The 60,948-nt window shown below is 32.5% G+C and overlaps 6 protein-coding genes across 10 annotated transcripts in view; 3 read left to right on the top strand and 3 right to left on the bottom strand.

Annotated features, from left to right (window-relative positions):
* The first annotated feature begins 268 nt into the window (after nucleotides 1-268).
* LOC112797381 (uncharacterized) lies at nucleotides 269-6,008 on the top strand. Of its 3 annotated transcripts, none has more exons than XM_072236003.1 (3): nucleotides 269-1,069; nucleotides 2,281-2,478; nucleotides 4,159-6,008. In XM_072236003.1, the coding sequence occupies exons 2-3, from the start codon at nucleotides 2,340-2,342 to the stop codon at nucleotides 5,691-5,693; spliced, it is 1,674 nt and encodes a 557-aa protein (XP_072092104.1). In that variant the 5' UTR covers nucleotides 269-1,069; nucleotides 2,281-2,339; the 3' UTR covers nucleotides 5,694-6,008. The 3 variants fall into 3 exon arrangements, with proteins under 3 accessions (XP_072092104.1, XP_072092106.1, XP_072092105.1); XM_072236005.1 differs by lacking the exon at nucleotides 269-1,069 and adding an exon at nucleotides 1,955-2,024; XM_072236004.1 differs by lacking the exon at nucleotides 269-1,069 and having other exon boundaries at nucleotides 2,098-2,478.
* Nucleotides 6,009-8,552: 2,544 nt separating this feature from the next.
* LOC112797380 (peroxisomal membrane protein 11D) lies at nucleotides 8,553-12,433 on the top strand. Of its 2 annotated transcripts, XM_072236002.1 has the most exons (9): nucleotides 8,556-8,882; nucleotides 8,993-9,022; nucleotides 10,532-10,741; nucleotides 10,998-11,072; nucleotides 11,150-11,224; nucleotides 11,305-11,385; nucleotides 11,468-11,542; nucleotides 11,646-11,819; nucleotides 12,153-12,433. In XM_072236002.1, the coding sequence occupies exons 3-9, from the start codon at nucleotides 10,550-10,552 to the stop codon at nucleotides 12,189-12,191; spliced, it is 711 nt and encodes a 236-aa protein (XP_072092103.1). In that variant the 5' UTR covers nucleotides 8,556-8,882; nucleotides 8,993-9,022; nucleotides 10,532-10,549; the 3' UTR covers nucleotides 12,192-12,433. The 2 variants fall into 2 exon arrangements, with proteins under 2 accessions (XP_025696070.1, XP_072092103.1); XM_025840285.3 differs by lacking the exon at nucleotides 8,993-9,022 and having other exon boundaries at nucleotides 8,553-8,882.
* A 7,139-nt stretch (nucleotides 12,434-19,572) lies between these two features.
* On the bottom strand, nucleotides 19,573-24,272 carry LOC112797379 (F-box protein At4g00755). 2 transcript variants are annotated; one of them, XM_025840282.3, is made up of 6 exons: nucleotides 23,942-24,272; nucleotides 23,143-23,348; nucleotides 21,579-21,998; nucleotides 21,343-21,482; nucleotides 20,609-20,727; nucleotides 19,573-20,250 (listed from the first exon to the last, which is right to left on the bottom strand). In XM_025840282.3, the coding sequence occupies exons 2-6, from the start codon at nucleotides 23,270-23,272 to the stop codon at nucleotides 19,956-19,958; spliced, it is 1,104 nt and encodes a 367-aa protein (XP_025696067.1). In that variant the 5' UTR covers nucleotides 23,273-23,348; nucleotides 23,942-24,272; the 3' UTR covers nucleotides 19,573-19,955. The 2 variants fall into 2 exon arrangements, with proteins under 2 accessions (XP_025696067.1, XP_025696068.1); XM_025840283.3 differs by having other exon boundaries at nucleotides 23,701-24,228.
* A 24,525-nt stretch (nucleotides 24,273-48,797) lies between these two features.
* On the bottom strand, nucleotides 48,798-51,598 carry LOC112797378 (uncharacterized). Its single transcript, XM_025840281.2, has 3 exons — nucleotides 51,233-51,598; nucleotides 50,012-50,251; nucleotides 48,798-49,446 (listed from the first exon to the last, which is right to left on the bottom strand). The coding sequence occupies exons 1-3, from the start codon at nucleotides 51,577-51,579 to the stop codon at nucleotides 48,951-48,953; spliced, it is 1,083 nt and encodes a 360-aa protein (XP_025696066.1). The 5' UTR covers nucleotides 51,580-51,598; the 3' UTR covers nucleotides 48,798-48,950.
* Nucleotides 51,599-55,279: 3,681 nt separating this feature from the next.
* LOC112795231 (uncharacterized) lies at nucleotides 55,280-57,156 on the top strand. Its single transcript, XM_025837171.1, has 2 exons — nucleotides 55,280-57,093; nucleotides 57,147-57,156. Exons 1-2 carry the CDS (start codon nucleotides 55,280-55,282, stop codon nucleotides 57,154-57,156), a joined length of 1,824 nt encoding a protein of 607 aa, XP_025692956.1.
* A 3,334-nt stretch (nucleotides 57,157-60,490) lies between these two features.
* LOC112797376 (uncharacterized) overlaps nucleotides 60,491-60,948 on the bottom strand; it is a 3,276-nt gene continuing 2,818 nt past the window's right edge. The window contains exon 8 of the mRNA XM_025840280.3: nucleotides 60,491-60,939. Within this exon, the coding sequence (XP_025696065.1) occupies nucleotides 60,883-60,939 (57 nt within the window). The 3' untranslated portion in view covers nucleotides 60,491-60,882. The remainder of the gene's footprint in view (nucleotides 60,940-60,948) is intronic.

Below are 60,948 nucleotides of genomic sequence, written 5' to 3'. Positions count from 1 at the left end.
TTTGGTCATATAATATTATTATTTTTCGAATATAATTACACGTATAATTAAATAAATTTAACTAGTATGTATCTTAAAGACCCTAAGAAAATTATCAATTAATTTTTTATAAAAACACAAAACTAAAATTTTTAATATATTTATTATATATGTATTATAATAAAAAAATTTAAGCATTTTTACTAACCATAGCCATGCCGAAATCCTAATTAAATATTTGGAGGCGGGCATAAAAAAGAAAAAAAACAATAATAATAGCATTTACAGAGAGAATCTTTGAGACAGCGAGACTGACACCCATAGATATCTTCCCCACCACCTAGAGAGAGAGAAGAAGGAACCATGGTTAAAACTTCAAAGCTCCGTTTTTGAAATTGAAATTGCATCGTTTTATTCATTTATATAATGCCCTTCTTCATGTGTGTCGTTTTGTATTTGTAGTTTTTTAAAAGAAGAAATTGTTACAACTTCCTTCAGCTGTTTTCTTTTCCTATTTTTGGTTCTGGAGACAAACTTGATCACTTATCAACCTTTGACTTTAGGTGCCACTGTTGAAGAATCTTCTCGTTTTTTAAAATTATTATTGTTATTAAAGGGGTTTTTTAGTAGTCTTTCGTTTCTGCTTCAGAAATTCCAAAGGACCCCAAAACAAAAGAAGGTTTCTTGTGGGGTGGTTTGTGTCTGATTCTGAAGAAACTTCTTCTGGGTTATTGTGCTTGATCCTTTTGAGAGTAAAAAGTCAGCATTTTTGTGATTCAAAAAAAGGGGTGAAGGCAAGTGTGTCTTAGCTTGTTCTTCATTATTGCTGATTCTATAAGCATTACTGAAGAGTGCTTTGTTGATGTTGTTGTTGATGATGATGTATTTGTTTTGAAGAGTTCTCAAAGCAAAGTTTTATTTAGTGGTTGTTGGTGTGGAGCTACCTTCATTTGAGGAATTTCTACTTTACAATAACACAACAAGTGTATGTGTATCTCTTTCACTGACAGAGAGAGAGAGAGAGAGTTACAAGTTTGAAGATTAAGCCACAGTGATCTTAGTTGCTTTCTCAGTTTACTCATTCTTAAAGGTTTGTTACTCCTATTTTTCTCCCTTTTTTTCTTTTTCATTTTAACATTTGATTTGATCTTCTTTTCTGTTTTGTCATGAAAAATAGGGTCTCTATTCTCTAGTTTACTTTTTTATTTTTATTTTATTTATTTTATGCTTAGCAGAAACAGTGTAGAACAAGTGTTTGTTTCTGAACACAATCTGATAGGCCTCAATAGGGTAAAATTCTTTCAACATTTAACAAGTCAAACTCATCTGAATTTATCTTTATTATCAACTATTAATTACAACCATCATTTTTATATTAATTACTACTTTAGAATGCTCTTCTTATTTTACTCTCTATTTTTTTTTTTTTTGGTGATGATTGATTAGAGGTACTTGTGTACACAAACTGTAGATAGAGACTTATGTCTTCCCTTCAAAGGAAAGCCTCTCCCTTTCACATACCAATAACCTCATTTTCATTTATGAGTAAGATTGAAAAAATAAAAAAAAAAACAAAAAAGAAAAAAGGCTAAGAGTTCTACTTTCCTCAAAGACTCTCTTGGAAGAATCCTTGACCGTTAGATATAGTTCCCTAAAGCTCTCTCTCTAGATTTAACTTTTCACAATTTCTGAATCTAATAGCTACCAACCATGAATGAAAAAGTAAAGTTTCGAGATTTTGCTCACTTAATTGACCAATATACCCTTTAGACATGATACCATATTACACTTGCACCAAGTGCTAGATTGGGGTTACTTTTGTAATTTTGTCTAGTATGTCCACCGACGCCTTCTTTCATTAGACGGCTGTATTTTTTCTCATTATTTTATATTTGACATATTAAATTATTAATTAAATAAAAAAAATGGGGGAAGTAATTTATAGTTTATAAGAGTAAATTGAATTTGTGATTATAATGGAGTTTCCATAAAAGAATGTGATATCTTGATAAAGTAAGAGAAAAGACTAGTGGGGCATGGTTTAGGTACACGAATTTTTTTTTTTCTATTGGTTTTGGTTCATGCTTTAAAGTAAACAAGTTTTGTGTGATGATGATCATGCAAGATTCTCGAAGCTTATTGTTTTGTTCTCTTCCGCCTTAGATTTTTCTACTGATTTATATTTCTATCATTGCAACTACTCCACAACCTTATATTATAATGTTTCTATGCCATTCTTTTTCTTTTCCCTCTGTCTTCACACAACTTGGTTTATCTTTCTGTTATTATTCCATTTTGTAGTGGCAGCTTAATCATATTCGTATTGATATTGATCTGAAGAATTCTGCTCCTACCAAATCATGGTGGAAGGTGGTGGAGGTGAGGTTTCGGTTTCGGATTCCGTTGATGAACTTTCAACAGAAGAATGGTTGTTGAATGCAGAGAAGCTTGTTCCTGAGGCAATTGATAAGGCTAAAGAGGTTAAAGTGTTCCTGGGAAGTGTTAGGATTTGGTTGAATTAGTCCTACATTGCTTAGGATAGCAAATGGAGTGGGTGGCCTAGGCTATAAATATGAGGCTAAGTTCTTCATTTGTTTTTGCACCAGTCAGAAACACTTTAAGCTTGTATCTGATTTTTCTTTTCCTCTGTACTCTTTGATTAGAGAGTGTTGTGAGGTGTAGTTAGATATTTGCTTTGAAAGAGTGTGGGTGTACTGGGGTGCCGGTGAGAGAAAGAAGTCTATGTGTTGTAACAATTTTCACATAGTGATATTCTCTGGTTGTCATTTGACAACGGCCGTGGTTTTTTCTCCGGTAATTGGAGTTTCCACGTTAAATTCTTGTGTTGTGATTGTGTCTATTTTATTTCTCTGTCAAAGGTGTTTTCTCAAGGGGGAATTGTGTCTTATTCCCAACAAGTGGTATCAGAGCTTCGGTTCGGTGGGATTTATTCTTAGTATGCTCTGTGGTTGCAGCCTAGTCTGACCTTCCACATCAGAAAAGAATTTTGTCCTGTGGCTTGAGGTTGATCTTTGGTTGCTGTTGTTGTTGCTGGAAGGCAGTGTGACTCTGTGAGAGTGCAGTTTGGAAAAGGTTCTGGCTAAGGAAAGACTTGGTATTTAAGTGTGTCCATTGTGACCCACCTCTCTTTCCTGGGGACCCTTCCTAGTGCACGGTCTACAGTTGAGTTATAATATTCCAGTATACGGTTGCAACAATGTCAGGATATTCAAGTGCTGTGAAGCTTGAAATAGAGAAATTTGATGGAAGAATCAATTTTGGCTTGTGGCAAGTACAAGTCAAGGATGTGTTGATACAATCAGGTTTGCACAAGGCGTTGAAGGAGAAGATCTCTGGTTGCTCTCTCTATGAGAGAAGATGATGTTCTCTAGAAGACAAGAAGTATCCTCATGGTATTACCGCACTGCCATGGATAAGGATGAGTTGTGGCAATCAGGTCCACAATTGCACACGGGCATTGGTTGGCGTTGAGATGCAAGGTGTGTGGCGGAGTTAGGTCGATGGCTGAAGAACTTCCAGGAAAAGCCAATTTGGAAGTTGCACCATGAATTTTCAGCAAGGTTTCGATCTGTACCAAGGCGAAATTCTTGGAGTGGTCTAATTCCAAGTGAGTATACTTTCATGGTGGAGTATGATAGTTCTCTGAACTATGATTGTCGGTATAGACAATGGCAGCAAAGAATTGTCGGTGTTGACAATGGAAGCTGAAGATGTGTGACTATTTCAATCAAGGTGGAGATTGTTAGGATTTGGTTGAATTAGTCCTACATTGCTTAGGATAGCAAATGGAGTGGGTGGCCTAGGCTATAAATATGAGGCTAAGTTCTTCATTTGTTTTTGCACCAGTCAGAAACACTTTAAGCTTGTATCTGATTTTTCTTTTCCTCTGTACTCTTTGATTAGAGAGTGTTGTGAGGTGTAGTTAGATATTTGCTTTGAAAGAGTGTGGGTGTACTGGGGTGCCGGTGAGAGAAAGAAGTCTATGTGTTGTAACAATTTTCACATAGTGATATTCTCTGGTTGTCATTTGACAACGGCCGTGGTTTTTTCTCCGGTAATTGGAGTTTCCACGTTAAATTCTTGTGTTGTGATTGTGTCTATTTTATTTCTCTGTCAAAGGTGTTTTCTCAAGGGGGAATTGTGTCTTATTCCCAACAGGAAGATGGAAGATGATTGTTTCGAAACTCGAACAGATCCCTTCGCGGCTGTCGGATTTGTCGAGCCACCCGTGTTTCGGGAAGAATGCGCTTTGCAAGGAGCAGTTACAGGCAGTTACAAGGACTCTGAAGGAATCAATTGAATTGGCTGAGATTTGTTTGAAGGACAAGTTTGAAGGTAAGTTGAAGATGCAGAGTGACCTTGATTCGTTAGCCGCCAAATTGGATTTGAATTTGAGGGATTGTGGCCTCCTCGTCAAGACTGGTGTCCTTGGCGAGGTGGCCCGGCCAGAGGCGGATGCTGCCACGCATGGCAGCATCAAAGAATTGCTCGCTCGCCTCCAGATCGGGCATCTGGAGGCGAAGCATAGAGCATTGGATAGTCTTGTGGAAGCAATGAGGGAAGATGAGAAGAAAGTTTTGGCGGTTATGGGGAGAAGCAACATTGCTGCTTTGGTTCAGTTACTAACCGCCACTTCTCACAGGATAAGAGAGACGGCGGTTACAGTTATATGCTCGCTCGCGGAATCCGGTAGCTGTGAGAATTGGTTAGTTTCCGAAGGCGTTCTGCCGCCTCTTATAAGGCTGGTTGAGTCTGGTAGTTTTGTGGGAAAAGAGAAAGCTGTAATTTCTCTTCAGAGGCTGTCAATGTCGGCGGAAACAGCCCGCGCAATCGTCGGACACGGCGGCGTTAGGCCGTTGGTTGAGCTTTGTCAGACCGGGGATTCGGTGTCGCAATCCGCGGCTGCTTGTACACTGAAGAATATTTCGGCCGTTCCGGAGGTTAGACAAGCTTTGGCCGAAGAAGGCGTCGTTAGAACAATAATCAATTTGCTTAACTGCGGAATTCTGTTGGGATCCAAAGAGTACGCGGCCGAGTGCCTGCAGAATCTAACTGCAAGCAACGAGAATCTTCGTAGGAATATAATAACAGAAGGTGGCGTTATGAGTCTTCTAGCGTATCTTGATGGTCCTTTGCCTCAAGAATCTGCAGTTGGCGCGTTGAGGAACTTGGTAGGATCTGTCCCGGAGGACACACTCGTTTCGCTCGGCTTCCTTCCAAGATTGTCTCACGTGCTGAAATCCGGTTCCCCGGGAGCTCAGCAGGCGGCCGCAGCCGCAATCTGCCGAGTTTCCAGCACACCGGAGATGAAAAAGCTAGTGGGCGAAGCCGGATGCATACCTCATCTGGTAAAGATGCTGGAGGCGAAATCAAGCAGCGGTAGGGAGGTGGCGGTGCAGGCGATGGCGAGCCTAATTAGCGTGTCGCGGAATCAGAGAGAAGTGAAGAAGGATGATAAGAGTGTTCCAAACTTGGTTCAGTTGCTTGATCCAAGTCCACAGAACAGTGCAAAGAAATATGCAGTTTCATGCTTGGGATCACTTTCTTCATGCAAGAAATGCAGGAAGCTTATGATCTCTTATGGCGCAATTGGGTATCTGAAGAAACTCACTGAGATGGATATTCCAGGTGCTAAGAAACTTCTTGAGAGATTGGAGAAAGGCAATTTTAGAAGCTTGTTTAGCAAGAAATAGTGAAGGAAGAAATTTGTTAATATCATTATGCAGAAATAGCAGAGTGAAAGGAAAAAAAACGTGTGAAAATGCGCAAGCTTGTTAATTTTATATGTATTACTAGTTAGTGTTAGATTATATATATTTAAACTTTGTGTATTCTATGATTTTCTCCCTCATAATATTAAGAATCTACTTGTCTTGCAGTCATTTGAATTCTGAAGATCAGTTTTGTAATCTAATCTAATCTATGCAATTATTGTAATTTGTAATTGAGGCTCTTGAGGACTGCCTTGTAATGAGTAGCATCTAAATTATCATAATCTTTTGAAGTCACTCAGCATGTGCAAAATGTTCCGTACTAGGATGGCCCCATTTTTGTCACTATTGATTGAAATTTAGAACCCATGATAAACAAGAAGAATTACTCTCTCTTTATATTGAGTTTGTTCATACAATAAAAAAAAACTTATTCAACCTCATATATATACTATAATTTTGTAAAAAAATTAAATTTTAATTTCCCAAATCTAAAGAAGAAAGTCAAGCTTGGAAGTTTAAATACTTTATCTCCCAATTAAGTTATTCTACTTTTTCTAGTTCTACTAAGAAAATTAAATTGAAATATTAAAAAGTGAACAAGTTTTTGAATATATTGAAGCAAATTTATCTCAAGCAAACAAGAATTTTAAGGCCAGCATACCATAAATAACATTTTGCATACTTCCGACACTTGGTTAAGCGAATTAATGAGTTAACCACTATATCAACCCAACTTAAATACCCATAGTTATTAGTTTCGTCAATTCTTAATTCTTAATGCTTCTTTTCAATAAACAGTTTAACTAGGTATTCAAAACCTTCTCTAACCCAACAAGTATGCTATAATTCTCATCATGTACTATCAAGCTTGTATCAACTATGAATTTCATTCGTTGCTCATTTTGTGAGTTACAATGTAATTGTCATCTTAAACTAGTACTATTGTAATTGAATCAAAATAAGGTATTATTAACTTTTAAATTTACCAAAGATATTACCACTATTTTATAATTCTATTCCTTTACATTAAAGAGGTTTTCATCTCTTTATGGCCTTTTCATAAGGTCTGTATACTCACTGAAACTTTTTAGTATAATGAGAGCAAGCTTTCACTCTCAGGTACGGGTGTAGATAGCCCGATCCGATTCGAAGATTCGGCCCAGTCCGACCTGAAGATTCGATCTGTTCTCGAACATTTTAGGGGTTAATTTAATATGATTTCATTGGGTTTAGAATCGAGTAAGAGTCTCAAAAATAGACCTTTTTCTGCTATTGGGTTGGGTCCGGGCCATAACTCGGGTCACTCGAACTCGATCCGGTGGTTCGATTATCATACACAATTAATATTTTGTGTTATTAGTGATAGATGATGGTTATTCTTATGTGGAATTTAAATATTGTAAACCTTAATATTTTGTATTATTAGTCATTATAAAATTATAAGTTAATGTTTTATGTTTAAAATGCATAAGACTTTAGACTAATACATAATATTGTGTTATTTGTATTGATTTAAATATTTGGTGTTATTAGACAATATTAGTATTGATTATGGTTATGCTTTAATTTTAGAGAAAGAGTTGGTTTTTATTATATTTTTTTAAGTGAATTATACTATGTGAATTGCGAAATAATGGTTGGAGATTAGGTGATTTTTACATATTAAAAATCCATTTTTCATCCAATTTTTACCTAGTTTTCACCCGACCCAAAGGTACGTAGATTTCTTCGAATCTAGAATTGGATTAGAGTCTAAAAGTTAGGTTCGATCTATATTTCGAGCCGACCCATATACACCCCTACTCTCAGAAATTATTGTTGTGATTCTCAATAGAGGAAATTAAAATTCTTGTGTCATCTTTACAATTTGATATCTATAAATCAGCTAAGTATTTTTCATTGTAAACTATTGTGTCATCTATCTGAACATTACATGTGATAACATCTTCCATATTCAAACATCATATCAAATGAATTATTTTTCTGCGGATGATTGTTATTTAAATATGAATAAAGTATTTGTAATTTTTTTTATTTTATTCCTAATATTTTTTATTTGTATCAAAATTATTCTTAAATGTTAATTCTATAAAAAGTGTTAAGAAAAAAATTAAATAAAATTAAATGTTAAAAATATTTAAAAAGATTACAAATGTTAAAAACAAAATTTTTTTTTTTTCACTAAAATTGGTTTAGTTGGCTATGAATTTGTTTTTCTTTTCTTTTCTTGGGTAAAGTTCTACTAAATGTTACGTTGTCCTTTTGTAAAGCTATTTTTTTTGGATCCACGATTTTTTTTTAATTTGATAAGTCAATAATTAATTATTATCTGATTTAAAAATTAATATTTATTTAAACAAATTAATGAACTAATTATTAAATGAAGTTAGTTTTTGTGTTTTGGTGCTTTATTTAATGTATGGTAGGGTGTTGATATTTTCTTTAGTGCCATATTTATCAAATTCTTTTTATTAAAGTTTTCAGTTACAATAATATTATTATTGTGTTTGATAAAATTATTTTTAATATTTAAAATAATTTTAATAAACATAAGTATAATAAATAAAAAATCATAAATATAAATATTTTCAATATGCATAATTATATTAAATTTTTAATATTAAAAATGTTTTTATAAATATTTTTAAAAACACTTTTAATTTTTCAAAAGTAAAAAACAAACACAATTTTTTTTAAGAAATTTACCAAATACAAAACAAATTATAAGTACAAACACAAGTTTTACTAAATCATCTTTAAAATAATTATAATTATTAAGTAATAATTTTACTACCAACTGATTTTATTACGATAAATGAATATTATCTATTTTATTGGTACAAGTTCAATCACTTTCTTTTATTTAAACGAATATACCACCTTTTTTGGTGGAACATAAAGATTAGATCAAACTCATCATCACCATCTTGGAGAGTCTTGAAGTGCGTGTTACAACTTGCGACCCAAAACGACGCAGTTTCATCCTTATTTCAGAACACACAAATCACAATTTTTGTTTGTTTGTTTTAGAAGAGGGAGAACCAAACACGCCCTTATCGCCAAAACACACCACCCTTTTATCCCCAAAGAGCTAAAAGAGCCTCTTCACACACTTCAACTATTATTCTGATTTCTCATAATTATCCAGCAAGAATTCTCTTTCTTTTGGTACTCTCTCTCTCTCTCTATTGACTATCTTTTTCTTCTTTGTTACTTTTTTTCCCCCCTTAATTTTTGTTTAAGAAAATAGAGTAGGATTCATCCTATGGGTTTTGCAGTTTGAGGTGCAAAAGGTGCAAGCTTTGGAGGTGGGCTTTGCAAAGTTTGATTCTTTTTTGTTAATTTGTGAGCTAGTTTGACTTTGAATTGAGGTTATGAAATTGGGTAGTTGGAATTTTATGGATTGATTTTTGATTAATAATAATTTTGTTGTTATTGTTATCATTATTATTTGCTGGTAAAAGTGTAGAGAGGAGGTGAGAAATGGAAGATGTTGATGTTGCCATCTTGTTTCATCTTTTACCATGTGTTAATCATGGCATACCTGCGTGATTTTGTGATTTGATTAATTTAATTTGGTTGCTAACTAGCTTGTAATCAATTTTTAACTTTTTTTTAAGTAGCCTTTTCTTTAGCATGAAAATGCTTGTTTGGAAAAAATCTAAATCTAATCCTACTTACTAAAATCATAGCTTTTTTCTTATTTGAAATATTACACTGTGGGGAGATAGAATGAAGTGTTCGTTGTGCCCTTTAAGCTGTTTGTGCTTTGGGGAAGATGGCATATGAATATGATTAATCTTTGAGGGAGTTTTAATTGCCATGTTCTATCATCTCATTGACCTGAATATGCGCAACAATGCTGAAGCATGATTTTCTGATTCCCGTCGTCAAAACTTTGTTTTAACTTTTAACCTTTTCCTAACCAAATTATTGTCTCCTATGCTGTTATGTTGAATAAAGTCTTGCAAATTGGAGAGGATGTTAAATGTTTGTGGATCAAGTAGCCAAAAATCGGAACCTACTTCCACAATTTTTGCCCCTTTTTAACACCTTCGACCTGAGTGGTGTTGAGATAATAGTGTATGAAGCATATATTCCTCCCCGGAAACAGGCTAGAATTGGAAGCAAGGATAGAAACTCAATAGTGTTTTGTTTGTGTTTTATCATTCATATTCACACAAATGAAGTTTTACCATTGGAAATGAAGTTGTCCGAAGGATGATTTCTCTTACAAGAGGCAGAAATAAGATATCAATTGGATAGGTAGAAATGAAGTTGTCCGAAGGATGTGGTAGGATGTTATTCCTAAAAAGGTCATCGGCATAGTTGAAAATCCATAATATTTTGCACTTATTAATGATATGCTTAAATCACAGCCCTGCCTAGTTGATTAGTTAAGTGCTTGAAAACTTTATATGTGGCACCTTGTCCTTTAATGAAGGTCCTCATACACATTGCTAGAGTAAGATTTTGTAGATCTAAATCTCTTCTTGCTTCCCCTTTAATATCATAAATGTTGAATTTGTAGGGGAGAAAGAAATAAAAGAGAAGCCGAGTAACAACAATGTGTGGCTGAATAGTATAAGTTCTTAGTTTTAATTAGGTTGATCTTGAATGCTTGAGTACTTAGATATAGATAACAAGAACCATGTAAATACATGCAAAGTTTGAAGGAGAGATAATTAATGTTAGTTTTCCGAAGATTCTATTGGTTCCAATGCTACACACTTGGTGGCAACAATTTCCATGCCACGCATAATTTCTAACAGCATTATTGCTCTTGGCTTACCGTTCTCCTATCGCTGATCATGCAGCGGTCATAAACATAGAAGATGAGTACATTGGATGCAACTAGGGCGGAACTCGCTCTTCTAGTTTTGTACTTGAACAAGGCTGAAGCAAGGGACAAGATATGCAGAGCAATACAATATGGTTCCAAGTTTTTGAGTAATGGGGAACCTGGCACTGCCCAGAATGTAGACAAACAAACCAGCTTGGCTAGGAAGGTTTTCCGTCTCTTCAAGGTTGGGTTACTTTTTCGTTTGCCTTCTAAAACTAATGCTATTTCATGCACTCAATTCTCTCTTTTTTTGTTTTCTCTATTTATCAACTTTGGTTGATTTGTACATTATTTTGTTTGTTTATTTTCTTGGTGAATGCATTTTTGTTGTATAGTATTATCTTGTTATAACAATCGAATGCTCGACATGGGAAAATGTTGTGAATTGATGAATCCATGTAATTAACATCGCTCATATACTTTCATCCTTCCATATGCAGTTTGTCAACGACCTGCACGGTCTGATAAGTCCAACACCTCAGGGTACTCCCTTACCCCTAATTCTGTTGGGAAAGGTATGACATTTCTAAGAAAATTTCCAAAATTTCCAACCTTCATTTACTTTACTAACATAGTTTTATGGTTGTCTCAGTCGAAGAATGCATTACTCTCCACTTTCTTGTTTCTTGATCAATTTGTGTGGCTCGGTAGATCCGGCATCTACCAGGTAAGAAAATATTTTCTTTAGCATCCAGTTGTTTGTTTCTATAATTTTCAGTATATAAGAATATTTTTGTCTATCTACAGAATAAAGAACGAACTGAGCTAATCGGCCGGATATCTCTTTACTGTTGGCTTGGCTCCTCAGCGTGTACCACCCTAGTTGAGGTTTGTGGTTTACCTGCCTTCTTCATGGATTCTTACATGAGTTCATCAATTATGGCCGCATAATATTTACTCATTTAATCAGCTTGGGGAGCTTGGACGACTCTCTGGATCAATGAAGAAGTTGGAGAAACAACTCAAGGGCAGTAATAAATATGAAGTCTGTTCTTCGGCTTGTTTATAAGTTCTTTATTCTTTTCTTTTTTTACTCATTTGCCTTTGTTCTTGCTAACTTGGGACTATGATTGTTACTTTGTGTACAGAATGAGCAATACCGCGCCAAATTAAAGGCCTCGAATGAGAGGACTCTAGCACTCATCAAAGCAGGCATGGATATTGTGGTGGCTGTTGGACTGCTACAATTGGCACCCAAGAAAGTCACTCCTCGCGTTACCGGCGCATTTGGATTTGTTACATCTCTAATCTCTTGCTATCAGGTGCATGCCAGCATAGTTATAACACTTCCTCTTTGATTTCTGTTTTCATAATTTCGTGAAGAAATCAGTGACAATACAACAAATTCCTGGATTCTATTTTTCACTTCTTCCTTCAAAATAGTCTGAAAACATAAACCAGACTGGTTCTGAATTTGTTGGAAACTTTTATTCCTTTCTTCCTTCAAACAGATGTGTTGACAAATTTGGATAGGAAATGAGATCAATTTACAAGAGAAACTCATGTAGAAATTTGTTTGTTTCCACCTAACATCACTGAACAATCATGGTCCTTTTTTCTTTTACTGACAAGGACTTGTGGTTTGTGCAATGCAGCTGCTTCCGGCCGCCGCGGCGAAGTCAAAATCATCATGAATGTGGAAGAACAGACTAGAGGAGGGCTGTCATCACCATGCTTCGTTGTTGTTAAATAATAATAATATGTGAAATTATTAGAAAATGATGGTGGTTGGTGTGAGCATGGACCAACTTGTTGACCTGTTAAGGTCTTTAGATATGTCACCATAATTATAGTGCCTATATTGTTATCAATTGTCACGGTTCTATTTTGCTTAATAAATAGTAGAAAAAAAAATCCCTGTTTGGAATTCTTCCCACAATTGTTTCATTAACCTAGTCTTTCAAAGATATACATTAATGCTAATAAGTTAATTTCTACATTAACTTTTTTTATCATAAGAAATTACGGCTATCACACTGATATATAGTTTCCATGTGAAAAAGATAGATGCTGATTTCTACGTTAAGTTAATAATAAAATCACATAAAAATAAAGGGAGTTTTGTTTGATGGATCCTCTTTATAATGGACAAGTAATATCTTTCAAGTTTTGAAAATAAAGAAGATTTACATTTTTGAATGCTAGAATTCTCTTTTTTTTTTCCCCTTAAAAAGTTGTAAAATAAACGTGTCTAATTAATCAGCTATATTGTTTTTCTACGTCAAAGGATGATAATGGGTAGGGTAAAGTTTGAATTCAATTCTAACTTTATTTACGGATTGAATTTGTTACTAAAATTCCACTATATCCTACTCACAAATTGAGAATAAATCAACCCTAATTTCATTTATGATTAATCTACGAACATGCAATATTATTATATAACCTAATAATTAGAGCATGCAAATTAATAATTTAATACAAACAACACAATCATACTATAAATGACATAACCATCAAATGTTAATTCTACATAAAAGTATTTGTTTAAATTAATAACACAAACACAAATAAAATGTGATATAATATTGTATTTATATATCACAAATAAAATTAGGTTTTATATAAATAAAAGGATTTTTTTTGAAACAACGAAAGCTCAACACAATACAGTGGAGCAAAAAGTCAGGTGTTACATAAAGAAATAAAGAAACCAAGACCATAAAGCCTGTCATCGCCTGCACTGCTATCAACACCCACTAGGATAACTGTCAGTCCATTCTTTGTAACTCAGAAGCGTTCTCTGTTGTATGAGGTCAACACCTGCTACCTTATTGTTGAAAATCCTATCATTACGTGCCAACCAGATGTTCCAAATCACTGCAAAGAACCCAGTCAACCACCGCTTCTGCTCTTGTTTACTCGTGTGCAAGCCAGTCCAACTCTCGAACAACCCTCTTATGGTACCCAGAATAGCCCACTTCCTACCAACTGACTGCAACCACCAGCACCACACTTGCCATGCTATATCACACATAAGAAATAGATGCTGGACAGATTCTATCTCCTTATTACATAGCCTACAAATATTATCACTGTGATGAGCCTACTCAACCTGTCTTTGGTGTTAACTCTACCAACAAGTACAAACCAGCCAAAAAGCTCAATCCTTGGAGGCACCACTCCTTTCCACAATGAACTTGTGAAACTATAGCTTGTGATCGCTGCCGGCAGATTCTCCGATTGAAGTACCCGCATAAAGGAATTAGTAGAAAACACACTCTTACTATCAAACTTCCAGACCACATTATCCTCCATACCTTGTGACAGCTTTACTGGCCGTAACCTCTCATGCAGCTGGTGGACAAGTTCCAGCTCCCATTGGAACAGCTCTCTTCTCCATTGGAAATTCCATATCCACTCCAAGCCATCCCAAAAACCACAATCCCCTACGACAACTCCTTGTTGGTTGGACACAGAGAAGAGTCTTGGAAATGCCACTTTCAGCGGCCCACCTTGCACCCAATTATCTTCCCAAAACAGGGTACTCCTTCCATTCCCTACTTCCATAGCCAGGCCATTAACCAATTTATCCCTTATCCGCTGCTCCTATATGTTTAACTAGCATATGTCCTTCCAAGGCCCGCCTTTCGCTGGTATCTTCTGATTTACCAACATGACATCAGGGCTCAAGTTGTTACAGGAACAGACAATTTTCTTCCATAAGGGGCAATCCTCCTTTGAAAACCGCCACCACCACTTAAACAAAAGTGCTGTGTTCCGAAGCAGTGCATCCCCAACCCCCAAACCCCTAGCCTTCTTCGGAGCCTGAACCAACTCCCACTTAACTAATGGGATACCATCCTTTCCATCCCCCTTACCCCACATAAATCTCCTTTGCAACGCAACCAGCTTGTCCGCAACTGCCTTCGGCATCTTGTACAGACTTAAGTAATATATCGGCAGGCTATTCAGCACCGACTTAATGAGAATAAGCTTGCCTGCTTTATTCAGCACCTTCGCTTTCCACAGGCTGAGCTTTTCTTCCACCTTATCTATTACTGGTTTCCAAGTCTTCACTAGCCTCGGATTTGCACCTAGAGAGATTCCAAGGTATCTAACCGGTAACACAGCTTGCTTGCACCCCAGAAGGCCGCACGCCTGATCAACCCACTCCTGCTCACAGTTTACTGATATCAGATTTGACTTCTCATAATTGATGCTCAACCCCGACATCAACTCAAAACACCGTAACAGTCTCTTATAATTCACCACTGTCTCTGTGTTTGGGGGACAAAATAATATGGTATCATCCGCAAATTGAAGGTGCGATAATTCTACATGCTCACCTCCGACCAGTAGTGGTTCAATGCGTCCGTTCCTGACTGCTTCCCCCACCATCCGATGCAACACATCAACCACAAGCACAAAAAGAAGGGGGGGATAAGGGATCCCCTTGTCTTAGGCCCCTTTCCATGTTAAATGGCTTGGTTGGAGACCCGTTCACTAGTACTGACATAGATGCCGTGCTCACACACTCTTTTACCCACAATCTCCATCGCTGGCCGAACCCCATTTTCTGAAGCACAATATCCACAAAGCTCCATCGGACTCTATCATACGCTTTTTGAAAATCAAGTTTGATAATTGCCGCCTTCTTCTTTCGCGTCTTGAGCCAATGGACCGTCTCGCCTGAGGCGATGAGCGCACCATCATGGATTTTTCTACCCTTTACAAACGCAGTTTGGGTCTCTCCCACGAATCCTGGCATAACTAATCGCATCCTTCTTACCAAAACCTTTGAAATTACCTTGTATACACATCCGACCATACTAATCGGCCTGAAGTCCTTGATTTCCTTAGCCCCCACAAATTTGGGGCCAGTGTCACCCATGTGATGTTCGCATCAGATGGTAACTCTGCCGTTTGGAAGAAGTCCATTACTGCTCCAGTGAACTCCTGTCCAACCTCTTCCCAGCATTTCTTGATTGATAATCTTGCCTTAATCGTAAAAATTCTTTGCACTAAGTGAGAGATTCTTAATTCAACATCCACCTATAATATATTCATAACATCATATATAGGGTACAAATTAATCGAGTAAAGTTAAAACTTAATCCGCATTTAAATCCGTTCTGCACTCAATATACCCGTTGTCACCCCTAGCCACTTCCATTTCTTAAACTTGGAGTTTTTTATTTTTTCCACGAAATATCCATTATTGCAAAGTAGCTATATTTTTTTTCTCAATGGGTCTAAGTCTAGGTACATAGAAAAGAAAGGTTGAAAAGAAGAAGATATTAAAAAAAATATATTATTTAATTTTTATTAATTTTTAAAAATAATACTATCGAATACATTCATGAACATTATTATATGAAACTTAGTGACATGTACGTCAGGGTTACTGATTCCTTCATAAGGTTTCATCATTGTTGGCACAGTAAAATTTTTAGGCATTTAAAAGTTTATAACGTCTTTTGAAAATGGATTGATCCTTTTATGGGTGGCCTTGGGGTGATAATCACCACGGGTTTAGCCTTTGATGTGTGGTCGTCTTCATCATGTTTGTTTTCAGAATTTTTGTGTTCTTCGCCCATATTTTAGCTGTTTTGTCTTTGATTCAATAAGTGGGCCATTCGTTGGTTTTCTGCTCACAGGAACTTGTTGATAGCCAATAACTCAGCCTCACCTCAGTAGGAGGAGGAGGGTGAGGATTGTTCGGTTCTTCCGCCATTGACTTCAACCTGCAAAAGAGGGTAAATATCGAATAGAAAAAAGGTGATAGTGGGATTAAGTAAAATAGGCCCCACAATAAGCGCCAAATGTTCCTGCGTGGTAAACTGGGCTTGAGATATAACTCATTTTGTTCAAAAATTGAGCTTGCTTTCGCTTGAGACAGATGAGGTATATGTTGGCTTTAAGAGAAACGACGGCGGCAGGCACCTACAAAGGCACTCTGACGCCTAAGTCAGTAAGAGTAGAAGATGAGTATAATGTAATTCAGAATGAATAGCGTACCTTCCTTTTGTTTTGTTCCTCTCTTTTACAAAGTGAATGTTGTTTCGTTTCGCTGTATAGTGTGGCTAGCTTACTTGACCGGATAATAATTCAGTGTATTTGAAAGTGGACTATAACCACCTTCTTTCTTTTCTTCACCTGAAAGATAAGGATCCCTTATTTTTCTGTTTTATTTAGCATGATGCCGATTTATAGCGTTAGTTGATACGAAATATAACGGACGGATAAGATTTAAATATTAAAAAAATTGTGTTGCATTTTTTATTTAAAAAAATTCTATAAATTTTTAATTATTATAAATATTCTTAAAACATATTAATTTCTTGGAAATAAATAGTTTATATATTTGGCCATTACATAATTTTTTCATAAGACTTTTGCCTCTCAACTATACATTCTCTTAATATTAACATTAAACAATAGCAATTAATTCAATGTAATATTTAATCCTTAATCATTTAATTTAATAATATTAAGTACGAGCATAATAACATAAATTTAAAGAAAAAGCTCTACAGCAAACTAAAATATTTAATCAAATCAAACTAAGTTATAATATATTTTATCATTTATTATGTAGGTATTTTTCTTTCTTCATACGCACACACTTCTTTTTACTTACACTACTATTTTTTTTTCTTCTTTTCATTTTTTTTATCTTTCTCTTTCGAATCATATCACCACCATCTTCTCTTCCTCCACTTTCTTCTTCTTTTTTTATTTAATTTTTTTCTTTTTTTTCCTCTCTTTCTCATTCATTATCGTCATCATCATAGCTTTTTTATACAAATAAATATATAAAAATAATTATTTTTTTAAATACGTACTAAAAAATGATCAGCAAAATAGACAAAGCCATTTCACTAAATGAAAATATACATCAATTTTTTTATGGCATCAACAAAATATGTAATGGAGAGCTGACGTTGTGACATACGCAAAATAGAGTCGTTAATCATTTTTCATCTACACATGTAAAATGGATAATGATAAATAATAATAATATTTAAATTATAATAAAATAAAATATTATTACAAAATATATTGACCTTTTCAATTAAATGTACAAAAATATGATTACCCATATTATTATTATTATTATTATTATTATTATTATTATTATTATTTACCACTGTTAATATTACTATTCGTCAGGTGAGAAATGACCAACAGCTCCATTTTATGTGCGCAAGAGTGTCAGCAGCAGCATGAGAGAATTGATGTGCATTTCTATTTCGCAAACTATAGTGGTACAATGGCTCTATGCATTTTGGTAACTATTTTTCTTCATAGGTATTTAGAAAAATAATTATTTTTATATATTTATTTGTATAAAAAAGTCTCATCATCTAGCATTTTTTTAATTAAATATCACACGATTAATATAATAATAACAAAAACACATCATTTAATTGTAAATGATACAGAAATTTTTTGTGAATAACATTGAAATTTTTGGTAAATGACATAAAAATATTCAACGGACACAAATTTAAAATTGACTGACTTAACCAACAAAATATATTTAAATATATTTTAGATTCAAAAGACACATCAAATTATTACAAATAGCACAAAAATGACTAAAATTTAATACTACACAATCAATTTAGTGATAACAAAACACATAATTTAGTTAGAAATAATATAGAAAATGACAAAAAAAATCTTTAAAGAATCACAAATCCATAATTTTAACTCACTCAACCAACAAAATACATTCAAATATATTTTAGGACAAAAAAATATATCAATTTGTTATAAATGACACTGAAATAGCTAAACTTCGTATATATCAACTCAATATTACCCAATTAGTTCAATGATAAGAAAAGTACATCATTTAGTTAGAAATAACATGGTTACAAAATTTTTATGTCATGGTTAAAAAATTTCTGTGTCAAAATTAAGAAATTTTCTATATAAGAATTAAAAATTTCAATGCTATTTTATTGATAAATTCGGCACAATTCAAAACTTTCCTCCTCTTCCTCTTCCTCCTCCTCTTCCTTTTTCTTCTTCTTCTTCTTTCGCATTCTTATAATTCATGTTTCACCTTCCTAATAAGAACCTATGTCACAGTTAAAAAAGTTTAATTTTCAGTGTCAAAATTAAAAATCCTCTTGCGTCACAGTTAAAATATTTCAGTAGTATTTTTCTGATAAATTTTACACAATTCAAAACTCTCCTTCCTCCTATCCTCATTTTTCATCATCATCATCATCATCATCATTATCTTCTTCTTCTTCTTGTTTCAAATTCTTATAATTCTTACTTCACTCTCTTAACAAGAATCTGTGTCACAGTTAGAAAATTTCGGTATCAAAATTAAAAAACTTCTTGTGTAACAGTTAAAAAAGTTTCGGTGCTACTTTATGATAAATTCTGCATAACTCCTCTTCTTTTTCATCATCATCATCATCATCATTATCTTCTTCTTCTTCTTGTTTCAAATTCTTATAATTCTTATTTCACTCTCTTAACAAGAATCTGTGTCACGGTTAGAAAATTTCGGTATCAAAATTAAGAAACTTCTTGTGTAACAGTTAAAAAAGTTTCGGTGCTACTTTATGATAAATTCTGCATAACTCAAAACTCCTCCTCCTCTTCTTTTTCATCATCATCATCATCATCATCTTTCCTTGTTTATCTTCTACTTTAAGTTTCATTTTCTCATAATTCTTCTTATTTTATCCTCTGAATAAGAATAAAAATAAGATTAAAAAAAAAGAAAAAAACTAAACAAAGACAAAAAAAATACATAATACAGCAAAACTACTAAAACTAAAAAGAGGAGGAAGAAAAGAAAAGAAAAAAAAAAAAAACAACACCACTACCAGAAATAAAAGAACAACAATAAAAAAAACCAAGCAAAAGTGTGACTCACATACTTGTGTGAGTTGTTTATATTGGATTTGAACCATTGAATGTGTATCGAAGCCGTAAATTTAAAATGGAAGTTGTAAAGTTAATAATGATAAGATCATCACTTTTTTCTTTTTATCAATCTCTTCAGAAGAAGTGTTTTTTCACTTTTAAAAGGTAACACAGATGTTGTTCCATCAAACTCGTCTTTGGATTTGATCAACTAATGTAACATAGACTTTCATAAGATTTGGAAAGATTTTTAAACCAGAGAGAAGGTACTATAAACTTGTACCACTCCCACCACTATATCTACAACGAAAGAAAATTCTGTAATAAAATTAGTTTAAGCAAAAGACATAAACCTGTAGCTTCTCAAGTCAGAGCATACAATATTACACAAAGGGGAAACAGTGGAAAATAAAAAGGGGTTTTCCATGCCACCATAATCATTCTTCAATCTTCACCTATAATATGATTCTTTGCACATCTCCTTATTTGTTATGGCAAGGGATTGTTAGACACAAAAGAAGAAGAAGAAGAAAGCATAGGAGTATTTGTTCCAAGGAGGATCAAAGTGCATATTCTTCTTCAATGTCATCAACTTCATATTCATCTCCATCCCAATCATCTTCCACAACCACCCCTCCCATATGTCCCCGCAGTATAGTCACAATCTGTGGGAAATCTCGCAGTCCCCTCACCATGAAGTTGTCGTACATTCCTGCTGGCTCATTCTCAAACGCCATCAGGGTTTGACCCCTAGCCAGGTGGTCGCTTTTCAACAAGAACCTTCCAGTGGGATCCAGTATTTCAACATTGAATGCTGGAGATAACGAGCACCCCACAACTTGAACATAAGAAACACTGCAATCACATTGTTTACTTCAAGTTAGGAAGTTTACACAACCATAAAAACTATTTAACAGTTATGCTAGTTGCTACTCCCTCGTTTCAAAATAAGTGTCGCTTTCACTTTTAGGTTCATTGAAAAGTTAAAGTATCTAGCTTATCTGATCTGGACTAGTTAACTTTTTAATGAACCCAAAACACGCCACACTTATTTTGAAACAGAGAGTATATAACAAGAATAGCATTAAGTATGCATATGCTATGATTATGACAATTCCAACTTCGGAGTAAAAATGTTCCACTAGGAAATCAAATGTGCAACAGTAGATATCGAAGAGATAAAAGAGAAAATGTAATAGTTTAAGGAACGCACCAAATATATAGTAGACCATCCATTTCTTGCCTCTGTACCCTTCCCAAAAGCTCAATCTGCAAGATACCACCAATACAAAGCACAGGTTCCGGAAGCTTGAACTTCTGTAACCGGTTTTCCTGTTCACAAGAAAGAGAAACTGTTATGAACAAGGGCATGTGCTAGAAACTTCTATTCAAATTCAATTATAGAAAGTTAGTATTAAAATCTTAAAAAAACTGGGAAAGGAATAGTAACTAGGGAAAAAGAGGGGGTGAAAAGCAACTAGGCTAGCTCTTCCTGTGGCTAACCCACTTTTCTCCCACTCAATTCTCTCTAAAGTACACTTCCGTAACTGTGCATCTAACAGTTCATAGAAGATTATTTATATGACGTTACACAAGACTAATATGATTTAGAAGTCCATCAGAACTAAAGTTGAACGCTGACAGCACTTAGCAAGCTCATTTGCAGAAAGATGAATGAGGTGTCACACAAGGTCCACAACCTACAAAAAGGGCTACAAGTACAAAGTTATGATTGTTTTGGTAGGGGGAAATCACATAGCAGCTCCAGCTGGAACTCACTCAGCCTTGAGAAACTTATGCTCATTGCTCAATGACATTAACAGTTATCCTCAGTGCAAATCCCGAATCAAATGATTCTCTTAGTCTTAGAGCCTTACACACATAATCTCATTGTCCAATTTACTTTATATGGAAACTAGCTAAGATTCAAGAACTGAAGTTACATACCTGACTCATTGGAAACACAGGTGATGTGTAGGTCCATACGAAGTTATCATCAGTTGAAGCATCCAACGAAGATTTACAATGACCCATTTTAAATCGAACAGATTTTGCCGAATATATAGGTGAACCTATCTGAAAGTGAGCTGCGCAATCATAAATAATCTTGTGAGTAAAGGGGCACATTGAAATTAAGTAAATGGACCAAACACATAGTTTTGAAAACTTCAAGGAGCATCAACCTTGGAAAGGCTGTATATTAATTTCGGAAATGACACAAATTTGAGAGAGCAACTCATATGTCAGTGTCTCGGGCACCCCAGGATTACTTTGTCCACTACTTGACCAATATGAATATCTCCCAGAGATGTTGTCTCGCGGCTCTAAAGTGTTATCAATGCTCTCTTGAGGGAAATTATCAGTGCTAGATGCACCAATTGTCCTAGCAATGCAGTTCGTGCCAACGTATTCTGTTGAAGCTCTAGCTAAGTAGGCATAGACTCTATGTTCTCTCTCTAGTGCTAGCCATTCCATGGAGCTGCTAGATCCAACCTCTGCATGATCCTTCGCTCCATGTTGATTCAGTTCAACAACACGCTCAAATCTAGATAATTGAGGAAACATTCTCATGCACAGCTGCTTACAGAGACCATTTTCAATAACTGTAAATAATAATATAAGTGGTTAATTAACCAGTGCATTGAATATTTAAATGAATTTTATCCATTGACAATGAGAATCTCAAATGTGACAATAATGCTCTTTAATGATGAATCAGGAAATTCAATTAAATACCTTTCATATAACATTAACATAACAAAGGATTGACAGCTAAAACAATGAATAAATATCCTCCTAAATTAAACAAAGTATGCAGGAAGTGCAAGCAAATTTTAGTCCAAGCAGTTACAGCTGGAGGTGTAAATTTTACTTCAGTCCTTCAATATATTTATAATATCGTTATCGTTATCGTTAACCCAAAAAACTTAAAGGAGCCTAATAGAAAAGTGAGTATATCTCTAAGGGGTTCATAAGAAAGGGGATCCCAGCACTTCACTCTATATTGACAAAGATTTCAGTAAGAACTTGTGCCCAACAAAGAGCATATCACTAGTATATATCTACTTTATTCTTGTCATAATTAATCCTCTAAGTTAACCTCTTTTCAAGTTGAAAGGAAACCATGTTAAGTGCTTACACAAAATTCCTGCACCATTTCAAAAATTAAGCAATACTAGATTAAAGGCAATAATATATAAACAAATAAGTGTTTGTATAGCTGTAGTTTGGCCTCTCTTTCAAAATTACTATCCATGACCTAAAAATGAAGTAATGATGTAAATTATAAACATAATCCAATAATGATGTAATCTTTACAATAAGGGGGAAGAAAATAGATACACAAGGATGAGATTGATTTAGCAGCAGGAAACTAAAATCCATCATTCTCCAAAATACCATTTAGTGCAGTGCTTGCAACAAGGTCTTTCCCAAATGTGGAAAAATAAATTACAAGAAAAGGAAATGGAGAAGATACAAGTTTCCAAAAATATTTCTATCAGAATAGGTCAATGTAACTTCAAAAGTGCAAAGGTTAGGAATCAATATTAGGTTGGACACTTCTAGAACAAATATAACAGAGCAGATATCATAATTTGGGATGACAAACAATCAAATGCCAAAAAAAATAATGTGAATTTCACAAATGTATTATATATATCTCTCAAGCAACTAACTTTCCACTTCTCATGAAATTGAGGCATCAATTGAAGAACAAAAAGCATACTTTGAACATGTATAACTCACCATAGTGTCTCCAAGACCGTGAGACACAGCTCACGCGAACAAGGTCAGTGGGATCATCGAGACACATCAGTATCTTGAGGGAAGTGTCCAAATCAAGGTAACTGAGAAAATCCACAGAGTACTCCATCATGGACAAGATAGGAGGTGCACAAGCGAGTGAACCAACAAGTCAACAAGCTATCCTTTCAATTTTCAAACCTGAAAAACTGAAATGGCACACAAAGGACAATTCTCAACAGTCAGCATTGTTAACTTCAGAATGAATCAGAAAAACACCCAAATAATTATTATTCAAGGGAGAAAAATAACGACAATGACAAAACTTATTTCCCGGACTATTTCTTCTGGGTCTAATTTGTTTCTGCTCATGAAAGCTTGCCACAAAAATTAACATGAAAATTCACAACCTCAACCAAGAAAAAGGGAAACTTTTACTCTCCTTAATCCTGAGACATATAACACAGAAATGGGGAACAACAACTGGCTGAGAAATTCGCACTAATCAGGAGAACCATTTCATACTATCACCAAAAACGAAGAAATGATTGAATAACTTACAAGGAAGCAAAACCTGATAAAATCAAAGAAATTGAGTAATGGGGCGTGTAATTGAAGCAAATGGGTGTCAAAATCCGTCAAAAATAACAGAAAAAAGGTATAATTTGCAAAAATGAATTAAAAGTAAAAGTAAAAGGAAGAGGGAAAAGATAACGAAAGGGAAGGGGAAAAGGAAGAAAATTGAGTAAACGGGGTGTTGGAAAATGAGGAAAGAAAGAGAAAGAAGATCGAAAAATGTCACCTTTGAAGAATATTGAAAGAGGGTGAAGAGAAGGCCAAGGATGAAGAATGAAGAGCGAAACCCTAGAAGTAGAAAGAAGAAGAAGGAAAAAGCAGAGAACGGGAAAAGAGAGAGAATTAAGAAGAAAGGGACAGAGAGAATGGGATTGATTGTTAAGGGTAAGTTTTTTGTTGGTGGTGGCGATGGTACGAAGAAACGAGTTACGACATACAAAACCATTTCATAATTACACACACACCATTTGAGAGGAGAAGAGCCATAATAGCTACTCAATCATTTTCATAAAACAAATAAAAAAATCGTACTAACAATGATAATAAGATTTTTTTTTTTTTCCCTAACTTGTGTCTTCATTGAAAAGCAAAATATTTTAAGTTTTTAATATTTTTGTAATATGTTTATTGATTTTTTTTTTCCCTAACTTGTGTCTTCATTGAAAAGCAAAATATTTTAAGTTTTTAATATTTTTATAATATGTTTATTGAATAAATTTTTTTACTGTAGATAACTTTAACAAGATACAAAATTCCATTAATAATATAATTTGAATTTAATTTAATTAGAGTTATTAAAACAAATTATATGTTGCAAAAGAAAATAGATAAATTTATCTAATAAAAATATGACTAATTTAGGAGTAGATCGTTTTGACTTGACTGGGATAATTTACTAATTAAATAGATTATTTGAGTCGAATGGATAAAAATTAATTCGTTGACTACTTTTTAGTTTATAAACAATTGAAAAAACAATAAACACATAATTTATATTAGCAATAGTAAGCATACTAAATTAGAAAATGATTATACTAGCTACTTTAACAATCCAAATCTCCAATGGAAGTTAATGAGTTATATTTACATTATTCTTGTAATTATTGTAATTTGTTAATTACACTCTTAGATGTTAGTTAGTTTTGTATATGTGAAATGCACAAGTAAATTATGAAACTTGTGTATAAATATCTAGGTGAAATATTCATCTAGTATTTATTCTTAAGTAAAGTTTTTAAACAAATTAAAAGAAGGGGGGGGGGGGAGGACCAATACATTTATTGAACCAGAATAACCTGGTATTATTTGGCTCTTTAAAAACGCATATCAACTTAAATTTTGACAGCTCTATATTTAATTGTTTTGTATATAAATTATTTATTGGATAAAATATATTTTTCTTTTTGAAAATTTTTAAAATTTTAAATTATTTGATTTTATTTTGTCTTCAAGTGTTTAAAATATGTTTCAGTAATTCTATTTACTAATGCTTTGATTTAACATCCTATAAAAAAAAAGGAAGGAAAGAAATTATTTCTCCAATAAACTAACATAGTTATCTCATCATATCATTGCATTGCGAGGATTACAAGTTCTGCTTCTGTCTTTTCCTCTTATATTACCACAGCATGGCTATTGGCTAATTGAAGATAAATGATCTCTTTGTAATCAATATAGAGTTTTTTTTTTTTTTAAATAACAACAAATAAGAGAAAATAAAGAATAAAAAATTACTTAAGAAGCAAGATAATCTTGCTAAATGGTACTTTCAAATTTTTTTTAAGGCAACCAAAACTTTATTCGATAAGTATGAATTTTTATTGTCATTTTTATTATAATATCTGCTATTTTATTAGCATCTTTTAAAATTAATTAAAGGTTAATTCGTCATTTAATTTTTAAAACATAATCTCTCAAATTTTTAGCATAAAAAAATTAATAAAACTAGAATTATTTTGAAAATTATTGACAAGAGTAGAGACATCACATAATCTGTTTCACAAATAACATCTTTTTGTCCCAAGTTTTAATCTAAAAAATATCTTCTCCAAATAGTAAATAACTCTTCTTAAAGAATATTACGACTCTCAATTATTCTCAAATAGCCTCGTTGCTAACTTCTATTTTAATCTATGCTAACACAGGCAAAACCAACACAATCACTAATATCAGGATAACTTGCATCACAATTAATCTTAAAAGTATCCACCAAAAGAAGAATCCATGAGCCACTAATAGTGGAGGGTATAAAAACTCGTTGCAACTCAAACATATTCTGAAGCTCCTTTTCCAAAGATAAAGCCATATTAGTCACCTTATTCAGAGGTCAAGACTCGTGTGGATGAAAGATCTCATTATTCTTGGAACGCTAAATTCACCATAGACTAAAAAAAATATAAAAAGGCGCTTTTTGCTATGAAGTAAGAACCAATTCATTAAATTCAGATGTTGATAAAAAATTTCTAAAACCTGCTAAACTAGTTGAGCTTTTAGACAATCTCGAATACAATGAACAACCGATTTCTAATTAGAAAAATATTGTGGACAGCTGTCTATTGGTGAGATGCCCTCCTGAAATGGAAAGTAGCAGTGGACAGAGCTTCCCTAAGACAAAATAAGGCTAAGAATTTATGTTTTTTTAGAACAAACTAACGCCAAAGCCAAAACCAATTCTCATGGTCCTCCCAATCAAACTTCTTCTTACTAAGCCACAAGTAATCACTACAAGAGTCATAAACCTTTGACGTCGCGCCAGACCAAAATCATCCTATCATTGAATCTGCTTGTACATTCAGATTATAAGAAAGAATGTTACCTTGCAAAAATTGGTTTAGAAAATAATAGATATTCTAAAGGTATCACTATCTAAATAACCAAAGATCCAAGATGTAAAGATCTAAATAAAAATGGTAAACATAGTTTATCTCATGATAAAATTGTCACTTTTTTCTCCAATTAAAAAATCAGAAGTTCTTGTTTAGATCACCAATACACTAAATAAAATTATCCTTCAAGAAATCTCAAATTTTATATATACTCTTTCAAACATAAACATAAGAGCCCAAATCTTACATATATTCTTGTAATCAAGAGTTTAATATCAAGTAATAGAATAGCAAAATATTAATGGACATAAATATTAGATAGATAAATTATTTTTAAATAAAATTTAATTAATTTCTCTTTTTTATTTTTTTAATTGATTTTTATTATACCGATAAACTATTAAACTAACATAATTAAATTTAATTATCAAAAAGTGCACTATGACCTAAATAGACAATGGAAATGATCATGGGACGAGTGAATGTAACAATAAATGTTTTATCTTTTTTATGATTTGTGTCGTCTTTTTCTTTTTTTGTTGGGACTCGTACGATTGGGGTCTTCAATTTGATCCATTGGGGAGTGGGGACAAATATTGACTAGACTTTTCCGAAATTTTGTTGGCTACGGAAAGGTGTTATGTAACATAGCATTAATATGTGGCCATTTTTGCCAATCTATCCTTGAACCTATTTCACAAAAGTCCAAGTGATTGAGTTGGAGAATTAGATAACCATTGACTTCATCATGGGCTTACTGTACTACCCAGTTTAATTTGGGTTGAATAGTTAGGACCAAAAAAATCAAGTTAGATTGGTCTAATAAAAAAAGCAAAGAAAAGAAAACTTAGATATAGTTTTGAATTGATGTAATATCCTCTTTTGATGATGATGCCAACTAGAATAATGCATAGTTGGAATTAAGACATTGCATTGAATATACGAATATAAAATCAGTCTATTTCAAAATACAATTTTTTTATATTTTCTACTTTTCTGAAAAATTAAGATAAAGAGGACATGATTTTTTGTTTATGCAAGTTATCTTTATATTTATGTCACGTCTAGCTATCAAAGTAGTCTTAACATATGTGTTGGATGGTTAAAAAAGAAGTCAACTGGACTAAATTATTTAGATTAATACTTGTTTTGGCAACAAAAATTAGATTATTGGTTCATACAAAGTCTCCAATAGTATGTTATATTGATCAGAAAGAAGTTTGATGATTTGAAAGTTAAAAAGTAGATGATGCTACATTGCTATGATAGTTTGATGAAAGTAATATTGATGAGACATGAGAGAGATGTTAGAAAACGTGATGCATGGTCGAACCAAGTCGACATGACATTATATTTCATAACGATGGATGTTTTGTCGTTAGAATGAGAATAGAAAGAATTGGATTTCAACAATAGTAAATTAGAGTCAAGTAGTCAACCAAACTAGCTAGGTTAAAAATATATGCACAATTCCACAAATAGAAGTGGTTACATTAGGGCATTTTTTAATTTGTATATGTTGTGTTTGAGGTGAATTATGAACAAATGTGTAATTTTTTTTTTAGATATGGTGCACTTGAGAATTTACTCCGAGGAAAAAAAAATTTTCCCAACCCAATATGCCCAGAGTTTTCAAAATTTGTCCCCACTGATTTCTATTTTTAAAAAAATGAATTCATCTCAACAAACTATATTTTTAAAAATATAATATAAATAATAAGGCAATCCGCTTCGATAAATTTGCTTTTAAAATTAAAAAAAAATTGAATTTACCTTTATTAAATTGTTAATTTTAATTTTTTTTCAGTAATTTTTTGGTTGTTTCTCTATATTTTTGAAAATCACCGATGAATCATATTTTTTAAGATTCCACCTTTTAGAAAATCTTATTAAAATTTTTTAATCACTATTAGGATGTATTTGCTTTAACTTTGAGATATATATAGATACTAATTAGTTAATTATTTAATATTTTTTTATAAAATTATTTTTAAATTCTTGTTTATTTAAAATATTTATGACTTAAAATTAAAATTTAAAATTTAAAAGATAATTTTAATAAATTAATTAATATTAACTTGAAAAAATTAAGTTTTTAGTTTTTTACTTGAACTCAAAACCAATATTATTATATAGTGTCATTTTAATCATTGGAAGTTTTCCACATCATACAATTTTCAAGTGGATGAAAGGAAATAGTGACATACAATTGGATTATATTAACGTGTGCATTCCTGTCTTAATAGCATGCATGGTTAGACATTGATATGAGGCTGATTTGTTTAGTTATGTACAAAACTGTATGTTTTGTTATCTTTAATTTGAGAGATAGTGTATTTTAATTTAATATAAAGGTGTATTTTTTTTAATTTAAATTGTCAAATTGGAACTTTAGAATTGTATCAGGCAATGCAATATTTGAATAGTAATTTTAGACTCAAATTTCTAGCGATGTGAGTTCCAAAAAGTAGAAAAAACAAATCAGAGGGTTTAATTTGTATTAAAATATAAAATTTTTTATCGTAAATAATAAATTAAAAGATTCAATTTATATATTTAAAAAAATATTAAAATATAAATTTAAAAGGCAGATTTATATATTTAGAAAAATTTAAAATACAATAAATAAATCTCAGATTTGATTATTTAAAAAAAATTGAAAATTACAAATCTAACTAGATTTAGATTATCCACATAAAAGAGGAGGTGCCATTCGGAAGCAGAATAATATATAATGATGATTTCATGATTCATGATCATATTTAAATCACAAATCGCAATCATTCATATACATATATATATAGAATAAAGCTAGGAAACCAAAAGTATATCAGCCAAAACCCAGTCAAATACTTTTGGATGAATTTAAAATTTTTACGAGTTAATATATATGGATGTTTCTTCTACTAAGTATTAGAATGTTTCTTTTTCATATTAAATAGATGTTCTTTTATATATTTTTCGAATTTGTGATTGTTAGAAGTGGATAGATTAATGTGAGAAAAAAGAGAAAGATTTTTATAGATTTTAATTAGGTTTACTTAATCAATTTAAAAAATTTTAAATTTTAAATTTAAAAAATTTAAAATTAATTAATTATTAATATAAATTAATATAATTTTATTTAGTTTTTAGCTGATAAATTTTTGGTTCCTTATATTTTTTCATATATATATATATATATATATATATATATATATATCAAGTTAATGTATGGCCAGTTCAATTTTGTCCACGTATCACCTTACTCACATGCAAACATCCCTAGCTAGTAATAATTAAGGAAACTAAACACACTTTAATATTGCTCTAGATCAGATTAAGGGTTTGCCTTCTAGATCAAGAATTAATTTTGTCTTTTGAGTAAAAGTGTAATAAATTGATATACTCTCTCTCTCTCGTTGCATGCATGTGCTGCTGTAATACTTGTAAAATATTAGTGAATAGTGACTGTTGTACATCCTAGTATTTTTAAATCATTATAATTTTAATTAATTAATTATTGAATAATAAATATGATTCAAGAAAATTAGAATGTTACAATAATTATTATTCACTAATAATTTTTATTCCTAAAATTTTTTGTTATATTTATCCTGTGTATTTAGGTTAATATTATTAACCAACACTTTATTTTTTTTACTAAAATTATTGACTCTTAACATTCCTTAAATTAAATCTCATTAGGAAGTATGTAGAGATCTCCTAATAAAATTTTTATCTAATAATAACTAAAATTTCTACTCAATCATTCTAATTAAAAGATTATTAGCTTAACCATTTTTACATTGGTCAATTTTTGTATATGCTTTTCTAACTATTAAATAATCAATCACAAAATAATCATATCTGTTATAGTAGAATAGTCATACTTATTGGCTTATTGCAGCAGGCGCATAATCAAATTTATTTATAACAATATTAAAAAAATATAAAATATCAAATACATAATTTTATAAGCAACTAATTGGTGACTTTATTAGATTATAGATTATATATAGGATGAAAAAATTTTCAAGTATTCTAATTGTTTCAATAATTTTAGCCATTAATCTTAATTATGAATAGATTTTAAATTATTAGAATACCAGAAATTAGGTATTTTAAAATACAAGTATTTTAATAATTTTAGTCATTAATTTTAATTATAAAAAATATAAATTATACATTAATTAAAATTAATTATTAAAATTATTGAAAAATTAGTATTTCAACAACATTTGAAAACTTTTCTCTAGCAACTACATGCACTAGCTAGTATAATATATATACTACTGATGCACCATCGTCATATATCATCAATTAAATAATTTTCATATTTTTAGTTTAATTCTCTACACTCATCAAATCCCATTACGAAAACATCAATATAAAGAGTAATTAAAATTGTGTTAGTGAAATTCCTAGATAGTTTCTTTTTTTATTTGTGTATATAATTATATTTATTTATATATATGAGTCTTTTTGTTGTAGCCAACCTAAAGCACATGGAGAAGTCAACTTCACGGAAAAAAGATTAAAGAGCTCGTGTTCACTTCTATCACATGTTGTCATCACTTTTATGAGAAGCTAGCCAATAACCATATGTTCTTTATTATTATTATTATTATTATTTTTAGGGTAGCATTCTTGATAGACACAGAAAATTGATAAATGAAAACGTGTACTTCATTATCCAAATTGAGTTAATTAATAGTAATATCAAGTTCTTCTTCTTCAATTCTTTTACTTTTTGTTTTCAGTACTTTACTTGTATTGCACTGATTCTCACCCCATTAATCAAATATGTTTTCGAAGCTTTCATTTATATTTTTCTTTTTAAATCAATGATAAACAAACTGGTCAAAAATTAAAAAAAAACTTATAAAAAATAATAAATTAATAGAAGTGATTTGATTTTTTAATTATTATCTAATTTAAAACAATAAAATATAAAAAATAAGAGATATTAATAAATAAATATATTATTTTATTATATCAAATTCATCCTAAATTTTCAAACTTTTGAACCAATCTATCCAATTTTCAAAGCCTCCAGTACTAGTGGGTAGTAGTAGCTAGCAGTAGAGTATGGCACTAAACGTGCATGGAGAGTGTGAGGCACGCGCGCACTCGGTTAATTGTAACGAGCGTGGAGTGATGAATGGGAAAGGAATAAGCAGCATTGTTTAAACTTTAAAAGGTAAAAGGAAATCTGCTTAAACTTGTGTGCATGGAAAGGCATGTTCACTTCAAATTCCTCCATCGGGATTTGTTCCATTCAGTGTCAACCTTCAACCAACCCAATTGGAGTTATTGTTCCATTCCTTCCCAATTTTCTATTTCAGTTTTTGCTGTTATATGTAGTTATTATGTTGTACTCTGCTTCCTCTCTCTCTTTCTCTTAGTATTATGTTCATGTATGTACTTATTGAACAAGTTTCATATGTAGTGAGATAAAAAAACATTTATCCTCTACTTCTTAAAAAATATCAGTATAATTGCCTTTTCATAATATTTTATTATACATAAAAAATAACAGGTAGGTTACTAACGATGAGGTATTAATTAAGAAATTAAAAAATAAAATGATAAAATATAATATTTTTAGACAATAATCTAATAATGTTCTAAAAAATTTAACCATGTTAATTTTATAAGTAATTAAGTAGAATGATATTATATTATCAAATATCAAATAATAATATGGAACAAATTTAAGAGAGAAAAAGAAGATAGTGTGCAGGGAAATCTGACCTATAATATCCCACATTATAAGTTTATTTGTTTTCTCCGTAAAATTATATTTTTTGTTGCAGTTTATTATTTTATTCTTTTTATTCATAAATTACTATATTTTGTGATAGTTTATGTTTCGGTTATTTGTATTCATAAATTGCTATAAGGTTTTGAGGGTTACTTAAAATCGGATGATGTTTGAGCTTGGATGCAAGGCCCAAATACTCAATGAAGTGATCTCCGATTTGTCTTGTGTCAGGGAGCCATCGTCTGAGTTGTTTGTGAGAAGATGGGGGGTGGTACCTGCAAGACACTCCGATGCTTAAGTTACCATGGGTTTAAAACAAGTTTATAGTATATTAGAACTTGGGTATACCCCTGCTTAGATCCGATCTTTCTGTTTAGGTTGGATACAAGTATATACGAAATCGGATCCTTTTAGGTTGATTTCCTTGTTGAAGTCAGAAAATCGACGTGATTTACAAACCAAAAAATCGACGTGATTCAAGGATGTGAACCGTTTCGTCTTTTGGCTTCCCTTTTTTGGACACGTGAGTTGCGGTTACATTTATAACCGTGCACGTTTTTAATGAGGGAGATGACTTTTATGTTTCTGCCCCTTGAGTTTTTATAAACGCTTTTTCTCTCTCTCTCTCTCTCTCTCTCTCTCTCTCTCTCTCTCTCTCTCTCTCTCTCTCTCTCTCTCTCTCTCTCTCTTCTTTTTGCTTCTTCTTTTGTGTTTCTGAGTGTACCTCTTCCTTCTCGAGTTTTTCTGCTTACTCCTTTATGCTGAAAACATCTTTCTTCTTCCTTTACGTTCGTTGTTCCTGCCTTTGGTGTTAAGGCCTCATTCTTCCTCTGAAGAACTTTGGAGAGTGCAGAATTTGCTTTCGAGGGAATTCGTTTGCTGCTTTCACGCGCTGTTATCCTCCTTTCCGGAAAAAGAGGTTAATTTTCCCCTTTCTGTCAATGCGTTATTTCTTTGTTGCTTTTGAAGTGTAGTGGGTCTCTGTTTGTTGGTAAAAGCTATTTTTGTTTACTTTTTGCAGGCTGGTTTATTACTTATATTGCTATAACGCTGCCATGGTCTTTTTGGTGCGTGGAAATATTTTTGAACAGTATTTGTGATAATCGTTATAACACGTATGTTCGTTTTTCCAAGAAAATGCTGGTTCCTATTTGTCGAATGTTGTAGCGTGTGAAAAGCTGTTTCTTTCTGCTTTTGATTGGTAGTAACACCTTTTTTTTGTAATGTAGGTATATCTTTTCTAAATATCTCGCCCAATTATTTCAAAAATGTCTTAGAGGGTCCCTGAGAATTTGTTGAGATGGGTAGACTCTTCAGTTCTTTGTGCTGTTCTTAGAGTAGATAGTGTTTTTGTAGATGAGTTTCGCAAATATCTTAGGATTTGTAGCTCTAAAGATGATGAGGTGAAATATGAGTTGGTTGCCTTTGACCCTGAAGACAGGGTTTGTTTTGGTCAAGCTATTGATTCTGAGTCACAGTTTGTTTTTATGTATGATTGCATGTTCACCTGACTTGGGGTCACATTTTCTTTTTCTGATTTTGAAATTGAGATTTTGTCTTACTATAAAGTCGCTCCTTCCCAACTGCACCCGAATTCTTGGGGTTTTATAAAGATCTACCAGCTTGTGAGTCGTGAGCTGGATTTTTTGACTTTTTTAAAGATATTTTTCTTTTTATTCCATATTACTAAACCTTTTAGTGCTACCTCAAATAAAAATAAGTAACAGTGGGTATCCTTCCGAACCATTCAAGGTCGAAAAGTTTTTTCTATTTTCGAGTCATTCCATGATTTCAAAATTTTTTCTTTAAAATCCGTGTGGTTGAGGGTCACCACCCTTTCTTTTTTACTGAGAATAATGAGCCCCGTTTTCCATTATATTGGATGGAGGCTGCCTCTGTCGAGAAATATAATCCGGCAAACTTAAATAAGGTCGAGGAGGCAGTAGTCGAGATTTTCAGAGAGGCTTGGGGACGGGATCCAAACCTAGATACCAAAAAATTCCTTCTCGGGACTGCGAGTTATTTTTTGTACAGAGCTAGGTAGTTTTTACTGCTTTTCAGATACCTTTAACTCTGTTTTCCGACTTGTTTATTGACGCATAGTTTTCTTTTTGTACAAAAAATGAAAAGTGGTTCCAAATCTTATCAAAAGGTTCAAGAAGAAAAAAGGAACGCCCGTGCCCGAGCTGCTCAACTTCAGGAGAGTAGCAAGTCGGACACCTCCTCCTCGACTAAGTCTGATTCGGGGACATCCTCTCAGAGCAAGTCGGTAAACCCTCATCTTCCTCCTCTTTTTCCACCTCCTTCTTTAGTTCTTACTCTTCTAGTTCCTCCCTTTTCGGAGCTGACTTCTAAAAAGATGAAGACTTCAGAATCTAACGTCCTTAGTATTGATGACGCTGGATTTGATGGGATGAAATTTTGCAAGAGGCACATCCTTCCCTATAGCTTTATTGCTATGGATAATGTTTCTATAAAAAATTACCTTAAAGTCTTAATTCGAGGGGGAATCTGGACTGTTGGAGTATGCTCTATCCTCCTTAAAGATTTTGAGAAGGCTCTTCTGAATTCTACTCAGCATTTCTTGGGGGCCCTTCAGGCCAAGGTGGACACTCTTTGGGAGGCTAAGAAGGGGTTGGAAGAGGAGAAAATAAGATTGGAGGCCGAGCTCTTCCAAGCTCGGGATAGGGAGAGGGAGTCTGCGACTTCATGTGCTCTGACGGAGGAGTTATTAAAGAAGGCTGAAGAGAACTATGTCAGGGTCTTCAGGGAGAACTTGGAGCTGAAAAGACAAATGGATCCTCCACGAGAAGTTGCTGCTTCCAAGGACTTGCTTTCGAGTTCTTCCTCTTAACAAGAAGCAGCTCCCACCGAGGAAAATCCACTGACTCCTACTGATGATCCTAGTGCCTCTCCTGTTCCTGACCAGAACCCATTGATTGGCTCTGTTTAATATTTTTGCTAAGGCTCAGTTTGTAAGCCCCTTTTATGAACACTTTTATGCATGTTTGTGAACTTTTTTGTTATTTTTGTTGCTGATTTAGATCCTTTGGGAAGGATTTTAACAACTTTTATCATTTTTCTTTTGCTTTGGATAAGGGTTCCATTTTAGTAGGACCTTAACAAAGTAGTCGTGTTTTGGTTCTTAAGGTTTTTGCTATGTTTTACTTGCATGTTGAATTTCTACGGTTAGGCTCTTCGAGAAGCTTTTGTGAAAGCCTTTATTAGACGGGCCTTACCTTAGGCTTTTTAAGGATGTTCCTTTTCCATTACTTAGTGCGAGCGCTCAGCTTAATTTTGTTATTGAGTTGTTTTCGTAACTTAGGCTATTTTTGGCGATGCATTTTGTTTTGCTCAGGCGTTCACCGACTTAAAAGTCGTTTACTTCTGAGTTTCATATGATCGTCTTTCATACCCTCTTTACATCGACACACCTCATCGCTTTTATCTTGCCGACCACGTAGGTCGTGCAATGGATTTTTGCTCTTTTTCAAGCTTACGTCGATGCGTGTTGTAGGAATAATAACAGAATTTAAGAAAAGAAAATATCGTTATTAGTGAAATGTAACCTTCAAAGACGCTTTGGCCACTAAGGGAATAAAATTCTTGCCCCTAGTCCCTACTTTGATGCCTCGTTAAAACCTCCTTCAGAAAAATCCTTCTTGAAAAAAAAACCATGAAGTCAGGAAAAAGAGTACATCAAGGAACGGAGTACGCTTCTAGCTATAATATCTCTTTAAATTGCAAGCATGTCATGGCCTGGGGAGCTCGGTTCCATTCAAATCGGATACTTTATAATAACCTTTCCCCAAGACTTCAGTTACCTTGAAAGGTCCTTTCCAGTTTGCAGCAAGCTTCCCTTTGCTTGACTTGTTTACTCCAATATCATTTCTTATGAGGACAAGGTCATTTGCGACGAAGTTTCTTCGAATGACTTTTCTATTGTACCTGGCCGACATTCTTTGTTTTAGTGTTGATTCTCTTATCTGAGCTTGCTCTCAAACTTCTGGGAGGAGTTTGAGTTCCTCCTTCTGGGCTTGGATATTTCCGACCTCTTCATAAAATCTCACCCTCGGACTTTACTCATTGACCTCTATTAAGATCATGACTTCTGTGCCATATGCAAGTCGGAAAGGTGTTTCTCTAGTGGTGGAGTGAGGTGTGGTTTGATAAGCCCATAGCACTTGAGGGAGTTCTTCAACCCAAGCTCCCTTCGCATCCTACAACCTCTTTTTTAACCCTGCCAATATAACTTTATTGGCAGCTTCAGCCTGCCCATTGGCTTGAGGATACTCTACTGATGTGACTTGATGCTTGATTTTCATACTAACTACTAGATTTCTGAATGTAGTGTCGGTGAACTGTGTACCATTATCTATGGTAATGGTGTGAGGGACTCCAAATCGGGTAATGATATTCTTGTCCAAGAACTTTTGACATCTTTGAGCTGTGATAGTGGTCAATGGCTCTGCTTCTATCCACTTGGTGAAGTAATCCACCCCCACAATCAGGTACTTGACCTGACCAGGGGCTTGGTGAAAGGGTTCGAGTAAGTCCAACCCCCATTTTGCGAAAGGCCAGGCAGAGGTTACACTAATGAGTTATTCGGGGGGGAGCGACGTGGAAGTTCGCATGCATCTAACATGGTGGGCACTTTTTAACGAATTCGGTGGCGTGCTTTTGCATGGTCGGTCAGAAGAACCCAGCTCGGATCACCTTCTTGGCTAATGACCTTGCTCCGAGGTGATTCCCACAAATGCGATTGTGCACTTCTTCCAAGACTTCCTCCATCTAGAGTCGGAACGTACTTTAACAACGGTGTAGATTTCTCTCTTTTATAAAGGACGTTTTGTACCAAAGTGTAGTTCTGTGCTTTCCTCCGAAGTTTCTTGGCTTCCTTCTGTTCCTCGGGAAGGAAGTCGAATTTCAGATATTCGACTAAAGGGAACATCCAACTGAGGTTTAAGCCCGAAACAGGTAGAACATCTAGTTTGTTATCCGTCTTCGTAACTGAGGGCTCCTGAAGAGTCTCTTGTATCAAACTTCTATGATTTCCTCCAGTCTTGGTACTCGCTAACTTAGAGAGGGCATCGGCGCTGCTGTTGAGTTCTCGAGTTATGTGCCTGACCTCGGTTTCAAGAAATTGCCTAAGATGCTCTAGTTTTTTTCCAAGTGCCTTTTCATATTAGGATTCTTTGCCTGGTACTCGCCACTGATTTGAAAAGTTATTATTTGGGAGTAACTGAAGACTATTATTTTAGTTACACCGACTTCTTTGGCGAGTTTCAAGCCTGTGATTAAGGCTTTATATTCGGCCTAGTTGTTGGAAGTAGGAAATTCGAACTTAAGGGAGACTTCTATTTGAGTCCCTTCTTCACTCACTAAGATGATGCCACTGCCGCTTCCGACTTTATTCGAGGATCCGTATACATAAAGGATCCAGGTCATAGAGGCTTCGTTCTTGTCGCCTGTCTATTCTGCCAACTGGAGGAGAAGTGAGCACCAAAATCAAGGACAAAGGGGTCTCAATTACAACAACCCCAACTTCACAAACTAGCAAAAACATCACCATACCAACAACAATCACTACATACCACCACAACATCCACCCTTTCAACCTCCAACACCCCACAACCCACCAATCACACAAGACTCTCAGAGGATCACCAACTTGGAGATCTTAATAGAAAGAATAATGAAACACCAAGAGGTGACAATGAAAAACCAGGAAGCCTCAATTAAAAGAATTGAGGAGCAAATGCAACAACTGGCTAAACACCTTGCAGAAATGAGTGAGAGGGCTATGGGAAAAGAATCAATCATCCAAAATGAGCATCACAGAGCAAAGCCTTACTTAGGAGGACAACGGGGCAAGGAAAAGGAAGTCCAGAATCTGAACTGAACAAGCAGAGAGGATGTCAAGCTAGTGACAATAAAGAAGCGCTTGTTGGGAGGCAACCCAACTTGAGGTAGTTTTCTGTTCATAGCTATTTTAATAAAAAGGTCAATTAATTTTATCTCTATTGCAAGGAGCTAAGTTTGGTGTTGCACACCAAAACGATTTAAGGGAGAATGAAGAATGCTAAGTTTGGTGTTCCACCAAAAAAATTTATTTAAAAACACATTCTCACCTTCTGTATAAAGAGTTGCTAGCTCCAAGCAATCAGAGAAACTACTTAACCAGTGTCTATTTTCTAGGTGTTAGTTTTATTGCTTTTGAAAAAGAAAAAAAAAGTTTCACACATGGCTAATTTGATGCGTGAGAACCACTGGCAAGGTACTAAGTTGGTGTTCCCACATCAAAGTAAGTTCAAAAGCCCACAAATAATTAATGCATGCTAACCATTTTTTTTAAAAGTGCTTGGGGAACAAGCAACTTCCAATATCACTACAGAGCCTTGTACAAGCTTTTGGAAAAATTAAGCATCATCAATCAAAGAGATGAAAGAGGAATGTGAAGACCAGCAATGATGATGATGAGGACGGGGAAAGCAAGTAAACTCCAAAAGGTTGTATTATTAAGTGATCATTTTACATCAGATATTGCTGTGATTGAAAGTGATCATGCACCCCTGTCTGTCTGCATAGTATAGTTTTTCTGTAATTCAATAATTGAGATGCTTGAATAATCACAACCCTATACTCTCCAAACTTGCTTGCACTCAATGTCTCAAGAAGGCATCACATGACAGTTCTTTGAAAAGAAGGATTGAGGAATTAAACAATTTTGAGGCAAGTAAAAGATTAGGAGAAGTGGTGGTTCTAGTTGTGTGATTATGCATTGAGGTTGCATGCTTATGAAAACTTGCTGGGAGCTCATAGGCAGGGCGTAGAGTTCAAAGAAGTATTGTGGAGATTTTCAAACATTTATTGATCCAAGAAGCAGCAAACAAAAGAAAGAAAACACAAAAATGAAAGAACATGGCCCAAGGCTCTGAGCATCAATTACTAGGCAGAAAAGAAAGAAGAAACAAAAACTCAAAGAGTTGTTATCCTAGTAAATGCTTGTGGTAGAATTGTGTCAAAGAGAGAGGCTTGAGTAAGTAAATCCTTAAGGGTGCTTTAACACCTAATACCTTAAAACCAACTGGTTTAGGAGTATTGATTGAAAGCTTATCTAAAGAGCCGCTTTGAGACATGTCACTTAGAGTCAAGGCCAAAGCACAGAAACTATAAGCTGCTTCAAGGTGATTACCTATAGAGAGATCTCCACGATATCATTTGGATGAAAGTCCTAAGACCTAAGACTTCCAAAATGTGGGGACTAGTAAGCACTGAAACCCTTGCATGAGCATATAATTTAAAGTTCACCCCACTGTCACTTAATCACTTCACTCACATGATAGCACATGTTATTCTTTGAATCTATTCTGATTGAAAGAACCTTTGAGCATAATTCTTTTTCTTGCTTGGGGACAAGCAAGTTTTAAGTTTGGTGTTGTGATGACAAGTCATCTTAGCCTAGTTTCACTAGTCTTTTTCTTTGTTTTCATTAGGTTTTATGCACTTTCTTGCATTCTAAGTAAGTAATTTGGAATGGAAATGCATGACTTCTTTGAATCAAACAACCATCATATAATTGATGCTAAATCATGAGGTTTATGCTAAATTTAATTGATTTTTAATGATTTATAAACCTTTTGAATTTAGTGATACTTTGATTGGTTGTTTTGATTGATTGTAGGTGAAGAAAAGAAGAAAAGAAGAAAGTGTGGCCTAAGAAGCGTGGCCCAAGGAAGAAAGAAGTGTGGCACAACAATGAAGGAAAACCATGAAGCTCTCTCCAAGAGCACCATGCTCACCAAGGGAGCGCTACATTTTCCCTCAAGGGACCAAGGCACAATGCTCTGCTCACTTTGTGAGCTGAGCACAATATGAAGCCAAGAAACAAGGAAAGGAAAAACAATGCTCAGCTCACCAAGTGAGCATTATCGGGCATTCATCAAAAGAAATTCAAGGAAATTATTTGCCAAATGCTTTCTCCAAGAGTTGAACCCATGACCAAGGGGGAGTGGGGAAGCGCTACTCCAAAAGAAAACAAGCCAAAAAAATGGCCAAATGCATCATCCAAGGTTCGAACTCAGCACCTTGAGGAAGCAAGGATCAAGGGCACTACAAGGAACCCAAGGAAATTCCACCAGCGCATGCTTCCCTCAAGTTTCGAACCAAGGACCTCCCTTGGAAGAGCCAATGCTCAGCTCACTTAGTGAGCAGAGCACTACACTTGGTGCATCACTCAACACAAGACACGGTCCAGGAAGTAGGATGCGCGCAAAATGGGCACACAAGGCCTCAATGCTCAGCTCAACTTGTGAGCTGAGCATTCCCCTGGTACCCCCCCTCAACATTGCACGCTACAAGGAACCCACACACAAGGCCTCAATGCTCAGCTCAACTTGTGAGCTGAGCATCCTCCTGGAACCAAATTCTTCATGGGCTGAAAATTGAATTAAAAATCCAACTTAATTCATTTCTTCACCAAATCAAAAGCCCATCCAAATTCCAAATTCCAAGAATAGAAAGTGTATAAATAGAAGTTAGTTTGATGTAATTAGGACCTCTAGAATCACTTTTGAATTTTCCTTTTTACTTTCATTTTCAGCTTTTACTTTTGAATTTAGATCTTAGAGAATTTGGAAGGAGACTTGATCTCTCTTCTTCCTTGTTCTTGCTTGAGCACTCTTTAATTTTCTTGCTTTGGATCTTGGGTGAAGAATTGAAGAACTTCTGTTTCAATCTTACCTTGAGATCTCTTGTTTACTCTTTCTGCATAATTGAATTTCAAATTCCATTTACTGCTTCATCTTCTACTCTTTCTGCCATCTACTTTCATTTATTTCTTCTGCAATTGTTCTTGTTGGATCAAGGAAGGATTTGAGATCTAGAATTGTTATCTAGTCTCTTCCACTCCTGAGATCTTCATCCTCCTTTAAATTGCTGCAAATTAAGCATCGCTCATTTTCTGTTTTTAGATCTTTAAAGCATTTTTACTTCTTCTGTTGAGATCTATTTCCATTTAATCAATCCTCTACTCTTATGTTTGTTGCAATTTACCTTTGCTTGTTTAAATTCTGCAACCCCAACTCCCAATTCCTTTTATGATTCAAGCAATTTACATTTCTTGCACTTTAAGCTTCAGTTATTTATATTTCTTGCAATCTAAGTTTCTATGCTTTACATTACTTGCACTTTAAGATTCAGCCTCTTTACTTTCTTGCTCTTTGATTTACTGCAATATTCCCTTCTCCCTTTACATTCCAAGCAATTTAGCTTCTGTTAATGATAAGCCACTCAACCAATACTTGATTCGCTTGACTAAATCAACCACTAAACTAAAATTGCTCAATCCTTCAATCCCTGTGGGATCGACCTCACTCATGTGAGTTATATTACTTGATGCGACCCGGTGCACTTGCCGGTGAGTTTTGTGTCAGATCGTTTTCCGCACATCAATGTGGCACCTGTATTTTGTAATCCAAATGGCATAACCACGTAACAGTAATTCGCTCTGGGTGTGATAAAAGATGTCTTTTCTTGATTCTTGGTGTGAAGGAAATTTCCTTGTGTGTCTTCTTTTGTGAAAGAAATTGTAGGAAGGTCGGGGCTACCTTTTCTGACTTGGTATACCTCTTTCAAATGCCTCTTCCGAGATGACTTGGTCAGTCCTCCTTCGGCAAATCCTCTTACTATCATGTGGATATGTCATTCCGGAGTCTGTGGGGGCTGACCTCTTCACCCTGTATCTTCATCATCTTTTTTTCTTTTTCCATGATTGTCCGACCTTTCTATGAGATATCTATCCAACCGACCTCCCTGGCCAATTTTTCTATCACATTTTTTAGGTCATAACAATCATTGTTGAGTGTTCATACAACTTGTATTACTCATAATACTCGTTACGGCTTCCACCCTTTTTGTTTTGAATTAGATGTGGGGGAGGGAGCTTCTCGATGTGACAAATTTTCCTGTAAACATTCACGAGAGAAATTCTTAACAGAGTATAATTGTGGTACCTTCTGGGCTTCTCAGATCCAATTTCTTCTTTCTTCTTAGGCTCCTTCTCTTTTTTCTTTAGCTGGTGAGGGTGCCCAAGTTGCTAACTCAGCTCTCGTAGCCTGGCATTTTCTTTCATATTGATGTACTTTCCAGGTTGCTCTTGTATATCATTCAGAAAAGTCGAATGTCTTTTTGATATAGACTGGGAGAAGGGTCCTTCTCGGATCCCATTGACTAGTCCCATTATTACTGTCTCAGTAGGCAGGTCTTGGATTTTCAAGCATGCTATGTTGAATCTCTCCATGTATTCTCTCAAGAGTTCTCCGACCTCTTGTTTTACTCTGAGTAGGCTGGGTGCATGCTTGATCTTATCTTTCTGGATTGAAAATTGTGTAAGGAATTTGTGCGTGAGGTTGTCGAACTGGTAACCGACCTAGGGGGCAGGCTATCAAACCACTTCATGGCCGCTTTTGTCAAGGTTGTCGGAAAGGCCTTGTAGTGAGTAGCATCTGAGGCATCGGCCAAATATATCCGACTTTTGAAATTGCTGATGTGATGCTTCGGTCGGTTGTCCCGTTGTATAGATTCATGTTAGAGCTTTCAAAGTTTGTAGAAACTCTAGCCCACATGATGCCCTCAGTAAAAAGGTCTTCTCCCCCCAGTGAGTTATCTTCCCGAGTTGGCGGGAATCCTTTCTTCGAAGGTTGGATTCTAGCTTTGAGAGCTTCTCCTCCAGCTCTCTTTGCCGTTTGATCTCCTTCTTGAGGCTCCTCTCCGCTACGCGCTGTCTTTCTAATTCCTTCTCCAGTTGCTCAAGTCGACCCTGATGTCCATGCAGCAATCCTAGGAGGTCGGTGCTACGAAGTTGTTCTTTCCCTTCAGAAGGACGAACCTCGGATGGGATTTTCTTTTGGTGTTGGTCGCCAGAAGGACCTGCACCATTTGGTTCTTTTGTTCTTGGAGGAGGTATTACTAGTGCTTGATCATTGTTAACCATGTCTTGATATTCTTGATTTGACTCAGACGCTGTACGTTCGTCTTTATACTGATTGTCCGCCATGTAGTGTTAGATCTGAGGTCCCCGACAACGGCGCCAATGTTCCAACGGTTACCTGAAACCGGATGATGTTTGGGCTTAGATGTGAGGCCCAAACGCTCAATGAAGTGATCTTCGACTTGTTCTGCGTCAGAGAGTTGCCGTCTGAGTTGTTTGTGGAGAGATGGAGGTGGTACCTGTAAGACACTCCGATGCCTAAGTTAGTATGTGTTTAAAGTATGTTTATAGTATATTGGGACTTGAGTATATCTGAGGGGATGACAGTGTATTTATAAGTGATGTGTGTCAATAACCACCGTTAGAGAAGTGAACCACCGTTAGAGTAGTTCTACTTCTGATGGTGAATAACCGTCCCTTTATCTTAGGATTGTTGAGATTTTCCATCTAGAAGCGGGTGAGAAATATTAAGAGTTAGTTATCAAAGGAGGAGTCATCAAGTAGCGTTCTTATACGACCTCTTAAAAAGTCAGTCGTATAGTAAATATCTTTTGGACTTTGTTATATTTTTGAATCTGGTTTATGTTTTTGGATCAAGTATGAATAGTTATAACGTTTTATACGTTGTTTATAATTTTATATCTTCACATAAAGAAAATTCGACTATAACATTTTTTTATTTGTTGTATTTATGTAATATTAAATTATGATTTATTTAATTGTATAAATTGTCCAAATAAACATATATATTGGACAAATTCTACAAAAATTTAAGGGGGCGGGCCACATATATTATCAGGGGCGAAACTCTCAATTTTAATACATGGTTAGATTTAGGTAATTTATGTCTTAAAATACATTTTAAGTTTAAAATAATTTAATTTATCAATTGTACTTTTTTGTTTTGAAAAATAAAACAATAATTATTTGAAATTTATTTAAATTTTTTTAAATAAGTTAATCAATTTTTTATTTTTAAAAAAATAATTACAAATAAAAAAATAAGACAAAAACTAGGACGAAGAGTCTAAGTTTGTATTAGAACTTCTCTAAGGTTTACTAAAGGATTAATCTATTTAGGTGTAATTTCTTTTTAAAAAAAATAGTTTAAATAATAAATAACTATATTAAAAGAAATTTATAAATAAATTATTTTGTATTTGGATTTTTAGTTCTAAAAGTATTTGTTTTATAGAAATGTAATAAAAAAATAGTAATAAACTCCTAAATAAATTTTTAAAAAGCTATAATTTAATTTTAAAAATTATACCAAATATTAATACTATTATTTTTTATAAGTCAAAAATTCAACTTTTAAAATTTTTCAAACATACCCTTAATGTTATTGGCATTTGCTCAAAAGCGCTTGTTTAGCCATGAAGTCTGCATCATGGTTTGCCGTTCCCTAGATAAACACAATATAGATTCTCACATTATCTTCTTATCTAACATATTAAAAATTAATCTATTATAAATTTAAATTTTATTTAAAAATTTGATGCAAAATTAATAGATTATTGTATATATAAAAAATTTTAAATTTTAATATTTATTTAAGTAAATTAATGACCCAATTTATTAAAATTCTAAAACTAATTTATTCTAAATTTTTTAAAAATTCCAACAAGTTTAGACGCCGGGATACAAGAGTCCGGGTGCCAGTTTCAACAATATTTAGTTAATAAAAAAATCAATTTAAAAAAAATTAAAATTTTATAAATTTATATTTTTTATTTTTTATTTTTAAATTTTAAAAAATTAATTTTTTCTTACTAAAATTAGAAAAAAAATTAACATTATTCAATAAACAAAAAAAATTTTAAAATTAATTTATTTAAAAATCTAAAAAAGGTCCTACAATAAAAATGTTAAAGATTTAATCGTCAGAATTCAGGTGAATAAAAAACAAAAATAAAAAATTTAAAAAATACTAAAATTTTAAAAAATTAATTTTTAAAATTTTTGGGTTTTTAATATAAAAAAATTAATTTTTTTTAAAAATAAAAAATAAAATAAAATCCAGTAATATTTAATAAACTAAAACTATTAAATTTTTAAAATTAATTTATTCTAAATCTTTTAAAATTTCAGCAAGTTCAAACACTGGGATACGGGAGTTCGGGTGCTAGCTTCCAGCAATATCTAGTGAATAAAAAAATATTTAAAAAATTAAAATATTATAAAATTATTTTTAAAATTTTTAATTTTAAAACTAATTTTTTACTAAAAATACAAAAATAAAAAATTTTAACAATATCCATAAATAAAAGATTTAAATTTTTATTTTAAAGTTTAAAAAAATCCAACAATAAAAAAATCAACGATCTGACACGGAGTTCGGATAGCCAGCATTATCCTCTCAATAAAAAAAATAAAATTTTACAAATTTTTTAAATTTTTAAATTTTTAAATTAAAAATTATTTTTTTATAAAAATAGAAGAATAAAATAAAATCAAGTAATATCCAATAAACAAAAACAGGAAAATTTTAAAAATAATTTTTTCTAAATATTTAAAAATTTTCAGCAAGTCTAGGTGTCGGGTCTAAGCTGCGTTTGTTTACAGAGACAGGATACTGAGACAGAGATACAAAGACAACAAAAAAATCGTGTTTGACAGAAGAGACATGGACAGAGACAATGTGTCCAGAGACATTGAACTAGTGTATTTTGTTTTGTGTCTAACCTGACAGGAAAAACACGGAGACACTAATAAGGGACATAACTTATTTTTTATTTTTTCTTTTATTATTCTTGTTGATTTTTTATAATTATATTTTCTATTATTATATTTCTCATCTCAAATTTTTTGAATGAAAAAAAATGAGAATAAATTAGATTTTGATAATTTGTTCTAGTTTATCACCAAACACAATACAAGAACATAAAATTTTGTGTCTCTGTCCATCAGTATCTTGTCCTGTCCTGTTTTCAAAAACAAACGCAGTCTAAGTGCCCGTTTCCAACAATATTCATTGAATAAAAAAAATCATTCAAAAATTTGAAATTTTAAAAAATACTTTTTAAATTTTTATTTTAAAATTTAAAAAAATAATTTTTTACTAAAAGAGAAAAAATAAAAAATTTTCAATAATATCTAAAAAATAAAAAATAAAAAAATTTAAATTTTTATTCTAAATTTTAAAAAATATCCGACAATAAAAAAATCAACATCTAAGCTTTGGAATTTAGGTGGCCAACATTATCTTGTGAATAAAAAAACAAAAATAACAAATTGAAAAATATTTAAATTTTTTAAAATTAATAATTTTTAATTTTTGAATTTTAAATTAAGAAATTTATTTTTTTAAAATAAAAAAATAAAATAAGATCCAACAATATTTAATAAACAAAAAGTTTAAATTCTAAAATTAATTTATTCTAAATTTTTTAAAAAGTTTTGCAAGTTTATGTATTGAGAAACAGGGTCCGAGTGCCAGGTTGCAACAATATTCAATGAATAAAAAATAAAAAAATCATTTTAGAAAACAAAAATGTTATAAAATTATTTTTTTAATTTTTTAATTTAAAAAATGTTAAAAATAAAAAATTTTACGCTAAAAAATAAAAAATTAAAATTTTAAAATTAATTTATTCTAATTTTTTAAAAATGTCCCACAATAAGGGTCTGGACGTTGGAATTCAGGTGGTCAGCATTATTCTTTGAATTAAAAAATAAAAAATTTGAGAAAATTAAAATTCTTTTTCTAAAAGCAGAAAAATAAAATAAGATCCAAAATATCCAGAAATGAAAAAGAAGAGATAAATACTAAATCGATACTCAAAAAATTTTGGTGCTGACAAAATAGTACTTGACTTTTTTTATTGATAAAATAATCTTTAAATGATTTTAAAATTTAACAAGCATGTCCCTAAACTCAGTGGATCACATTTTTTATGAGAAGGATGCTGAGGTAGCCACCAAAAAATCTATAATTAAATTTTTAATTAATTAATTATCAAGAATCTAATCCCCTAGCCCCTAATCCCCCTCCCTTCCTCCTTTGAATCCTAATCCCCCTCCCCAATGCACTCTCTCACACTCTCAACGCACTCAACCCACTACCAACTCTTTTCACTCATGATTTACAATACAGGATAACCATAAACACTATCAATACACACACAACTACTACCAACAACTGGTTAACCAATTTTTTATTTCGGACACCTTCCTCCAACCTCCCAAACCTCCAATCAAAGTTCATCTTCACTTCATGATTGTCTCCATAAAATTCTGGTTTCTCAAGTAGTTCATCCTACTCATTATCTATCCACACAAAAAGTCCACAATATCTCTTTCTATTTGTCTGTAATCAAGCAAAGATATAACATGCTCAAACTTCTCTGATATAACATGTTCAAGCTTCAGAGAAGAACAACAAAAGAAGAACAGTGAGGTAAGAACGATCATAACAACACAAGTAATATTGATAACTCACATTATAATTGGGATAACAAAAAAATGGTTTGTTTGGGTTTAAATTTGTCTCAGATCACCTGAGAACCGGCCCACAGCCACAACCGCACCATTCCGACACCCCCGATCTTCTGTTCCTATTTTGCATTCTTGTCCGATGGCCACTAGACGGTGAACAAATAGAGCTTCCAGCTCCAGTGCTCCCACCACCCATCATGGATATTAACTTCCAACTTCGGGAACAAGAAGAAGAATTAGAAGAGAACGATGAAGAAGAAGAAATTAACTTACTGAACATTTAGGAATTTAGAGTTAAATATAAACAGAGAGACTAAATTGAGTATAAACTAAAATTGTGCCAGTTAAACTAGCCGTTGGCACTAGCCGTTGGCACTATTCAGCGTGGCAAACTCGTGACAAGCCAGTACTTCGGTGATGACTCATCACTAAAAAAATAACTAAAGATTACTATAATGTTCGGAGTCGTATTTAGGAGACTATAATAATGCTATTGGTATTTCAAGAACTTTCAAGGACCACATTAAATAACAAGCTGAATCTCAAAGACCATTATAAAAATTTACTCGTCTACTAGTTTGTGATGAATTGAGAGCTTAAGTTTGCGATCGTCTATTCGTCTTAGTGTGCTAGTCTGGCAGTAGTTTATGTGTAAATATATGTACTGATTATGCTTGCATAGTATATTGGTAAATATTCTCTTCTTAGGACCTTTTGTTATGGATGCTATCTCCCGTTTGTGGCTTAACCACATTATGCTTGCAATAGATATTTTGTTAAAACTCACTATTTATGTGTCTTCAGTAGACATCGATGATTGATACTCAATTTTATAATGTTTAATATAGGATCTGAGTAATAGGTTAATAGTTGTTACTTCTGTTAACAATAACCATATTGTTGTTTCACGATGCACACTTCTAAGATCTAATTTTATGTCCATAAAATTGACGATTATTTTATGCGACATTTTAGCTAGTATGGCCAGATAGCTCAAAAGCATTCCCCGCTTAAGGAAAACAGAAAAAAAAATTTAGGCAATACACAACCCAAATGAGCAAAATTGAACAGCAGAGAAACAACATGAAGACAATACCCTTCTTTGTTCATTATTTAGAATGCCGTTTTTGACTGTAAAAACTACACTGAAAATGCAATGTGAGGGAAAAGCTTTAGTACTGAGTGAAACAGCCATGAGCTGATACAGATTACACCACTATTATCAGGTAACACATCGTTAATTAGAAACATAACTCCCAACCTTGAGCTTGTCAGCAGCCAACACATATGAAACTGGGACCAACTGTTTCCGAGCACTATGCAAGATTTCTTCACCGTCCTCGATAGATTGACCATCTTTACTTTCTACCCCAATCAGCTTGTGCTTGCTTATCTGGGCAAACATTTTTCTTCTGGTTTCCTTGCGCGCTTCCTTTTCAGATAGCTTCAAATCTCTAAAGCCTTGTTCAAACTTGGCTTCATCCTTTGGTGCAAAGAACACAACCTCCTTCTCGCCAAGCTCTTCATAGAGCTTCTCCATCTTTGCCTTCCAGAAGACACCGATCTCAGTGTCCATCTTTTGATAAGGAGTTTTCAGCAAGTATTCATCAATCCCACCAGCTTTGTCTATGCAACAAAGGGCATGGGTGGTCACTTTGACCTGAATGTGACGATCCAGGATGTAACTGAAGAGCCGCTTTTCTTGGACATTAGGTTTCCACGTTCTCCTTGTCCTATCAAATCATTTAACAAACAAGTTCTCATCAATATTGATCTGTTTTTGGTTCTTTCTTTCTTCTTTTACATATTTAAAAGGTGAAGAAACTGCCCCGACACAATTGAGGAAACAAAGTGAGTTGGGATCATTAAACAAACATAACCATAAAAATTTGTAATTATCATCAATTACTGTGGTAAACAAGATGTTGCAAGGTGTGGTGTAATGCTGCAAGCACAACTATTGGGATCTATATCCTGCCTAACAAATGTACTCAACTGTTAAAGTAGTGGTACTATTAAACATCCAAGGCCAAGACTAATGAATTTACTGGCTCCAATTAGAATCCTTCAAAACTTAAGTTTTAAGAATCATCCAATGAATTGAGAAGACTAATTCATCAACAACAGTTAAACAGAGGCACATAAAACAGTAACTCTAACCTATAGCATTTAAACAACTCAGAATCTGCAAAAATATGTAACAACTACAAGCTAAAGCACAAAACTTTCCAACGCCATTTAAAGAAGAAGCTGCAAATAAGAAAAGTAAAATAAAAAAAAAAGCATCAAGCTAATAACTTGTTACCGCCATCTTCACTAACACTGTTGCCGAACTGAATGTGTCTACCGGCAAATAGGCCGCGTTTGGCACGACCCATTACAACCTTGCTTCGAGGTATACATTTCTCCAGCGATTCCTTCACTCTCGGGTTCAAATTGTTCTCTCCAACTCTCTTCAACACTTTCTTCATCATCTCTTTGCCTCTGAACGCCATTTCTTCTTTTACCTGACTCCAATTCTCACTACAAGCTCTGGTTCTGCACATAATTATAAGATGTCAATTCAGTGAACAATTATGAAGCACAACAAATTGCATAAAAAATGTGAAGCAGGGACATCAAAGTAGACAAAAACGAAATAGCAACAGACTCCCAGAACGAATCGTGCTACTTGTTGAAGGATGATGGAGGAAAAGTGGAAAACACTAGCAATTTGTAGAACTCGTTTCCCATAATTTAGGAATTAGAGTTTAACAATACTTTTGGGGTTTTTCTTATTATGATTGGAAGCAAGGTTGCGAGAACCGGTCATTGAACCGGTTAAGTGACTGATTCAATAGTTCAATAATTCAACTGGATTGAACCGTGATTAAATCGATTTAATTAAATATATAATAAAATTATGGGTTATGCTAGGTAACCAATAACTTTCTTGAACAACATAAACAACCACCAATCAAATTAAAACACACTAAACCTCCAAATTACTCATCTAAATCTTAATATTAGAATAACCATCCACACACGTAAAATGAATATCCGATATATCCATTGTTCACATTGTTTAGTATTTTCATTGTCTACCTATATTTTTCCTAAAATTATTAAAAGATTACTCCCTATATGTGAATTTCTGCAAGCCAATAAGTCACTAATCCAAAACATGCATCCAACCTAAGAATCAAAAGCATAATTCAACGAAATCATATGAAGCCATATAGTAAATCCAATGCAGAATAGAGGTAATGTTTCTATTTTGAATCAATAACAGCAAAACAACCATTCACCAAAACAAGTACAACAGATTGGATTTAAATATCCATCTCAGCAGAATTAATAAATTAAACAATTAAATTTATAACTCAATCTAAGCAGACTTAAATACTTAATTCAATATCAACGGACTGAATTCAAATAAAAATTCAAAAATTAATATCTCAAAACTCAGCAGAATCAACAATAATAAATTTCAAATTTCAAAGGGATAGAGTCAGAGAGTTAGAGATTGAGACTTGAGACCTGAGAGGGTTGAAAAGAAGCAACGACGGCGAGATGCGGTGTGGAGAAGAGAAGCAGAAACGACGCCGGCGAGGAGGGGAGAAGCAGAAACGACCCACGGCGAGGAGCAGCGAAGCAGCGATGGAGAGAGCTCGGACAGAGAGGGCGATAGAGAGAGAAGGGAGAGAAGGGTTCGGCAAGGGTGGGTGGTGGCTGTTCTTCGAAGAGAAGAGAGGACTATGGGTGATGGGTGGTGGGTGTCGAAGAGAAGAGAGGATTAGGGTTTTTGGCCGCCGGGTGAGAGAGATACAGAGAGAAAGGAAGTGGGGTGGGCCGGGAGGGTGTTCTGCAGTTATGCTGTTTTTCATTTTAAAAAAAAACGGCACCGTTTTAAATTTTGGAAGAGTAAACCGAACCTTTAAAAACCGGTTCGTTTCATCGGTTATCCATCCATTTGACCGGTTTTTACCGGTTTTTCAGAACGTTGGTTTCTACCTAACACACGTCTTAATGATAATAAAAAACGTTATATGTATACTGATGTAGATTTAGATATTCTGATGATAATATACTATGGCCAACAATGTTAAACTTGCGAGTCAACTCATGAATTAATTCGTAGACATATATAAATTTATCTATTATAAAATTTATATATATATATATAATGTATATTTATTTAATTTTAATTAATTTTTTAAAATTAATAATACTAATCTTAAAACACATGATAAATTAAAATAGTAACACACATTATAACAAATACTTTAAAATACACATTTAAATTTTTTATAATTATTTTTATACAAATATAACATAGAACACATAAAATTAAAAATTTTTAATCTATAATACTAAATTTTTAATTGAACATTGAACAATATTAAATAATTAAATTAAAAAACCAAAAAAATCAATACTGTAATTTACCAAAGCGCAATACTAAAAGTAAAAAAAATTATAAATCTTTAACTCTACATCACAAAAATAATAAACATTAGACGATTCAACATTTAATACAACTTTAACAATCTGTTATAATTTATCATTAACTCTAATCAAAATAATTAATTATTAACAATCATGAATGGATAAATCATTTGACTATTTAACATAAGCAATAAGCAATAGATTAAAATTAGAAGTAATAAAATTTAAAAAAAAAAACTAAATTAAGAAGCAAAGACTCAAAGAAGAGACAAAGGCATACAAAAAATAGAAGATGCAGAAGTAAAGAAGGGGCAAAGTCCTAGCAACAGCGGATCGATAACAAGAGTGCAGCAGGCAGTGGCGGTGAGAGTGCTGCAGCAGCACAAAACAACGGCGACAAAGAGTCATGACTTCACGACAACGCGAATCAGAGTAGAGATAGGATTGTCGGAGAAGTAGTCGAACTCGTGAACGGTGATAGCACGCTGGAGTTGCGGATAGTGGAAACGCAAAGAAATACAGAGCAAAGAGCAACAGAAGTAAAATTCACAAAGACAATGGCGCAAATCAGAGCAGAAATAACAGTCGTAGGCGAATAACAGCAGCTCAACGGGAAATGATGACTGCGACAGAATATGGAAAAAGTGAGACTTGAGAGAAACGATGCAGATGAATGAGTCGTGAGTGAGTTTTCTTTCATTTTTTGGAAGTGTTATCGTAATCATAATAATTTTTTTTTAATTTTAAAATGACATTTTTTTAGTAAAAATGAAGAAAAATACAAACTCACTATTTCGGTCATAGATACGCAAATTTAATCGAGTCCAATCGAATTTACTTAGGATTGAGTTTATGTTCGAATCAATTCGATTTTATATCTAAATTCATAATCTCATATGAATTTACAGGTTAACTCGTGAGTGAGAATAATAACTATAAGAGTGGTCGGAGATTGATCAAAAAATTCTTTTAATTAGCTAAAATTTGTTACACACTACTCATATAATCAGTTTTTTCTTTTCAAATTATATTAATTTATTTCTATGCCAAGGTTTATACAAGAGGTAGGACAAACTCATATCATAGGATATTGATAATCATAGCTATTATTAAATTACATAGAAGTTCAACGATTAAAGCCAACTGATTATATTATATATAATCACAATGATTGAGGTAGCCTTTAATTTGTTAGAAAAAAATTATTTAAACTTTGGCCATTTATGCTTCACCACTACATGTTACCCACAAAAAAAAAAAAAACAAACAGAGGGAGAAGGAAAGAAAAGACGATATGCTAGCAAATGTAATGGATTATATTATTCTATATAACTATATGTATAATATTATTTATTATATAAATGTTCATGTTAATCATTATATTATCTTATATCAAATAGTATTTTAGTGCTAAACATATTAACATAACATATTTTGGTCTCAGTAGTATGCATATCTCTCTTTCCAATTATTTTTAAAAAAGTATTTTCTATTTAATTATACGTAAATTAATAATTAATTACTACTAATTGTCAATATATAATTAAAATTCGTAATGTAATTGATTGGTTTTTTTTTTTAAAGAAGGAAGGAATTAAAGATGTAAACGATATACAGTAAAAATCAATATAAATATATAAGTTAAAGAGGTAGAGTTTAATAGATTTTTCCATAGTAATCAGTTTAAAAGAAGAATCAATTGTTTGATATAATTAAAAAATTGGAATATAATAAATTAGATATTTTATTTATAAAAAAATTATTAGAGAATATACTTTAAATATAGTTGAAATTAATCAATCAAGAATATAGATATTTGAATATGTAAAATTGAGTGAAAGTTTTGATGATGAGGCGCATTCCCGTTTATATCATTTTTCTCGTATACATCTATTTAAAAAAGAATCTGTCATGAAATAAAATTAGAAAAATAAGAATATAATCAATTAGAAATTTTAATTTTAAGAAAAATAATCAATTAAGGGATATAACCAATATATAATAGGAAGCAAATTGTCGACATAAAATATTTGAATAGAAAAAAACTTAAAATTTGGTGATATGACACTTTTGATTCATGTTTTGGAATCGGTTCTCTTCTATATGTCCAAGAATTAATACTCATGCTCAGTGGCGGATCCACGGGGACCTAAGGTGGCCATGGTCCCCCCCAAATTTTTTAAAAAAAAATAGTAAATAGTAATAATTAATAATATTAAATTTTTTTATATATAATATTAAAAAAAATATAACTTACAAAATTTTATAAATTAAAAAAACTAAAAACTGCATTATGTATTAGATATTTGAATTATTGTTGCTCTTGTTAACAAATAGCTCATTCTAATAATTAATAAAAATGGTTCTATTATACTAGCCCAAGCCCATACTATTAATTAAAGTAACCCTAGTACATTTTTCAAATATTTGTTTCAAACTATCATAGGCATAGCGCCACTTTTCTCTCTCTTTTAGTGATTCCCAAACTTTTGGTCTTCTACTCTTCTCATTCTAATTTTCTTTCCATACCAAAACAAGACATACGAAGAAAAACCATTGAAGAGAAGTGAACAACAAAATATTAACCATTGAATGCACAACAAAGATTCAAAGAGGTATATTTCAATTTTTTTTAAGTTAATGACAATGTCAAGTATTATTTACATTATTTATTTAAAATAATTAATTTATTTTTTTTTTATAATGGACAGTGTTCAAAGATTGAAATGAGGACAAAACTCAATAGAATTATTTTTTTGTGAGACTTGGAACAAAAAATAATCAGGTAAATCAATAACTTTATTTTTGGTTATTATATATTTGTGTTTCTAAAATTATTTGTTATTGCTCAATAGGATTAATATTTTTTTTAAGAAAATAATATATATGCAATTATTTTTGTTTTTTTTTTGTTAGATAGTTCAAGTTAAGTTAAAAATGTCAAAGATGAAAACAATTCACTCATTTTTCAAGAGAAAAGAGAGAATATATGATGAACAAAATTCAGCTTCAGATTCTTTGAGTAATGTTCAAAATATTATTGAACAACCTGTGACACAACTTGTTGAGCAAGATATTCAACCCCCTACTTCCAAAATAGCAAGGACTGAAATAGATCAAGTTAATATTGATACATTGATGCGTGATCCCGGAAAGCGTCCGCAAATTTGGAATTATCCTATCAATCAACAAGATGAAATCCGTAGAGCATACATAAAGTTTGGACCATATCAATTTATTATGGATGAGTACCCTCTTTCTGGTCTAGAAAGTCATCCTCGTCGTTTCAAAGCTCATTGGTTTAAGAGTTTTTCTTGGCTAGAATATTCGCCAGAAGTGGATGCTGCATTTTGTCTTCCATGCTATTTATTTTCTAGAAAATCAAGTCCATTCACATCAGGAGGATTTCGCAATTGGAAAAAAGTGAATAATGGAAAGGATTGTGCATTTTTATCTCATGTGGGTAAATCTCTTAATTCTCCTCATAATATTGCTGTTAAGTCTTGTAAAGATTTGCTTAATCAATTACGTCACATTGACAAAGTATTGGCTAAGCAAAGCTCACAACAAGTTTTAAGCAATAGATTGCGTCTTAAAGCCTCTATTGATACTGTCAAATGGTTAACGTTTCAAGCTTGTGCTTTTAGGGGACATGACGAGAGTCATGAGTCTCAGAATCGAGGAAATTTTCTTGAAATGTTAAAATTATTAGCTTCTTACAATAAAGAAGTGGATGCAGTTGTTTTGGATAATGCTCCTCAAAATGCAATATACACATCACCTTCTATTCAAAAGGAAATTCTACATGTTTTTGCTAGAAAGGTGCAAAATGAAATTCGCAATGAGATTGGTAATGCAAAGTTTTGTTTGATTGTTGATGAAGCTAGAGATGAATCTAGAAGAGAACAAATGGCACTTGTTGTTAGATTTGTTGATAAGCATGGATTTGTCAAAGAAAGGCTAATAGATGTTGTTCATGTCAAAGATACTACTTCTGCTACTCTAAAACAAGAGATTTGTTCTGCATTATCTCATCACAATCTCAACATTCAAAATGTTCGAGGTCAAGGGTATGACGGAGCTAGTAATATGCGTGGAGAGTGGAAAGGGTTACAAGCTTTAATTATTCAAGAATGTCCTTATGCATATTATGTTCATTGCTTTGCTCATCAATTACAGCTAGCTCTTGTTGCTGCGGCTAAAGAAGTTGTTGATGTTCATGCTTTTTTCCAAAGTTTGAGTAATATTATCAATGTTGTGTGCTCTTCTTGCAAACGCAATGATGAATTACGATCTGCTTATGCAACTGAAATTTCCCATTTAGTTGCAACTAATCAAATTGAAACAGGAAGAGGAGCAAATCAAATTGGCACATTAAAAAGATCAGGAGATACCAGGTGGAGCTCTCACTTCAACTCAATTTGTAGCCTTTTACGTATGTTTGGAGCAACAACTTCAGTTCTGGAAGATTTGGCTACTAATGGATCTACATATTCTCAACGTGGTGATGCTACTTATGCTCTTAAATCTTTATTATCATTTGATTTTGTTTTCATTTTGCATATGATGAAAGAAATCATGGGAATCACTGATAAACTTTGTCAAGCATTGCAACAAAAATCTCAAGACATTTTGAATGCTATGCATCTGGTTTCTAGTACAAAGTCATTGATTCAACAGTTAAGAGATAGTAGTTGGGGAGCACTTTTGGAGAAAGTTAGTTCTTTCTGCAATGATCATGCTATTCAGATACCTGATATGGGTGCTTCTTTTAGTGACATAATTCGGTCTCGTCGTAAAAAGGATGTTGTCACTGTTGAACACCACTATCGTGTTGACATTTTTACTAGCGTGATAGATTTTCAATTGAAAGAGCTAAATAGTAGATTTAGTGAGCAAGCAACCGAGCTCCTCATACTGAGTACATCTCTAGATCCTAAAGATGCTTTCAAGTTATTCAGTGTTTGCAACATATGCAATCTTGTAAAGAATTTCTATTCTTTAGATTTTTCTGAGCAAGAAAAGATTCAATTGGATTATGAGTTACAACATTATGAACTTGATGTGGTTAAAGCTCCAGATTTTCAGAATTTGTCTACTCTTGCTGAATTGTGTCAAAAATTGACAGAGACAGGAAAATCAAATATATATCCTTTAATTGATAGATTAATTCGTCTTGTTTTGACTCTTCCTGTGACAACAGCAACAACTGAACGGGCCTTTTCAGCTATGAAGATTATTAAAACAAGGCTTCGAAACAAGATGGAAGATGAATTTTTAGCAGATTGTATGATTGTATATATTGAAAAGGAAATTGCTTCAAAATTCACTTCAGAGATGATAATTGATGATTTTAGTTCCATGAAGCATCGTCGAGCAAGTTTAAAAATATCAAAATCTTAAAGTATGTAGTTGAACATTGACTTTTATATAATATAATTACTTTTTTGATATATATGCTACAAATCATATTTTGTTAATTTTTTGTTATATTTTATATTTAATTGGCCCCCCTCTTATGAAATTTCTGGTTCCGCCACTGCTCATGCTTGGTATATAATAGAAAAAATAAAATATAAAAAATTAGGTTTGATTTTATTTTTTATAGAAAAAATTAAGAAAAATAATTAAAATATAATGTAATCATATGAATAAGATTAGGTGTGATACATTATGATGCGTGTTTAATTTTTAAAATGGTTGATTTTAAAATAAATATTGATGGATGAATATAGATAAAGCAAATGAAATTGAGGGTAAAACAATGCTACGAAAATTTGAGTAAAGAAGAAGGAAAATCACAATAATAAACTAAGAGAGCAAAATTTTACACGAATCGGCCAAAACTAAAACTATTTCATGAATCTACTAATGCACGCTTATATATAGTTCGAACCAACCAAATTCGAACTCCATTTTTACATAATTCGAACTAAGTAGGTTCGAAATATAAACACACGCATACACTAATTCTAACTAAATAGGTTCGAATTATACACAACACACACGCACACACTAATTCGAACCAACTTGGTTCGAATTATACATATAGTCATTTCTATGCTGTTAAAAAATTAATAATTTATTAAAAAATTTATTAAAAAATTAATAATTTAAAAATTAAAAAATATATTTTATTTCATACATTAAAAAAAGCTAACAAAATATTTAATCACGAGACTTCTTTAAAATATTTGTGATCTATCAATTCGAATTCCATACAATACTCTTTTGTCCATTTTTAATAGCTCATGAATATTTTTTAATAAATTTATTTAAATTATACTACAAAAAATATTTTATCCTATGCAAAACAATAAAAAATGGCTTAAAAAATGTTAGGAGTACTATAAAAATTTTTAATATTCTAATAACTTAGGTAAATACATGCATGTACTCAAATTTTAAATAAAATACTCTACATAGTCAATAATAATTTAGAAATGAAAGAAAATATTTTATTCCATACAAAATAATTAAAAAATATATTTTATTCTAATACAAAAAAATTTTAAAAAAATGGCTTAAAAGATGTTATGAATACTATAAAAATTTATAATATTCTAGTGATTTAGGTAAATACATGATAAAAATATTTTTTCTTTAAGATCTAAATTATTATTGACTATATAGAGTATTTCTATATATAGTACTCCTAAATTATATGGTGATCCGAATCACCATATATTACAAATTTATAAAAATTTATAATATCCTAATGACTTAGGACATTAAAGAAATACTCTACATAGTCAATAATAATTTAGATCTTAAAGAAAAAATATTTTTATCATGTATTTACCTAAATCACTAGAATATTGCAAATTTTTATAGTACTCATAACATTTTTTAAGCTTTTTTTTTAATTTTTGTATTAGAATAAAATATATTTTTTAATTATTTTGTATGGAATAAAATATTTTCTTTCATTTCTAAATTATTATTGACTATGTAGAGTATTTTATTTAAAATTTGAGTACATGTATGTATTTACCTAAGTTATTAGAACATTACAAATTTTTATAGTACTTCTAACATTTTTTAAGCCATTTTTTTAATTGTTTTGCATAGGATAAAATATTTTTTGTAGTATAATTTAAATAAATTTTTTAAAAAATATTCATGAGCTATTAAAAATGGACAAAATAGTATTGTATGGAATTCGAATTGATAGATTACAAATATTTTAAAGAAGTCTCGTAATTAAATATTTTGTTTGCTTTTTTTAATGTATGAAATAAAATATATATTTTTTATTTTTTAATTTATTAATTTTTTTAATAAATTTTTAATTTTTTAACAGCATAGAAATTACTATATGTGTAATTCAAACCAAGCTGGTTCGAATTAGTGTGTGCATGTGTGTTGTGTATAATTCGAACCTAATTGGTTCGAATTAGTGTGTGCGTGTGTTTGTGACTTGGTTCGAATTATGTAGAAATGAAGTTCGAATTTAGTTGGTTCGAACTACATATAAGTGTGCATTAGTGGATTTATGAAGCAGTTTTCGTTTTGGCTTATTCGTGTAAAATTTTGCTCCCTTTGGTTTAAATGTGTTTTTTGTCCAAAAATTTAAAACAATAAAAATAAAAAAAAAGTCAATATAAATGAGATTAATTAGTAATTATTTTAAAATTTGATGTTAATTAAAAAAATGTAAAAAATAGATACATAAAGTAATTAAGAAAAATTAACTGTAATACTCAAAATTAATTTTTTATGTTGTTAAAAATTGAAATATATATATATATATATATATATATATATATATATATATATATATATATATATATATATACCGTGCAAACTGCACGGGATTACTATTTTATGAACATACCTAAAAACTGAATTATTCAATAATGATCTCCCCAAATCAAAATTATATTCAAGTTAAAACAGTATTAAAGATCTCATAATAAAAAGAAAATCTATTATTAGACAAACACAGTCATATTTAAACAAAAAAAATATTAATTAAATAACTTTTTCTGTTTAATTAGATATCCAATCAATCAAACATAGCCATATTCAAAGATGACAATGTTCTAAAGAGAAATAAAGTAGACGATCAAACTGAATAAAATTAGTTTAAAAAAGTTATGATCATATCAGAATTAAATGGTTAAAAAAAATCAAAACAATACAAATGTCAACCAATTAGAAAGTTTTTATTAGAAGACAACTTGAAAGAAACATCAAGTTGTAATATTGTTAAACATAAATTGTATCTAAACATATATAGTAATCTGTCAGGTATAATATCGTCATATCAATGCTAATTAGGATCTAACACATCATGATAATGATATAAAAAGAAAAGCATCTAATTGCAGTAAGTATAAAGTTAAGTGGGGGAATGATATAACCAAATAGCATATTAATTTGACTGTTCACATCTGATATAAAAAACTAAGTAACTTAACCAACAAGTTCACATCCCATACATATTTTGAATTTTAGATAATGAAAAACCCAGAGTCCAAAATAGAATACATATCCCAAAATTAACAAAAGAAAGTATCAAAGCATCTGAATAATTAGTTTCTAACCACAGAAACCTAAACCAAATGATTTTTGTTCGAAACACTTCTAAATACACATAAATATCCAGGCCTAAGTTTATGCATCTTGACAAAATCTTTCTATTTGGGTCCAATTTTGTACTCTCGATTCTTGCCCTTACTTTTCAAGACATGCATTGTAAAGGGTTTAGTAATCTTTGAGCCCTTAACAGTAAATTTTCATTGTTCCGATCCACCACTCTTAAGCAATAATCTAGCAAACTCACAGCGAATATACTGTTAAAT

The sequence above is a fragment of the Arachis hypogaea genome, chromosome 4 (genome assembly GCF_003086295.3).
Source record: "Arachis hypogaea cultivar Tifrunner chromosome 4, arahy.Tifrunner.gnm2.J5K5, whole genome shotgun sequence".
Lineage (NCBI taxonomy): Eukaryota > Viridiplantae > Streptophyta > Magnoliopsida > Fabales > Fabaceae > Arachis > Arachis hypogaea.
This window is presented reverse-complemented; position numbering and strand designations above follow the sequence as displayed.

Excerpts from the sequence above, each read along its gene's own strand:
- LOC112797381 (XM_072236003.1), top strand. The coding sequence starts at position 2,340 with ATGGTGGAAGGTGGTGGAGGTGAGGTTTCGGTTTCGGATTCCGTTGAT. Across the intron at positions 2,479-4,158 it reads GGTTAAAGTGTTCCTGGGAA|GAAGATGGAAGATGATTGTT; the intron begins GTGTTAGGATTT and ends TATTCCCAACAG.
- LOC112797380 (XM_025840285.3), top strand. The coding sequence starts at position 10,550 with ATGAGTACATTGGATGCAACTAGGGCGGAACTCGCTCTTCTAGTTTTG. Across the intron at positions 10,742-10,997 it reads AGGTTTTCCGTCTCTTCAAG|TTTGTCAACGACCTGCACGG; the intron begins GTTGGGTTACTT and ends TTCCATATGCAG. Across the intron at positions 11,543-11,645 it reads AGGGCAGTAATAAATATGAA|AATGAGCAATACCGCGCCAA; the intron begins GTCTGTTCTTCG and ends CTTTGTGTACAG.
- LOC112797379 (XM_025840282.3), bottom strand. The coding sequence starts at position 23,272 with ATGATGGAGTACTCTGTGGATTTTCTCAGTTACCTTGATTTGGACACT. Across the intron at positions 20,728-21,342 it reads CTGTGTTTCCAATGAGTCAG|GAAAACCGGTTACAGAAGTT; the intron begins GTATGTAACTTC and ends TCTTGTGAACAG. Across the intron at positions 20,251-20,608 it reads GATGGTCTACTATATATTTG|TGTTTCTTATGTTCAAGTTG; the intron begins GTGCGTTCCTTA and ends ATGTGATTGCAG.
- LOC112797378 (XM_025840281.2), bottom strand. The coding sequence starts at position 51,579 with ATGAAAAACAGCATAACTGCAGAACACCCTCCCGGCCCACCCCACTTC. Across the intron at positions 50,252-51,232 it reads CTTCTTTTCAACCCTCTCAG|AACCAGAGCTTGTAGTGAGA; the intron begins GTCTCAAGTCTC and ends AATTATGTGCAG. Across the intron at positions 49,447-50,011 it reads AGTGAAGATGGCGGTAACAA|GACAAGGAGAACGTGGAAAC; the intron begins GTTATTAGCTTG and ends ATGATTTGATAG.
- LOC112795231 (XM_025837171.1), top strand. The coding sequence starts at position 55,280 with ATGCGTGATCCCGGAAAGCGTCCGCAAATTTGGAATTATCCTATCAAT.